This window comes from Lathyrus oleraceus, chromosome 7 (genome assembly GCF_024323335.1).
Source record: "Lathyrus oleraceus cultivar Zhongwan6 chromosome 7, CAAS_Psat_ZW6_1.0, whole genome shotgun sequence".
NCBI lineage: Eukaryota > Viridiplantae > Streptophyta > Magnoliopsida > Fabales > Fabaceae > Lathyrus > Lathyrus oleraceus.
Window position 1 is genome coordinate 402,504,721 of NC_066585.1, and position 72,089 is coordinate 402,576,809.

The following is a 72,089-nucleotide window of genomic DNA, read 5'->3' on the forward strand; positions in this document are numbered from 1 at the left end:
GGCGTCTTTAAAGGATGACATAGGTGCCCCAACTCTCTTTTCCTCAGCAATAGATAGCGCTTGGAACGGAGTTCCAACCTCATCCTCAACTTCTACATAAGAGAAAGACAACATGTGGCTTACCAATAAAGTCTTCTCCCCACCGATAATAACAAGTTTTCCATTCTTGACAAACTTTAATTTCTGATGCAACATTGACGTAACGGCTCCTGCCTCATGTATCCATGGCCTTCCTAACAAGCAGCTATAGGTCGGGTGGATATCCATTACTTTGAAAGTAATATGGAAATCACTCGGACCTATCTTTACAGGAAGGTACATCTCACCAATCACAGTCTTGCGTGAACCATCAAATGCCTTGACGATCACGCCACTATATCTCATCGGAGCTCCCAGATACGATAATCTAGAAAGAGTCGACATGGGAAGTACATTCGAAGACGAACCAGTATCAACCAACACATTTGACAGTGCATCCTCCTTGCAATTCATTGAAATATGCAATGCCAAATTGTGATTCCTACCCTCCTCAGGGAGTTCCTCATCATAGAAGCTCAAGTTGTTGCAGGAAGTGATGTTAGCCACAATATGATCAAACTGATCCACCATAACGTCGTGCTCTACATAAACTTTCTCTAACACCTTTTGCAATGCTTCTCTGTGCGCTTCAGAGTTCATAAGTAGAGATAACACTGAAATCTTGGAAGGAGTTTGGAGAAACTACTCCACCACATTAAACTCACTCTTCTTAATCAACCAGAGGACCTCATCATCATCATTAGGCTTCAAACCGCTGGATTCACCAGATTGGAACTTTGGAGTGCTAATTGGATCCACTGCAGGCACTTCCACCTTCTTACTGGCAGATATATCTTCTACACCCTTTGGGAACACCGACCCAAAAGCACGACCATTACGGATTTAGAGAAAGTAATGCCTATCTATAAATAACTTATGTGACATCAGTAACTCTAAAGAGGTCTCCACTGAGTAGATGGATCTCAAGCCAACTTGTTAAGGACTACTTCACACAAGTTGAACATGACTATACCATCCTCTTATCTTAATTGAAGTCAAGTTCGTGTTAGAACTTTTCTCACCACACAGAAATCACCAATCACCATAGACAGATCATATCACACAAAAAAATATACAAATATCAAATATACACATAAAAAATTAGGCTAAACCCACTGAGGACTACTCCCCAGCAGAGTCGCCACTTAATTTTTGTAGCGGTAAATTCATGACCATAAAGCTATCGATGAGCTTAACATCAATAAAACCAGAGTCGCCACCGCGCTTTTATTGTTTCCAAAGGAAAAAGGAAAAGTTCGAACAAAACCCAAAGATAAGAAGTTTTCAAATCAAAACTAATAAAATGCCAGAGATTACATGTAAGGGGGTTGGTTACACAAAGGGAAGGTGTTAGCATCCAAAGTGTCCTAGGTACTCCTAGGGGGCCCTTTTTATGTGTGCATATGTTTTTGGTATAAAAGATATTTGATAAAATAGAGTGTGGGGATGAGAAAAGAATTAATTGATTATACTTTTGTGTTTGACAAGACCTTCGGTCTTGTGCCTACGTACCAACATAAAATTAGGGATCAAAACCTCGTAGTTCGTGTTAAAAATTTCAAATGAGTTGGTGAGTTGGTTTTAATAAATATTTAAAAAGAGGGCACATGAAGCCAAAGTTTAAATGGGGTTGTTAGTCATTTTTTGTCTTTTTGAAATTAAAGTCAATATGGTTAAGTTTATTTACAAATTTGATTAAGAAAAGAGTTTAAAAATTCATTGGCATAAGGCCAAAGTTTCTAATCATTAAAACATGTCTCAGTTGAAATTACAAACAAAGAAGGTTTTTGAAAAGAGGGAGAAAGATTTTTGAAATTAAAGAAGTGGGAGGAGATGAAAAGATCTGAACAATGGGATGCAATCCAACAGACAAGAATGTCATATATAAACTCGTTTTCCTTTGGACTTTGATCATGCAATGAGAAATGAGCAATATCCAAACATCAAGAAGATCAAGGCATAAAATAAAGAGAGCCATATCCAAGCAAGCACTCCAATAGCTAGAAGTCTTCATTATTTTCCCAATGTATCAGATGAAATATTCCTTGATCAACTCAAAACAAAACATCAGACAAAGATCATTACAAATAACAATTAAGCATAAAGATGGGATAGTAGATGAATCAAAGAAATCCTCAAGTCTTGCATCAGATGAAAGACATTGTCAAAGATAGCTCAGTCTCAAAATGTTGGCATAGGCCAAGTCCTTTAGAATAGGGAATGTTGCCTAATTCCAAGTCCAAAAGTTCAGATCAAGTTCCAACAGTCCACCAAATGTTTTTTAGGTTTTTTGTTGTTATTAGGTGTTTTAAGGTCCTAAGACCACAAACAAGATCAAAACACACAAACAATATATACAATCACAAGATATGTCTCAAGTGAGCAAAGTGAAAAAAGACTTGAACATAAACAAGTTATATGAAATGTAAATGGCAATGAATGATAAATAACTGAAATTTAAATTGCATAAAGTAAATGACTTGAAAGATAAAAGCATAATGAATAAGAGTTATTCAATGGTTAGTCAAATATTAGTGTTGAGTACTAATTGATTAAGCCATTATTTGGAGAACACTCAACCATTCATCCACAAGTATGGGTCCTTAAACCAAGACATCATCCATGAGAAAGGCTCTAACTTGGATAATTTAACAAGTATGCCACTAGCACTCATGAAAGGTAAAAGGTCAAGTCTCCATACAATGCCATGAAGAATGGGAGACTTACAATCTCACTTACTAGAATGTTATGCCTTGAGGGTCAAATTTAGATCTATGTGAAGCAATCGTAATTGGACTTACGTAGAAGTCACAATTATCTGAGGTCGGGCAATAAAAATATAGGTGTTAATGTATGTTAGAGATTTGGTACCAAGTACAAAACTCCTAAAACTTACCACACACTAAAAGAAAATGGGAGGGACATATCTCAGTCATACTTGTAATAATTCATCTGACACAAGGTCATTGATTAATCAATTAGCCTTTTGACATTAGAGATTTCATTAGTCAAATGAGGCAATGGGGAAGAATAGGGATGAAGATGAAAAAAGAAGGGGGAGATAGAAACACAAATTGATCATGAGAGGAGTTTCATCTTATCAAAATCATCCATTCGTTTTGGAAGATGAAATGTACATTTCATCAATCCCCTAAGTCCAATGGTTTTGATCCAATAAAAGTCAAATCAATCATGACCAAGACCCAAACAGAAAGTCAAACATCACAAGAACATAAAAATGGCTCAACGTAATTTTCAAACATTTAATCAATTAAAAATCAATTTAAAAATGAATTAAAATACATTTTAATTTGGTCAAAACCTCAAATCCCTTTAAAACACCAAATAAATGGCCAAGGGATTTATCCTATTACAAACAAGGTCAAAGGACCTTAGACAAAAAATTCCATGATTTTTAAAAAGTCAGAAGTATTTTTAAACAATTAAAAACATGCACAAAAACATTTAATTCATGAAAAATACCAAAATTAATCCAAAAAATAATGTCAATTAGGAATATGGAATATAAAAATATTTCAAGATTTTTGGTGAAAGTCCCATATTTTTGGGATTAAAAGTGGATTTATTACGAATTAAATAAAATAAGAGCAATTAAAAGAAAATCAGAAAATATCAAAAATCAGGGGCTATCAGATCTCCCTCATTAATTGAGGTGGCAGATCTGATGGCCAACCGTGCGCTTCCATCATGTTCTGCAGTCAACGCGTGTACACGTGTGGTAATCAAGAAGGAGGGCCAGGATTAAAACATTTTGAATGAATCAAAGGGTTGGGAACATACCAACACACCACCGGAGCTAGGGCTCCGGTCATCTTCTCCGATGGACCTCACCGGATTGGATGACCACCAACCATCACCAAAATGAAAAACAAGGACATGATTTTAAAGGAAAAATGCTCAGGAGCTCGAATCTGACCTCAATTTCCTCCAACTCCAAGTATATTAAAAGATACATGGATTTGAATTTTTAGGCTCATGAAATGAGTTGCTTCAATTTGACCTCAAAGAAACTCAATCTTGTTGCCTACATTTATAGGACTTCAACAAACCAACAATCAATCAAAATAGATGAGAAATGAGGGAGAATCGAAAAAGAGAAGTTTCTGAAATCTCACCTTCGGGGAGCTTCAAATCAGATTGATCTTGCTTCCAATTTGGCTGGGCATGACTCTAAAAGCTTGCAGGAAGTGAAATTGATCAAAGAGAGGCTTGGATTCTTGGAGTTTCAATCTCAAAACAGAAGGAGATTTGAAACTTGATTTCAGGTGAAATCGTCAAGTTTATCCTTTAATGGAGGTTAAGGAAGCAATGGTTCAAAGCATGGGCAAGTAGGGTCCTCATTCTGATCACCAATGTCATGTATTTATAGGATTTTGCATTGCTTTTCACACACTTGAAAATTTGGCCAAAATTGGACAGGTTAGTGCATGCTTGCATGGGCGTGTGATAGGCCCATGAGATGATTGGAATAGGTCCACAAATAATAATGAATGATGTTGAAATCTTAACATGAGGCCATGCAATTTTACTTGAGAAATGATCATGTGATTCATCCAAATGGGACCATGAAGAGTAACCATGCGCAAGTCATTCAAATCTTATCTAAATTAGGTGATGTTGGACGTTTTGGAAAGGTGAAGTCTTGGGAACCAACTTTAACGTTAAACACTTTTCCATTTGAATCTTGGATCATGATGAATTTTAAGGTCGAAGTTTGAGAAATCAAACATAATTGAAATATTTTTAAGTACCAAGTCAAATATCCACTTCTTCCACCTTGAATAGCTTTTGCTATGAGCTTCAAATGAAAAAGGTTACTTCATAAAAGTTGTATATTTTTAAATCCTATTAAATATGGTCACAAATTTGACATCATTTAGATTTGGAATGAAGGAGTTATGCGTTTTAGAAGTTGAGGAAAATAACTTGTTCAATGGTAATGGCCCAAAATGACCTATAATGTTTCCTCTTGGAACATACCCTTGCAAGTTGATTTTGACATTTATCAAAGAATAAAGGTTGGAGAAGACATCTTTAAATTGATTATGAAACTTGGATGTCCTTCATCTCATAAAAATTTAGCAAGTTCTGGTCCTTGGAAGTTGACCTCCTAACTAGGGCACAAACAAAATGACTTATAATCTTTCACCATAAAAATGACTTTCCAAGCAAAACTAGCTCTTTATGTCAACATGAAAGTTTTTTGGAATGTAATAAAGAGTAACGTTACACTTGAAATCATTTTCATATGTGTAAGACCCTAATTTTGCCCCTAAGATCCCTCATGGCATCATAACATTGCATTGCATAGCCTCAAGGATCATTGAGCATCTTGGTTCCCTTTGCCTTTGGGTGGGACTCCTTGTGAGTGGTTTGAGATCACCAAGCATGCTTGAATTATATATAATTTCTTTTCTCACTTTGTTTGCCAACCAAAAGCACAAAAATATGTCACTAACATCTTTTGGTTATAACTTGAGCAATCACAAGATCAAAAACTTCAAGGAGGTCATTGGTACAAAGACATTGGTCAAGAGGAGGTGGAAGCAAGCATGGTAATGGTTCCCAAAGCTTTCATATATCAAATATTCCCCCCTAGTGTTTCAATTCATCATTTCTGATAAAGGCAAGTCAAAGGATTTGAGGTTTGTTCCCTAGAGAAGCCCTAATTCATCTATGCATCACAATGCCTTGCTCATGAAGCAACCTCAGCCCATGGCCAGATACAATCAAGGGAAGTTCCTTAATTCATCATTTCATGCATATTTGAACTTATTTGAGTATCCTCAATCATCAATTCATCAAGGTATGAGTCATGGACTTGAGAAGTTGATTAGTCAATTCATCTGACTATTTTGAAATGCACTGAGACCTAACTTTTTATGTGTTGGTCAAATGGAGATGGTTCCAAATGAAAAAACCTTCTTAAGAACAATATTGACAACTTTTATGTTCATAAAAATATGATTTGAAGCTTTTAAGACCATCTGCCTTTCCCATACATTATAGGTCATTTTGACTAAAACCCTAATTTTGGGTCAACTTCCCAAGAACATAACTCACTCATTTTTTATGATTTTGAGGTGAGATCAAATGAATTGGAAAGCTTGAGATGTATATTTCAAATGTTATGTTGAACAAAATTTCAAAATTTTAAAGGAAATACATGTTATAATGCAAGACATTATAGGTCCTTTTTGACCAAAGGCATTAAAAGTCAAAAAAGTCCAACTTAAAGTGCCCATAACTTCTTCATAAAAAATGCAAATGATGCAAAGTTTAAGTCCATTTTGAGTTTCTTAAGAAGATCTACAACTTGATTGTAGGAGGTTTTTCCATTTGGAGCTTCCATAATCAAAACAGAAGGGCTTGAAAGTTGGCCAATTTTAGAAATTTTGCCTTGACATGTTTTGCACATCACCCTTCAAGCTCAAATTTCACTAATTTCCAAGGCCCAAATGAAATTTTGATCAACATGACATTTGTTCCTTATGCAATAAGCTTTCCAACCATTACTCATAAGCTTGCATTTTTATTTTGGACATGGCATTTTCGAAGGCTTCAATGTAATAGTGCATTTTGTGAAAATCATTTCAATTGCCATGCATGATCCGTTAATACACAATCTGCACGTCCAATTTGTACATGATGATGATCAGCTGCCAAAACCAAGTGGAATTGGGCCCTCCATGCGCCTCTACAGGCCCATGCATGGAGGCCCTCTCCATTCATGCAAATTTGAAATCATGCATTCAGCATTGCCTTGCCTATAAATGCATTGCATATGAGCTTCATTTCACTAACCTGAAGGCGCCTGAACCTCTGCTGAATTGAATCCTCAACCACACTCAAAGGAACTCTCTCTTTTCTCTAAAAAAATTCAGATCCAGAATTCAGTTTCCTCGACTGTTTTCTTTGATCTAAAAGTTCCTAGACCTCTTCACCTTGATCCATTGGACTTCTATTTTGATAAAGCAAGCAAGGTTTCGTGCTCAATTCACCAGAACTCAAGCTTGCACTCCAACTGGTAATTTCCTCGATTCTCTTCATCCATGGACTTTTTTGCTTGGATCTAATGTTGGCTAAAGTCCTCTCAATAGAGGCATTTGATTTGTGCTTTCAATTTTGCAAAAACATAAAGTTCATGATGAACACCATCATACTTCCAGCTCTGATTTCTCCATTTATAGGGATCTAGAGTGGAAGTGCATGGTATAGGAGTGATGTACATCACTTCCTCTTTCGATTGATATATAGATCGCCTCATTTGATGGCCATTTGCGTTTCTGCATTTTTTGAACATGGCCGGAATCTGGGAAGCTCATCGGAGAAGATGAAGTTTCTAGTGGCTTCATCGTGTCCAATTTGAATCTGGACCGCTTGATCTGATTTCCAGATGCAATCAGGAGCGTTGCTTGTTATGACCTTTAATTTCTTCACGTGTGCACGCATTGACTCTGGTGTTTCATGAGCGCGCGCCTCTGGATCCTTGGATTTGCCAGCTCAATTAATGAGCTCAGATCCAAGGGCTCTCGTTTTTTTGCATTTTCTGAATTTTCTTTTTATTTTGTTTAATTCCTTTTATTTCAAAAAATCATATCTCTCTCATTTTTAATCCAAAAATTATGGGACCAATTTCATTATTTCCCAAACAATTTCTAGTTTCTATTTCTGATTTTTAATATTTTTTATTTTGTCATTTGATATTTTTTTGTGAATTTTCTCTTTTCTGGTTATTTTTAATTCATTTCAAATAGTTTTTGAAATTCAAAAAATATAAAAATATTTTCCTAACTTATTTGAATGATGATGGATCTATGAAAAATATTCTCATCAACTTTTGAATTGATTTGAGATTTATTTAAGATTTTAGTTCAATTAGGTTATTTTTATTCATTTTTAATTGATTAAAAATAGTTTCTGACTTTTAAAAATGCTGAAATTTTTTGTCAAACTTTGTTTGACCTTGTTGGACTTGGGATAAATCACTTGGACCTTTCAAGGTTGATTTGAAGTGATTTTGAAGTTTGACCTTTCCATTTTATTTTAATTCAATTTTATTTTGAATATTAAAAAAATGCCAAAAATAGTTTATTCATTTCTTGACTTCCAATCTTCATCCCACTTCTGTTTTTGGTTGTTTGACCTTGACTTTCAATGTTATTGGTCAACATATGAGGATTGGTACATGACCTTCCATTTAATGCATTTTATTTTGTCATTTCCATTTTCTTTCATTCATCTCCGCCTTCTTCTTCTTCTTTTCTTTTTGATCAATGAGTTGAAGGTTGATAAGTTAGCATTGATTAGGGAGACTTAACATTCCTTGATTCAAATCTAATTCATCTTGATCAATTGATCAAGTGAATGGCTTTGCATTAAGGATATGTTGTCTTCTAAATCATGCAAATGGCTTAAACCAATACAAGATCATTTTCTTCCTCTTTTTGGCATGGCAAGTTGTTGGGACTTGGTTTACTAATCAAGACTCCTAACTTGTGTTTGTTGCCTACATTATTATTGACCGGCCTCAGATAGTTGTGACTTCTACATAAGTCCAATTACGATTGCTTAACATAGCGCTAAATTTTGCCTTATGGCATACTAACTATTAACTAGTAACAACTAACTTTTACTTTATGCAATTTACTTTTATGCAATTTACAATTCTTGCACATATTATTCATTTGCTTTTTCCTTTGTTCATTGGAGCACATGTTTATGTTAATGCCATTTGCTTTTTACCCACTTGGGTTTATAATTGTGTATATATCTTTTGTGCTTGTGTTTGTCTGTTTGTTGTGAACCACATACCAAGAATTGGACAATATGGACTTAGTTTCTAGGACTTTCCCTATGCAAAGAAATGGAGAATTGGACTTAGACTCTAGGACCTTCCTTATGCAAAATTGGAGTAAAATGATCTTAAATGATGAAAAATGGAATTAGAAGGACCAAATTTCTAAACTCTCTCTTGTCCATTCTTGTTTTACTTCATGGAACTTTTGATGTGTGTGCTCTTGTGCTAGGGGTTTCCATTTGAGCTTAATTGGAGGACCATTGCCATGTTCATCTAAGTGGAAGAAACAAGATGCATTGAGGATCTCTTTTGAGACTTGTCAGATTGCTTATACTTTTGTGGTTGCTTATTCCAAAGGATGGGAGCTACATGGATCATCAATATGATCTCAAGAAAGGAACTCCTAGTGTGGTTTTGATCTCTTATCCCTCACCTTTTACTTTCCTTAGGACTTAGCCCTTCTTCTTCATCTCTCCACGCATGGGTACCAAAAGATCCTTCATGCACTTCTTGCATCAACATGTCTGCTTCGTGTCTATCCACGCATCTGAGCAGCACCATGTCAAAGTTTCTCTTGTATAACACGTCATCCTGATTCAAATAAAAGCTTCCAGCTAGCCTTCTCAGGGTTTTCTTATTATTCTTTGACGCGCCTTCAGGATATTCCTGGCTCTTGAGGAAATTCTTGATATCATAGTACCACGGCTTCTCATCAACAACAGACTCGGCTGCAAACACATACGCAGGCCTCTCGAGTCGATTCACCGCAACATGTGGCACATGATTCCACCAATGAACTTTGATCATAGAAGATAAAGTAGCCAAGGCATCAGCCATCTGATTTTCATCTCGGGGGACATGATACAACTTCACCTTTTTGAAGAAAGTCAGGATCCTTCTGGTATGGTCTCGATAAGGAATCAAATGCGGCTGATGAGTATTCCAATATCCATTGACCTGGTTAATCACTAGAGCAGAATCTCCATAAATGTCCAGAGTTTTGATTCTTAGATCGATGGCTTCTTCTATCCCCATGATACAAGCCTCATACTCAGCTTCGTTGTTGGTTACATCAAAAGTCAATCTGGCAGAAAAAGGTATGTGAGCCCCTTTAGGATTGATAAGCACTGCCCCAACACCATTGCCATTCACATTCACAGCCCCATCAAACATCAATGTCCATTTGTCATCAGGAGCCGGTCCTTCCTCGACAAGGGGCTCTTCACAATCTTTCATCTTAAGATACATGATGTCTTCATCAGGGAATTCAAATATCATCGGCTGATAATCATCGATAGGTTGCTCGGCAAGGTAGTCTGACAGAATACTACCTTTGATGGCCTTCTGCAACGTATATTGGATATCATACTCTGCTAAAATCATCTGCCAACGAGCAACACGCCCGGTGAGAGCCGGCTTCTCAAAGATGTACTTCACTGGATCCATCTTAGAAATCAACAAGGTAGTATGGTTCAACATGTACTGTCTTAGTCGGCGAGCAGCCCAGGCCAAAGCACAGCAAGTTTTCTCGAGCTGAGAATATTTTATTTCACAGTCGGTAAACTTTTTGCTAAGGTAGTATGTGGCATGTTCTTTTCGACCAGACTCGTCATGTTGTCCCAATACACACCCCATCGAGTTCTCGGTCACTGACAGGTACATTATCAGAGGCCTCCCAAGAACTAGAGGTATAAGGATTGGAGGTTTCTGCAAATACTCTTTTATCTTATCAAAAGCTTTTCGACAATCATCATTCTACCTGATTGCTTGATTCTTTCTTAGCAACTTGAATATCGGTTCACACGTGGCAGTTAGGTGAGATACAAACCGTGCAATGTAGTTCAATCTCCCTAAAAACCCACGAACCTACTTTTCTGTTTTCGGTTCAGGCATTTCTTGAATAGCTTTGACTTTTGTTGGATCAACCTCAATCCCTTTCTCACTGACAATGAAACCCAACAGCTTACCGGATCTCACACCAAACATACACTTGTTTGGATTCAGCCTCAGTTTGAATTTTCTCAGCCTTTCAAACAATTTCTGCAAATTCACCAGGTGCTCCTCTTCCGTTTGAGACTTCGCAATCATATCATCCACGTACACTTCAATCTCTTTGTGCATCATGTCATGTAAGAGAGTCGTCATAGCCCTCTGATAGGTAACACCGGCATTCATCAGCCCAAATGGCATCACCTTATAGCAAAACGTGCCACAAGGTGTAATGAATTTCGTCTTTTCCATGTCCTCTGGCGCCATCTTGATCTGATTATAACCAGAGAAACCGTCCATGAAAGAAAAAACTGAGGATTGAGCAGTGTTATCCACCAATACATCGATGTGAGGTAATGGGAAGTCATCTTTCGGACTGGCTCTGTTTAAATCCCGGTAATCGACACACATCCTGACTTTACCGTCCTTCTTCGGCACAGGAACGATGTTGGCCACCCACGGGGGATAAGTAGTAACTGACAGAAAACCCGCATCCAACTACTTCTGAACCTCTTCCTTGATTTTGACAGCCATATCAGGACTAGTTCTCCGAAGCTTCTGCTTGGCTGAAGGACAATCTTTCCTTAGAGGTAGCCTATGCACCACAATATCTGTATCCAATCCAGGCATATCTTGATACGACTAGGCGAATATCTCCACATATTCTCTCAGCATTTCAATCAGCCTTCTCTTGACATCTTCCTTCAAAGCAGCCCCGATCTTGATCTCTCTTCTGGCGTCCTCAGTACCAAGATTAATGATTTCCAACTCCTCCTGGTGAGGTTGGATGACCCTTTCCTCCTGCTTCAATAATCTGACAAGTTCTTTAGGGAGTTCATAATATTCCTCACTCTCCTCTTCAGCTTGGTAGATGGGATTATTGAAATCATACTGAGCCATAACATAACCGTTTATAGTGGAGTCCGTAAGATCAATTTTGCATGTTTAATGCTTTATTTTTAGAAAAAGAGTTCAAAAAAAGTCACAAAAACAAAAACATTGCCATTTTTATTGTTCTGAAAATGAAAAATAAACAGAAAGACAGGGATCACAAAATTGTTTGCAAAACGTCCTTTATTAATGATATCATTGAAAAACATGTTGAGGCCCTACAATGAACCACTACGCCTTGGGCAGAACGTAGGGTTTTGTGCAAAATGAAAAACAAAAGAAAATTACTCTGTTTGAAGAGTAACTTGGACCACTTCTTCAGCTGTCCAATTGTTGATCGACTCCCCTGGAGCACACGGTCTAACCCAGTTGTCCAGATCACAGTCACTATCCCCGTCTTCACTACCGGTTGCAAAGACGTCTCCATGATTCATCAGCCCAGCGCTGGTGAAGGTACTCGGCCCTTTTTGCTCACCCTGCTCCTCCTGCAGAGGTTGATAACCAATACCGAACTTGTCTTCTTTGACGAGCAGGTCCACCATCTTGCCCCAGCCTTCTGCATTGCCTGAGTTGACAACCTCCACAGCCTGCTTGTAGGATGCAATTGAGGCACCTGGCTTCTTCTGCTCAGTAAAAGCCACCCTCTCAAGAGCAACGGTCTCAAACGCTTGGCATAGAGTTTCATGGATCTCGCCATCCACCTCCACATACTTGAAAGAGGATAAGTGACTCACCAGAATGTCCTCCTCGTCGCACACGGTTACAATCTGACCGTTCCAAACATACTTCAGCTTCTGGTGGAGCGTTGACGAAACTGCCCCAGCCCCATGTATCCAGGGACGCCCCAATAAACAACTATATGCTGGTTGGATATCCATCACATAGAAGACAATACTGAACACCTCCGGGCCAATCTTCACAGGCAATGTGACTTCAACAAAAATAGACCGTTTGGATCCATCAAAAGCACGAACAATAAGATCGCTGGGAGTGAGGACAACCCCTTCCACATCTATCTTGCTCAAAGTCTTCTTGGGCAACACGTTCAACGAAGAGCTAGTATCTACCAATACATGTGACAACACGGCGCCTATGCACTCCATGGTGATATGCAAGGCTTTATTATGGTTACGACCTTCAGGTGTCAGATCCAAATCTGTGAACCCCAAACCATGCCTCGTGCTCAGATTGGCAATAACACCCTCCAACTGGTTGACAGAGATTTCCTGAGGCACGTAAGCCAGATTCAACATTTTCAGCAAGGCATTACGGTGTGCCTCAGAACACAATAACAGTGAGAGGATAGAAATCTTGGGCGGAGTTTGATTCAGCTGATCTACAATCTTGTAGTCACTCTTCTTTATTATCTTCATGAACTCCTTCACATCTTTCTCAAACGAGCCCTCAGGCGCCTCCTTCTGAACAGGTTCTTCCTCAACCACAACTTGTTTACCCTTGGCTTTGGCAAGAGCCTCAACATTGTTGTCTCTCAAAGGCTGCAGTGCAAACAGACGACCGCTTCTAGTGAAGCCTCCTGGTCCCCCCCACATTGTCCACAACCGGACCAATAGTTACTGGAGCTCTGATTGGCATGCCAATAGTTACAGGAGTCTGATTAACTGGTCTGGTCTGACTTTCTGACCTTCGGTTGCTGCGATAAGCATTATCATACTTCCACGGGACCTCCCTACTATTATCAACAGATCTTCTATCAGAAGCCACAATAGTAGCGGGAGCACTGACAGTTACCGGAGCAGATATAGTCACAGGAGTACCAATAGTTGTAGGTGCATTGACAATTCTTGGCACACGTCCAGGACCTTCGGACGGTTTGAAATAAATGGTGACAGTTGACACCACTCCACATTCTTTCACGGCCCTAGCAAACTGCAAACATCCCTCATCCATCAAACCTTGGATACCATTCTTCAACTGCATACAACCATTCTCTGAATTCTCACAGTCTGAACAGCCCTTATCACAACCCGGGAACACTCCCCCATCCAACAAACGCTCTTTCACAACCAACAGCGACGTCTGAATATCTTCAACATCAACCACCAAATTCAAGGCCTCCTCACCTTCCACATTATTCACCCTGGGACCGCCATGTTGAGGCATAGGGTTGTTCACAACATTCGGAACAGGAGCAAAATTGATTGTTTTGGCGTCAATCAAATCCTGGACCTTATGATGAAAAGCCCGAAAGTTCTCAATATGGTGCCCTGGTGCACCAGAATGGAAGTCACAACGAACGTTGGCATCATACCCAGCAGGTATCTTCGTCACCGGACCCATAGTGCGTAGCTCAACAAATCCCAACCTGAGCAATTCGGGCAGCAACTCAGCATATGTCATAGGTAACGGGTCGAAGCAACAATCCGGCATTCTCTGTCTCGGCTGAAACGGACGTTGCTGTTGTTGTTGTTGTTGTTGTTGTTGTTGTTGTGGTGCTCTTTGTTGTTGAGGTTGACGTTGTTGAGGTGCTGGGATGGTTACAGCAGCAACCTGACGATAATGTCCGCTATTCATATTTCTTCTGTGTTGCACATCATTAGTCTCACCCTCTCTTCTTCTAGGTGCCCCAGAAAATGGCTTCTTTGAAGACGAAGAACCAGCATCCTGAATCTTTCCAGCTTTAATAAGGCTTTCTGTCCTCTCTCCACAAATCACAACGTCAGAAAAATTACCGAACGGGTAGCTTCCCATCCGGTCCATAAATACTCCTTGTAAGGTCCCGATGAACATATCGGTCAACTCCCTCTCCAGCATCGGAGATTGCACCCTTGCAGCTAATTCCCGCCATCTCTGGGCGTACTCCTTGAAACTCTCGCCTGATTTCTGACATAAGCTTTGCAACTGAGTTCGGCTCGGCGCCATATCCATATTGTGTTTGTATTGCCTCAAAAAGGCTTCCCCCAAATCTCTCCAACTTCTGATGGATTCTCTTTTCAGCTCCATGTACCAGTCCAAGGAAGCTCCAGACAAGCTGTCCTGGAAAAAATACATCCACATCTTCTCATCATCTGTGTAGGCAGAGATCTTCCTGTAGTAGGCCTGCACATGGGTGCGAGGACAAGAAGTGCCATTATATTTATCAAAAGAAGGCGCTTTGAACTTATAAGGAATCCTCAATCCATCAACCAAGCCCATATTCGTCACGTCAAACCCCAGAGAGTTTTGACACTCTATGGCTCTGATTTTCTCAGCTAGGGCATCAACCCTCCTATCCCTTTCGTCAGTTCTTCCTACAACTTCATCATCCTCACTGAGGAGAGTAAACATATCCTCCTGCCTATCAACCAATGGAGCACGATTACGGACTGGAGCACGAGTCACTCTGGCATTAACTGTCTCTGGAGCAATAGGTTGACCGTTGATTCTGATACCCCTCAACTCATCACCCACGGCATAGTTGTTGATGGGAATAACAGCAGTAGCAGGGTCATTGATTGGGCCTCCCTCTGGCAAAGCATGGTTGACCGGTGGAATTGCAGCTTTTTGTCTCTGGACTAGGGCTCGAAGTTCTTCTTGACCTTGCGCAACCCCTTGCATCATATGCATGAACTTGGCCATGTTAGCCCTCATCTCTGCTAACTCAGCTTGCACTTGATCCATATTCCTCTGTTGATTCAACCTCGTAGAGTAGCGGTGCAGACGTTGATCAACAATCCTGCCTGAAACAGGAACCAGAATGAGAAGTCTTATTCAAGAACACCTGTAATGCAAGAATGATGTGTGTATGATGCTAATGATGCGTATGATGCACATGATATGTTCATTTCTCAGGCATTCAAAAGCCTAATTCATCTTTTAAAAGATGGCAACCTGCAACAATGAACAACACAGAAGCAGACTACACAGGATAATAAGCACAAGGTGAAACATCAACAACCTCATCTATAGATGTGAGCACAAGGATCATACAACAATATTCAAGCAAAGATCCAAATGATAAGAGTACAAGGAATCCCATCCAACAACCCTGGAGGTGATTCTCAATATAAACAACAGATACAAGCTAAGAAAGATGTCCTCCAGGAATGAGAGTCTTCAGATACTGGCACTGGTCTATCAACAGGTTGCATTCTGAACACTCAGGCAGAGGAGTGATCTTCTCCTTCAGTTGTCTTCGGAGCTCCACTACTTCTTCTCCAAGCTGGTTCTCTGATGCAAGTCTTAGGTCTACCTCCTTCTTCAACTGAATATCCTTGTCTTTAAGCTGCCTTTCCAAGTCTCGTATCTTCTTATGGTAATTGGCTTCCGCTCTTTGCAACCTTAGACGCTCACGGTGTTCTCCATCCAACATTGCTTCTATCTCCTCATAAGACCTCTTCTTTCTCTTCAATCTGCTAGCATCTTCACCTTGCACTCCTTTGAGCTTGTGGGCCAAGTTCAACTTATCAGCTTTGGCTTTGTAAAGCTCCATCTGGGTATCTTGTTCCTTTTCTTTCAACCGACGGTTCTCCATCAAGGCTTGTTTGTAGTGCTCAACAGACACATTCTCAGCAAGGATCAGAGGTGGTTACTCTTGCAATGACTCCATCCTATCATAGGGCAACAACAAAGTCACAACTCTATTCCTGACCTAATCAATGTAATCAGGCATAGCAACTGCAAACTTCTTCCCTAGCACAGCTCCATCCTTGACACCAATACTCTTCCAAGCCCTTCCCACTTGCTCCAACCTAGCAGGGTCACTCCGCTTCTCAAAATACACACTCTCAGCTATCTCAGCATCTAGTGGTCTTCAATTCATCACAAACCCCAACTGGCGAAGAGAAAGAACCGGGTTGTAATTGATGCAACCCTTAGTCCCTATGAGTGGCACATTACGAAACTCTCCACAACTCATGATGACATTACGCACATCCATCCGGTAAGATTGCCACCTGATATCATAGGAGGTAAGAGACATAATCCTCTGAGTCCACTTATGAGTGCTCTGAGTATCCACAAACGGTCCACTGGTTGGCAGAAGAGACAAGAACCACCTGAGCCATAATGGGAGACAGCATCTGCTAGCTCCACCCTTACTATGCCTGCTGTGTATAGCATAGTAAGTGTCAGCTAACAGGGTAGGAACCGAGTTTCCTCCAAGGAAAATAATGATAGCAGCAAGATCCACAAAATTAGGCATACTTGGAAACAACACAATCCCATAGATCATGATAGCCAACTGAGCGTTGAACGCTTCCCAATTTCCTTTCTTTGCTTCCTCTTTAGCCATCCTCACCAGGTACTTCAAAGGCAAACCCACACCCACTTGACTTTCAATTGTCACTCACTTCTTTGATACTCAAATAAAGAGCTCTGGCAATGACTCTGAAATCAACCTCCTTTGGCACATCTAAGAAGGGAACCTGATATCTGATCGGGACATTCATCAGAATGGAGTACTCCTCAAGAGTGGGCGCTAACTGATAATCTTGGAAGGTGAAACATTGGAGCTCTGGGTCATAAAACTGTAGAAGAGTCTGCAACGGTACTGGATCTACCACCATCTTCAACAGTGTCAACAAATCCCCATACTGATCAACAAACACCTTCTGATTACCGCCGGTCACAAGATTGCTCAACTCTACCAAAGATGTCAAGGGCTCACGATGAAAACTGTAGGTGCAAGTCTTCCTCTTCAACTCTGGAACGGCTGCCATCTCTCACAGTGAATAGACTTCTGAATGAACCTGAGAAATGATATGCATGAGGAGATTAGCTTTTTTCTTTTCTCTTTTCTTTTTCATTTCTTTTTTTTTGCATTATTTTTTTTGAAAATAAACATGCTATGATGCAAATGATGCAAACACGACTGGTTGGCTGTGTATTACGGAGCACAGGTTCAAAGCTTCGGCCTGAATTCGGAACCACAAAGTCATCTGAGACCCAAAATCAATTGGAACACATATATCTCTGAACCAAGTCACCAACAGGAACCAAGAGTCACCGACAGATCAATAGTCACCAACAAGTCACCAATGGTATCTGTAATGATTCATTCCCTCCCCACTCACAGGTGTCATCTAGGCCATGGTAAGGTCAAGAGAAACGCAGGATAAACAACCCTTTCATAGAATATCATCATGTACACACCAGATGTATGCACCGATAATGACCCATCAAGATCTGAACTGCTCGTGATATCATGTTCCGCTAAGTGGCGCAATACCATCCGCTTCCCAAGAATCACTATATTCCTAGGTGTCCTAAAGTTCACTCATAGCCTAGGTATTGGGCCTTTTACCTCTTGGAACTCCCACCCCACAGAGAGACAAACACACAGCCAGCACGGATGAAAATATGATGCATGCAAACATAAATGCAAACATACACAAATAAATGCAATAAATGAAACAGTAAAAGCAACCAAACCCTATCCTAAAGAGCACTAGGAGTGACTCGCTTAGGGAAGATGGACCAGCAGGAGGTCAACTTCTCTGTAGATCCCCAGCAGAGTCGCCAGCTGTCGCATTATGCGAAAAACCGGCGGGAAAAGACACAGAGCCGCCACCGTGCGTTATTTATCCCAAATGAGGGAAAGGAAACGCTCGAAGTAAACCTGGAAAAGACGTGGTCTCGCGACCAGAGAGAGATGGGATCGGGATTCAGTTATGCGAAGGGAAGGTATTAGCACCCCTACGCATCCGTCGTACTCGACGGAATCCACGCTCGGAAAGGATAGAAAGAAAGGTTGCTAAAAACTGCTCAAACACTGCACAAGGCTGGAAACAAACACAGAAAGACAAAAGAAACGGTACTCGGCAGGATATCGCGTCCTGGGCCTACGTAGCCTGTCATACACAGACATCAGAGTCGACGTAGTTCGGGAACGGGGGAAACGTGCTCGCTAGGATGTCGCATCCTATGCATACGTATCTTCTCTAACCAGAGAAGAATCAGAGCACTCGTAGCTCGGATAACGCACGCCACACAAAACACAAACACAAACAGGAAACCGACTGCCAATCGCTGGACTTACGTCAGACTCCACACAAATAGGCAAACATGGTAGCCGAATGCCAATCGCTGGACTTACATCAGACTACGAACCAACAAACGTACACAGGAAGCCAACTGCCAATCGCTGGACTTACGTCAGACTCCAACAAGCAAACAGGACACAGGAAACCAACTGCCAATCGCTGGACTTACGTCAGACTCCGGACACACACAAAGGGGTTGAAAAAGAAAAAGGGCGCCCGGAGAGATCAGCTCATCTCCTGCCTACGTACCTCATCTGGTATGAGGATCAGGGCGACGTAGTTCCCCTTAACAGGGAAAGAACTTCTAACCTAACCAGAGACTGGGAAATGACAAACTAGAAGGGAGACTGACTCGAGCCTAATAGTTATCATGTAATCCGCAATGGTCCTAGGTTGAGGTTTCTATCCTAACTTGCACAGGAAGCAAGCTATCCTAAACAGCACAATCAAACAAGTACAAGCATAATAAAGCAAGCACACACACTATATGCAAACAATTGGGCTCATACAAGGCTAGGCTGCAGAAACAAGCCAACTGGAATGGGGTGTTTTTAGCTCTTAACCTAACATCGAGAGTTAGGGTGAAGCAGATGAAATGGGAAGTGAGGGTAAGACCTCACAGCTCTTATCCCTGGCCTGGGAGAGCTTGACTCAAAATAGAAAGTGTGGGAGTTCAGAAGGTAGGAACTCTTCTCCACATATGACTGACACAACAAGATCTTGGGTTCTTATTCACAATGCATCAACACATGGGGTGTGAGCAAAGTGAATGACACAACTGAATAGCAGGGGATGGATTGCACATCCCTTTTATCTGCCAATTGCCTCTTAAGAGGACTTTACCTGTTTGGCACAACATTAAACATCCACAAACATTGCCTCTTAAGGAGGGCTTCAGACAGGTGCCTACCAATAACAGTAGGTCTTCCAGACTACATGAAGATCAAGAGATTATACCTCAGTGGTATGCAAACCACAAGCAAGCAAAGCAAAGTTCAAATGAACTTAAAGCAACTTAGGTACTTGTGGAAACAGCTAAACCAATCAGTACACCCAGATAAACAGTCAATAGTCAATATCAGACAGACAGACAAAACCAATCAAACAACAATGAGCAAGCCATAAACACAAGTAAATTGTCCTCAAAGCCTACAAAACAAACCAATGTTATCCAATAACAACATATGATCAAGCTCAAATGAATGAGCAACCTCAACCATGGAAATGTATACTTGAACCTGAAATCACAACTCAAATGGTAAGTAACAAACCACTAGGTCAAAGCCTAGGGTCAAAAGAGGATCAAAAATCCAAAACAGAACCTCAAACTCAACACAAAGCATGTTTATCCACTCAAGAACAAGTCCTAAAGAGGACCAAAGCAAAATCATTATGCAAGTTCATGTAATAGGCATGTGAAGTCAAAGACCAATTCAAGGCACCCAAATGATCATCATGAATGAAAATTCTCAATCAAAACAGAAATGATTCAAATAATTCTGGAAAAATTCATGAGAAATCAAGACATCCACAACATCCATCACACAAAATATCAGAACCATTGGAGATCATTTGGCATGGGAATCACATTGTACAAGTTAGACAACCAAATGTGTGACACAAATTGTCACACCATGTTAACACAAGCATAAAACAAAAATGGAGCATGGGAAAAATGTCAAACAAAAACCAAAATGTCCATCAATGTCTCTAGAATCAGCATGTAAAATTTCAAGTTCATTGGATTAAAATCAAGAATTTCACAAAGGAAAGAGTAAGGCAGGGTCACAAATGGATACATGATCATATAACCTAGCACCAAATAAAATCCAGCCATGCACAGTTTAGGAAATCATGATCATAAAAAACTAGACATTCTAAGGAGCATTTTGCAAAAAATTGGGATTGATTTGGATGATTTTTCAATTTGATATGATTTTATGAAGTTGGGAGAACATTTGGAATTTAAAAATGAACAAGCATGGCAAAATGGAGGGAACATGTGAAAATAATGACCAATTCAAATAAATGCGCTCGGCCAGAATCGAACCTTGGCCAGATTTGAATTTGAGCGCGCTTCCAAAACGGCAGCGTTTTGTACAAAACCCTAAGCCTGGAAATGAATTCCAGAAATTCGTAGCAAATGATGAAGGTTTCGTAGCAAATTTGTGGCTATTCTGGAAACGATGATGATCTTCATCCTCTTCATGAGGTTGAAGATGAAGATTGCATGAACTTCATGAGCAAATTCCAGAAATTCCAGAAAAATTCTAGAAATCAAAAAAATTCATACCAAATGAATCCTTGTCTCATGTACATTAAAGATCAAAACACAAATCATGCTAAAACCTCATATATTGTTCAGATCGAAGAAAATAAAAATTGACATCAAAACTTCAAACACACATAACTTCATGAATAATGCACCATTTCACTTGATTTTTTGCTCAGAATCATCACCAACACAAGATCTACACAAATATAACAATGAATTTAAGAATTAGTGAGATCGAAACTTGACCTCTTGAAGAACAACAAGTGGAAACTCGTGCTACAAGGCTCAACAATGGTCCAAAACTCTTCTACAATGCTTGTTGAGATGATTGATGGAGAGATTGAAGCTCAAACACGCATGAATCCAGTTGATTTTGAAAATTCCATTAATGCTTCAAGCTTCATGTATGGTCAAGTATGGCACGAATTCCTCCAAATCCACGTCCAATCTTCCTTAGAAACACTTCATGATCATGATTCCAACCAGAGAAATGGTCTTTGTGTGAGAAAATTGAAAGTTCTTGTTGAGAGAAATTTTTGATCAATTTTCAAAATCTAGATCTGAAAGTGTTGTTAATCCCAAATGCAATTGCAATTATCCTTATATATGCTTTGTTAATAATTCTGAAAACATGCTTAAGCCAAAACTAAATGGGATTAGCAAGTTACAAGGTGTATCACAAATTTATGTTTTCACCTCATGCATGAGATGCATGCGTGAACAGTACCCAAAGCTGGCCCAAATCCACTTAAAAATAGCCCATGCACACTTTGGAGTTGGTATTTCATGCATATGATCAACCAAATTGATTTTAATAATTTTCCTTCAAAAACTTCATGAATGAGCATATGATCATGCAAAGCAATTCCATGCCATGTAATGAGATATTTGGAAAGTGCATGTCATGAGGAACAAAATGCAAAAAGAACCACCAAAATTGGAGTCTTGTTCAAAAGTTATGGCCATTTGAATTTTTAAGCACACTTTACCATGATTGGATCATATCTCCTCAAACACACATCATAAATCCATGATCTTGGACTTTTTGGAAATGGTAGAGAAAGATCTTCAACTTTCATGTTCAAAAACATTTCATTTGAAGCTTTCTTGATGATGTAAAATTGAGTTGAAGTTGGTCCAAAACCTTTCCATTTTTGGAAATTTCAAATTATGGGTCACTTTCTATTTTGGGAAATTCTTGACTTGACTTCAAATTCTTCAATGTGAGTGTTTGAAATGTCAAATGAGACTTGTTTGAACATGAATGAAGTATCTCTAATCACTTCCCACCTCCAAATCCACAGTTGACTTGGCAGTTTGACTTTTATGGGCCTCAGATAACTTGGGCATGCACTGATGAATCTAAGCCTTCAACACTTGGCCAAGCTGCTTCAAAATGATCCTTGGGTCATGTAAGCTCATTGGAACCACCATAGGGATTTCATCTCATGGAAAATGCTCTTGCTCTCTTGCAGAGTTGAATCTCCTGACCAGTCTTGACTGATGAGATGTAATGGACTCTGCAATGTGAATGCAATGTTAATGACCTAAAAATGAAATGTATATACAAAAGGGAGGTGCAAATTTGAGGTGCTACAGAGTCTGACGTAAGTCCAGCGATTGGCAGTCGGTTTCCTGTCTGTGTTTGCTTGTTTGGAGTCTGACGTAAGTCCAACGATTGGCAGTCAGTTTCCTGTTTGCATTTCTTTTGTGGAGTCGGATGTAAGCCCAACGATTGGCATTCCGTTTCTAGTTTCCAGTTGTGTGTTTGCTCTGATGTTTCAGCGTCTTTGTGTGTGTTTTGTTTCGGCGTGCGTTAGCCGAACTACGGTAGCTCTAATTCTCATTCCAGATGAGATACGTAGGCATAGGATGCGATATCCTAGCGAGCCCTTTTCCCGCTTCCCCGAACTACGTCGACTCTGATGTTTGTGTCTGACAAACTACGTAGGCCCAGGATGCGACATTCTGCCGAGTCACCTTCCTCCGTCTTCTTTCATCTGTGTTCTATTCCAGTGTGTGTGCATTCTTTGAGCAGTTATTCAGCAGCCTTATTCTATTCTTTTGCGCGTGGATCCCGTCGAGTACGACGGACGTGAGGGGTGCTAATACCTTCCCCTTGCGTAACCGACTCCCGATCCTTGCAATCTCCGGTCATAAGACCATTCCTTTCCAGGTTTACTTCGAGCGTTTCCTTTCCCTTCTTTGGGATAAATAACGCACGGTGGCGGCTTTGTTTGTTTGTTTTCCCGCCGGTTGTTTTTCGCGTTGTGACACCCACTTGCAAACCACAATAAATATGATACCATTGCTTCACAACCACCGTATATCCGCCGTTAAAACAACAAGCAACCCAACAACTGTTAAAGACATATTCCTACTCCTACCTTTGTCACTACCATCACAAATCAGACCTAACGAAGGAGCTCACCACCAACCTCCGTCGAATGACGTTCCTAATACTGTAAATGTCATCGGTAACTTTTTGTATTTTTATGGTTCTTTAATACAAGATTTAAAATTGAATTTGCTATATAACTTGAATATGATCGATGAGGGTGATAAGGATTGAGAGGAAGAAGAATGTGTTTTCTTGAGTTATGAGGAAGGAAGCAACAAGTGAGGGAGAGAACATAGTTGTTATTGTGTTTGATTTGTTTTTTATTATTTTTTGTTGTTTAAAAAAAGCCACGACTTGTGCCTTCAGTGATGGGTGGTTTGTTACATTTGAATTTTTTTTTAAAAATCAAACACATAAGTGAGCAGGAGTCCTCCTCCCTCACATGATCATACTTCTTCCCATTTTTTGTTTTTTTATTATTATTTATTTTTATTATATTTAACTATTTTATTTATTTATTGGATTGGGCTTTAAGCCCATGGTGATTCTTGCACCCCATGCACATTCTTATCGACACCCTTTTTCATGTTTTTATTATATTTTTATTTTATTTTCTTAATTAATTAATTATTTGAGATTAATAGTAGATAATCGATTAATTTTTATTTCATTAAATTTTAAGTGATTATTTACTTTTAATTGTTAAATGGATTACATGATGATTTTCTAATCAATCTTATTTTGAAAAGTCATTTACTTAGGTAATTTCTCTTTTAATCCATGCCCATATTATCGTACACGTAAATAATTGCACCTGATATTTCCTACAAATTTGATTTCACTAACATCTCTTTCATCACATACTATTTTCTACATCAAACATAATTAAATTCTTTTTCTAAATAAACGTGAAAGAAAAGGATTGGTGGAATTTAGCATTCCAACAAAACCCTCGAATGATTGGTCCCGAGCCACGCGTTTTAGTTTAACTTCTCATTCCTTTCTTTTGTCCTTAAAACACTTAAATCAACTTGTACAAATAAGGGTCATTGGGATCCATCATTCTGGCGTAACTCTTTTAACAATTGATTATTATCAAATATTCGTTGTCCATCAAACAATTTTCTCAATTAATTTGAATGAAATATGACAGTTGGAATCTAGCATTCTAGTGGAACACTAAATGATTGATCCCGAGGCTTAGGTATCATTCTCATCAAACATTCATCATTCACCTATAAAATACATTCAACCAATCAAACTTCTTTTTTTCTCGTCGCCGTGTGATCATCAAACCTTTTTTATAAACGAAAGGCATCTTGTCTTAAGATGATGTAAATTAAGGCTTCATCCATAATTATTAAGTTGATATAAGTGACGTTTTCCCGAATGTTGATATATAAATCCATCTGATGTGATGAAAACGTCAGCTCATCAACTGTTTTGGGTAAAACAATATTCTGCGTCGATTAATAAAAGATAGCTTTCGCTAAAATCGACCAACAAACAAAACATCTTTCTACCCATAACTATGTAAGCCTTGAGTTCTTTATTGCACCTGGAGATATGTAGGAGCAGGATTTCTAAATCTTGTCAGGCCCATTAATAAAAAAATTAGGATTAGTTCCTTTCTTCCCCCTAACAATAAAAACATTTTCAGGTCCTTTCTCATTAATACAAGTTCAAAACAATTATCTTCTCTCTTTTTTATATCCCAAGTTAGTAGAAGATCGCAAACTAGTATAAGTTAACATTCAATTCAAAGCTAACTAAATGGTTCTCATTGAGTACAACGGACATGACGGGTTCTAATACCTTCCTCTTGCGTAACTGACTCCCGAACCCTGATATTGGTTGCGATGACCATATTGTATCCTTTCTTTTAGGGGTTTTATCAATAGCAAGTTGGTCCATCCGACAAGGTTTTTTCCTTGTTTTTGTTCCCTAATATGCAACATGTGTACAAACACTTTCAATTCTTATTTATTCTAATAGTTGTTTACTGGTGTAGAAAAATATTGTTGGACGATGAATTTTGTGAATTAAGGAAGTTTCAAAGGAACAATTCGCCTACCTACAAGGGTGGATATGATCCGGAAGGTGCTCAAACATGGCTCAGAGAGATTAAGAAGATTTTCTGAGTGATGGCTTGCATTAAGGAACAACAAGTGTTATTTGGTACTTATTTGTTATCGGTCCAGGATGAAGACTAGTGGGACAACGTGCATCAGAGAATGGGAGATGAAGGTACTGAGGTTACTTGGCTTGTGTTCAAAACTAATTTTCTAGAGAATTACTTTCTAAAGGACGTGTGTAATAAGAAAAAGATCGAGTTCCTTGAGCTGAAACAACGGGAATTCGATAATTGCTGAGTATGCTGCTAAGTTTGACGAGATTGTGAAGTTTTATCCACACTTTAATAGTGCGGAAACTGAAGGGTTGAAGTTAATATGTGAGTTTATTTCCCTTCTAGTAGTATGTTTTTATTGATGTCAAAACTAGGTCACTTAGTATTTGTTTACCTTGGACGGTATCCTCTTAATCTAGGCGTGCATTTTCATAACTAGGAGTGCATCATCCTTATAAGTTTATAGTCATTTACTAAGTCAAAAATAAGGTTTTTATATCAAAATGAATTTTATGCATCAAGTCATTGATTCTACAGGTCAACTCATACTGCATAAATAATGTGGGAAATTATTTTCACTCAGTATGCATCAACTCATATTAGCAACAAGTCGGTTCATGAAATCATTTTCACTCAGCATGCATCAACTCATATTTGCTACAGGTTAGTGCATAAAAACCTTTCATCCAATATGCATCGACTCATAGCTACTATAGGTTGATGCATAAAGACTCAAATTTTCAAAGAATGCTCATCGGATAGTATGAGTCGACTCATAGCTATTAAAGGTCGATGCAAAGAAGAAATTTTTCTTTTATGAGTTGACGCATAACTCTACAGGTCGATGCATAAGTTGTGCTTTCACAACTTATTTGATCACTGTCCTTCATGCACCGACTCATGGATTTTCTGAGTCGACCCATAGCTCATTTTAACTGAAAATGTTGTTATTATTTGCACGAATTTTTGGTTACATTTCCTCTTCCTCACACAAAGATAAATACATTCAAACATCTCATTTCAAAGCATTAAAACCTTAAAGATACTAAGATTGCTCTTCATCTTCATTCTTCTTCATATCATTTATTCAATATTACGCATAATAATTCTTGTTGAGTGATCTAGATTGAGAGTGATAACGTCTAAGTTAGAATTTTTAAATCTAAATTGGATTGAGAATTCTTGGGGTTTTCCCTCCAAGATCAGGATAGATTTGGTTTTTTTTATAAGAAACTTGCAATTGGATTCAACTGATTGAAAGCATTAAAGAAAGGTGGTGTTTATAAAGGGACTAGCAGTAACCGGAGAATCATTCGAAGTTCTTGGGTCACTTGATATAGCTTAAGATCAAGGGGAGAGAAAAAGATAGGATCAACATCAAATACTAAATTTGACGGTTTGCATAGATATTTATTCTCTTATATAACATTTTGCAAAAGGTTAAAGAAATTATCTCAATTTCCGTTTGGAATTGGGGTAGACGTACCCATAGTGAGGTCAATTGGGAAACTGCCTAACCAAATCTTGTGCCACTCTCTCTTTCTCTCTTTCTCTCTACTTTATATTTGGTACTATTTTGAATTAAGTTGCGATAGTTAATTATAGAAAATTTCTAAGTCTTGGACTATTTTTCAACTTATTTTTGTGAAAAGAATTACAATCTAACAATTGCAATTAGATTCCACCATTATCACACATAGAGAAATTTTTCTTGGTAATCATTGCACACCATGTGTTTGACAAATTGCTCAAGTTAATTTTGTCAACTTGTTTCATTGGAAATAGCTTAACAAAGTGTTACAAATTTCGAAAGTTTATTTAGAAAATCATATTGATTCTAATTCTCATCTTGGCATTGTATTAAATTTTACAAATTACGGTTTAGATGCATATTCGGTCCTTTCGATAACTGGTTCAGATAGACGAGTTTTTGATCCAGAATTGCTTTCACATAACCATAGAAAATATTTTTAAAACTGAATTTTTAATTGGGGAACTATTCACCCCCCCCCCTTCAAGATCAGTTACCCTCGTCTAGCAGTATCAAGTACGAAAGTGGCTTGCATCCCGAGATCAAGCAAGGTACTGGGTATCAAGAGATTCGTTGGTTTTCTGTGCTGGTGAATAAGTGTGGGATATATGATAAGGATAGGAGAGCCTGATATGCTCACTATAAGAGTCTTAGTGAGAATAAAGTGAATGGTCATAATTTTGGGAAACCTTATAGGAATCGATTCGATAAGGGTATGTAGGAGGATGCAAGTGAGAAAGAGTGAAATGAGGGACAAACTCCTGCTTTTGTAAGATGTTTCAAATGTAGTGAGTTTGGACATCATATTTTTGAGTGCAAGAGAACATTTGTGAATTTCTTCAAGTGTAGAAAGCCAAGTCAACGAGCTACTGAATGTAAGAGTAATAGTCTGACTTATTCCTACATATGTCCCAAAATATAAGGCTTCATTGAGAAAATTATAGGAATTAAGAAAGTTGGTTAGATTATTAAATTTATTGACTATTTTGTATAATTTTATAAGTGTATCCTTATGAGAGAGAAATAGTTAATGTGTACGTAATTGTATTTATTATAGAGTGCAGAAAAAATTTAATATATTTAATGGTATGTTTGGAAAAGAATAATTAATGCACTTTGAAAGTTGAAGAGGGTCTTATAAAAAGGGGAAAAATCTCAACGGGATCTTATAATTAGGGACAAAGGTAGTATAACTGTGGATTGCGGGGCCACATGAGTACTCGGTGTCAGAAACCAAAGAAGGTTCAGTCTAGACGGACAATTTTTGCTTTGTCTAGAGTAGAGACTATTGCATCTGATAACTTTATTCGAGGTACATGTTTTATTAATAGTATTCCTTTGATTACTAATATTGATATGGGAGTGACATATTCATTTATATATGCTAAGTTTGTGAAAAGATTCAATATAGAAGTGTCTGCTATGAATGGTAGCATGGTTATTGATACCCCCACTAATAGTCCAGTGACTACTTTGTTGGTGTGTTTGAGTTGTCCTTTGACAATTTACGGTAGAGATTTTGGGACTGGCTTATTTTGTTTTCCTCTAAGTCAACTCATTGTTATTCTGGGAATGAATTGGTTGGAGTTCAACCACGTGAATATCAATTATTTTGATAAATCAATGAAGTTTCTTGAATCCGAGGAGAGCACGAAGTCGAGTTTCATGACCGTGAGACAAGTAGGGATGTTCTTGAGAGAGAGTGCCCAATTGTTCATGTTGTTTGTGTTCTTGAGAGAGGGAAACGAGATAATGATTATGGATCTAACTTTTGTGTGTGAGTTTACTGAAGTGTTCCCAGATGACATTAGTGATTTTCCGTCAGAGCACGAAGTTGAGTTCACTATAGACTTAGTACCTGGTACTAGTCTTGTATCAATGGTGTCGTACAAAATGTTTTCTTATGAGATGAGTGAGCTGAAGAAATAGTTATAGGATCTACTTAAGAAGAAGTTTGTTCGACTGAGTGTTTTACCGTGGGAAGTGTCGATGATGTTAGGTAGAAAGAAAGATGGTAGCATGAGTTTGTGTGTTGACTATCGACAGATGAACATGGTTACCATCAAGAATAAGTATCCTCTTTAGAGAATTAACAATTTGATGGATCAGTTAGTTGGTGCTTGCATATTAAGTAAGATTGAGTTGCGTTAGTTATCATCAGATTCGTGTGAAGTCAAATGATATTCCAAAGATTTCATTCAAAACAAGATATGGTCACTATGAGTATGATGTGATGTCTTTTGGTGTGCCTAATGCACCAGGTGTGTTTATGGAATATATGAATAGGATTTTCCATATGTATCTAGATCAATTTGTGGTTGTGTTAATCGACGATATTTTGATATATTCTAAGTCTAACAAAGAGATACAGAGCATCTAAAGGTTGTCTTGTAGACTTTGAAAGAAAAGAAGTTACATGCAAGGTTATCTAAGTGTGAGTTCTAGTTGAAAAAAGTGATTTGCCTTGGTCATATGATATCCGGTGGTGGTATCATAGTGGATCCATCAAATATAGATGCAGTGTTGCAATGGAAAACTCCGAAGTGTGTTACTGATATAAGAAGTTTTATTGGTTTGGCTGGTTATCATAGAAGGTTTATCGAAGGCTTTTCAAAGTTGGCATTACCTTTGACTCAGTTGACCTGAAAAGGCTAAACTTATGTATGGAGTGTGTAAGACCCCAATTTTGACCCTAAGATCCCTCATGGCATCATAACATTGCATTTGCATTGCCTCAAGGATCTTTAGCATCTTGGTTCCCTTTGCCTTTGGGTGGGACTCCTTGTGATTGGTTTGAGATCACCAAGCATGCTTGAATTATACATCATTGTTTCTCTTACTTTTGTTTACTAACCAAAAGCACAAAAATGTGTCACTAACATCTTTTGTTTGAAGCTTGAGTATCATCCAAGATACTTTGTGGGTTCTATTTAGATGATCAGTCAACACAAGGGAATGGCTTGAGATACTTCCAACAGGTTCAAATGGGGTCTATTCGTCAATCAAAACATTAATCTTGAAGGAGCAAAAGTTTGTTCATGAGTTGTCATGCTCGCTAGGCGAGCAGAATGGGTCGCTTAGCGAGTCCCAAGAAAAGCCACCAGAATCACCTACGCTCAGAGGAATTTCTTGAACTGTCATGCTCGCTATGCGAAGCCCACGTGTTAAAAAAAAAACGAAAAACGAAAAAATAAAATAAAATAAAATAAAATAATAATAATAATAATAAATAAATAAATAAATAAATAAAATATAACAGAAAATTTTTGGACTTGGGCCTCTCTCATTTGAGCCCACAAGTCCACAAAAATCAGGTTATAAATTCAGAGTTTCAGTGAAACAAAATTCCATTCTATTCCTATTACCCTGGCAGGAAAAAGATGGTGAGAGAAGAGCTAACAAAGTTCAGAGCAACCTCCAGAGACTGAAGGGAACTCATCTGCAAAGAACAAATTCCCTCTCATATAAACCCTAAGAGTGCTTTGCAAACCTAACCGGGCAATTCAATTTCATTCGATCTCTCCAGTCAGGTTTTCCTTATTCCCATTACTTTATGCTTTTAATTTGAATGCTCTGAATGTATGAGGTATTATGGGTGACTTTGATACCCTTTTGATGCATGTGTTTGACAAGAGGTTTAGGCCTCCTACCCTCAGTTGCTTTTTGTGAATTTTAATGGCATGATTCATGTGGTTACATTTTGATTTGGGGGCATCTCTTGATTATCCTATCTTGTTTCTCTAACCTGTTTGTTGAGTTTTGTTTTATGAGGGCTCATATGACTCTTGTAGAGATGGCTTGCCTGGTGTTCCACTTTATTTGTGGGATACCACCTGGAGGTTTATTCCGATTACCTGTACTGACTCACTTTCTTTGATGGTGTTAACTTGAGAGATCTCTGGGTTTCTTATCTCTTTAATTGTTGTTACTTCGGATCTTTACCCGTACGGTAGATCTCTCGATCCCTTTACTTTTCCCGCATGTTACCGATTTCTTAGGTTTCGTATAGCCTCGTGGCATGTCAATTAAGGTAGCGCGGTTCCTTCATCTAGGACTGCCTTTTTGCATGAGCATCCCTAAACACCCCAAACTCATTGATTTTTCTTCTCCTAAGAACACGTTATCTCCTTCTACTACAGGCGAGTAAGTCTCCAAAGGTCGAGCATCCGGTAGATTGCGTAGTAACTTCGTTCACCCCAATACACAACCCTTACCCCATAGGTGGTTGAACTACGTTTTGCTCTGATTTTCATCCCAGATGAGATACGTAGGCATAAGACGCGATGTCTTAGCGAGCACACTCCTCTTTAACCCATAGGTATCCGAGCTATGGAGACTCTGATTCTCAGATTCAGATGAGATACGTATGTAGTGGATGCGACGTCCGTGCGAGTCATTTTCTTTTGACCCTTCTTTTAGTAAGTAGTACATTAGATAAACATACACACTTTTCCCATTCCTTCAATCATGTTTTCACAAATAAATTTTTCACAAAAAACAACAACCTTTGCAACAAATGTGAAAAGGGCTCTCTAGGAGTACCTAGGATGCTTTGGGTGCCTAATACCTTCCCATTGCATAACCAACCCCCTTACCCAGATCTCTGACATTTTTACTAGTTTTTGATTCGATAAAACTTTTAGATTTTTGTTCGCTTTCTAACCATTCCTTTGGATAAATAGAAGTGCGGTGGCGACTCGACTTGTATGATTTACCTTGGATTTAGTCAATATCTCTAATGGTAATGAATACCCCGCTACAGAGTGTTCAGTGTGAAGAGAGTTTTCAAGAACTCAAGAAGAAACTGACATTAACTCCGGTTTTAATTTTGCCAAGTCCAAGTGAATCCTTTGTTGTGTATTGTGATGTTTCAAAGATGGGTCTAGGTGGTGTATTGATACATAATGGCAAGGTTATGGCTTATACTTTTAGACGTTTGAAATTTTATGAGAGGAATTATCTTAAGCATGATCTAGAGTTGGAAACCATGGTTTTTGTGTTAAAAGTTTGGAGGCATTATTTGTTTGGTTCTAGATTTGAAGTGTTTAACGACCATAAGAGTTTCAAGTACTTGGTTGATCAGAAAGATTTGAATATTAGGCAGAGGAGATGGCTCGAATTTTTGAAGGATTATGATTTTAGTTTGAGTTACCATCCTGGTAAAGCTAAGGTCGTAGCTGATGCTTTGAGCAGAAAGTCGTTGCATATGTAGATGCTTATGGTTCGAGAATTGGAGTTAATAAAGTAATTCAGAGATATGCGTCTATTGTGTGAAATGAATTATAATAGTTTAAAGTTGGGTGTATTGAAGCTGACTAGTGGTATTCTAGAAGAAATCAGAGGTTGTTTTAGGATTGATTGATCTGCTTGTGCTAATTAATCAAGGTAAAGGAGGTGATTTCAGATTAGACAAGAATGGGGTTATGTGTTTCCATGATAGAGTTTGTTTACCTGATATACCAGAGCTTAAGAAGATTATTCTTGAGGAAGGTCACAAAAGTTGTCTTAGTATTCATCCTAGTGCTACTAAAATGTATCAAGATCTGAAGAAAATGTTTTGGTTTCCAGGAATGAAGAAGGATAAGCTTAGTTCGTTTATGCGTATTTGACTTGCCAGAAGTTGAAGATTGAACATCAGAAACCATTGGGTTTGATGCAACCATTGGATATTACTGAATGTAAGTTGGATGATATTTCTATGTATTTTGTGACGAGTTTGCCTAAGACATCTAAGGGGAATGATTTATTTTGGGTTATAGTGGATAGATTGACTAAATAAGCTCATTTCATTCCAATTAAGATCAATTATTCATTGCAGGAGTTGGCTGAAGTGTATATTGAGAAGGTTGTTAGATTACATGATACTCCTTCGAGCATTGTTTCTGATAGAGATCTGAGACTCAGATCGAGATTCTGGGGCATTTTGCAAGAAGCCATGGGTATTAAGGTGGAGTTGAGTTATACTTATCATCTGTAAACAGACAGTCAAACAGAGAGCACTATCCAGTCTTTGGAGGATTTTCTAAGAGCTTGTGTTTTTGAGCAGGGAGATAATTGAGATAGTTACTTATCGTTGGTTGAGTTCACCAAGAGTTCGAAGCTTGTTTGCCCTGGAAGCCCTAATTCATCTAGGTATCTTGTGTGACTTCCTAAGCAAGTTTCTTCAACAATTGATCAAATGTTTCAAGGGATACTTAATATTACATCATATTATGCATATATGATCCTCCATGAGTCCAAAATATCAAGAGAACTCCAAGTTTTCAAGTTGGTTTAAAGAGGTTGACCAGAGAAAATCAACTTGTCAAAACCAGGGTTCACTAGACCCTATCTCCTACAATTTTTGTCATATGAAAATGATTTCAAGGGAAATGTTATTCCTTATGACATTCCAAAAAACATTCATGTTGACATCAAGGTCAATTTTTTCTTGGAAAGTCATTTTTTATGGTGATAGATTATAGGTCATTTTGTCTATGCCCTAGTTAGGATGTCAACTTCCAAGGACCATAACTTGCTCAATTTGCATGCGATGAAGGCCATCCAAGTTCCATGATCAATGTCAAGATGTCATATCAAACTTTATTTCTTTGAGAAATGTCAAATTTGTAACACCCCGATAAAAATAAGATAATTATTTAATTTAAGTTAATATTATATTTATTAATTTAATTAAATAATTGGAATTATTGGATTATTATTATTATTAATGGAGTAATAATTATTGGAAAATATATATAAATTGGAAATAAGGAAAAAGAGTCCATTTGGTAAATAAAAGGTTTTCACGTGAAAACAGAGAAGCGGCAGAGAAGTGGAGAAAGGGCAAAGAGGAAGAGCAAGAGAACGAAGGTTGGAGAAGAGAAAAGCTTGAAGCTTAAAGATTCGCCGGATTAACTTAGGTAAGGCGGGTTTATCGTTGTTTAATGGGTATTATGGGTTAACATGTAATGGGTAGTGATAAACCGTTGAATTGCCCCTAATTGGGATGTCGAATGCTGAAAAATTGTGATGAATAAACTGTGTTAAAGCCGTAATTGAATCTGTAATTGGATGGGTAGTGATTTTTCGAACGTATAGCTTTTTACGGAATCGGAATCGGAGGTCCGGAAGTCCTCCAACGGCGGAAAATGCGGAGAATTCTGCATTCTGCTTCGTGTTAGCGCAGGAACAGCTTTCTGTCTTGCGTTAATCGGTTAACCCAGGGTGTTAACCGGTTAACACTGTTAGGAATTGGGAAGTATTGCTGTTTTGCTTGCGTTAACCGGTTAACCCAGGGCGTTAACCGGTTAACACTGTCGTGATTTGTGATAATTGTTGTTCTGTGTGCGTTAACCGGTTAACCCAGGGCGTTAACCGGTTAACACTGTTAAATTTGGCCAGGAAGCGTGTTTTGGTCTGCGTTAACCGGTTAACCCAGGGCGTTAACCGGTTAACACTTTTGAAAAGTGGGAAAATTGGTATTTTAATGTTGTGAACATAATTGGTGATTGGCCTATATCGGTGTGTGATATAGTAGGGATTATTTCCCGTTGTTTTGAGTAGGATAGGTGTTAGTAGAGTGTGCTAATACTGTGACTGAATTATTTGGCATGACATAATATGATTATGTGATAAATATGTTGATGATGTGTGAAAATATGCATAATGTTGTGAATGTATATATTATGTATATAATTGTTGATGGACTATTTTATGGCTTAGAGTGTGAGCATATGTCCATTGTGGATTGTTGTTGATGTTGCATGCTAGGTGATTTGGCATAGCATAATGTGGCCTTTATGGTGGTAGCTAATTCCCATGGTGAGGAATTAGTGATGTTAGTCATTTTGGACTGTTGTTGATGTTTGCATGCTAGGTGATTAGCGTGCATAGCATGGCCCTTGGGGTGGTAGCTAATTCCCATGGTGAGGAATTAGTGATGTGAGTCACTAGGTCTCAAATTAGTGGGACTAGTGAGCTTGGTAGCCGTACCTGGATTTGGTCGGTGAAGTTGAACTATATGTTCACGAATAGTCGGTACCGCATGCATGGAGTCTCATTGCATAATGTATGTATTATGTATAATATGAATGGATGTGTTCCAATATTATACGTGTGTTTTGATGTTTATGTTGAGTAGGATTATGAGTATGAGTTGGTGTTGCCGTTACTGAATGTGTGATGTAATTAGGGTGATTAATGTGTTATTTACTTAGCATTACATGACATTTTATAATGCTTTTTATATCGATTGAGGAACTCACCCTTACAACTATTTTTCAGGTAACGAGCAGTGATTGAGTAGGAGCTAGTGCTTGAAGTCTAGTGTAGTTCCTTAGTGGGTCATGCTCTTGTAGATGTAACATCGGGATGGGATGTTTTAAATGTTTTATTGTTGGTTGTGAACCAGTTTACATGTAATATGCTACATGTTTCGAATGATGGATTTGATCTCTATCCGCTGCGTATTGTGCAATGCTTTATGTTTTGAATTAAATAATGAGCATGACTAAATATTATGGTGAATGGTGTGAAGTATTTGTGTGACACCCTTAATTGCACCTTTACTCTGATGTATATATTTGTTGTTTTAATTAATTATTTGGGGTATTTTAGAAGGGTGTTACAAAATTCAACTTGCAAGGGCATGTGCCAAGAGGAAACACTATACGTCATTTTGGGACATTACCATTGAACAAACAATTTTCCTCAACTTCTAAAATGAATAACTCCTTCATGCCAAATCCAAATATGGTCAAATTTATGACCAAATTGAAGAGGGATGAAATATCTGCAATTTTGATGAAGGAGCGATTTCCATTTCAAGCTCATAGCAAAAGTTATTCAAGGTGGTAGAAGTGTTCATTTTACTTGGTACTTAGAAAAATTTCAATTATGTTCGATTTCTCAAACTTCCACCTCAAAATTAATCATTGTCCAAGCTTCAAATAGAAAATTGTTCAACATCAATCGTGTTCCCCTTGATTCTAGCTTTCCAAAAAGTCTAATTTCACTTCATTTGGACAAGTTTAGAGGGACTTTTACATGGTTCCTTTCATAGGTTTGTTGTGGCAAGATTTGAATCCAATTGTTCATTTCCTTTTGCATGCTTACATGTATTTGTTACATGATCCATTATGCACGAATTGGAGTGAGATTACATCATTCTTTAGGCCCAAATCATTGCCCATGCATCCATGTGTAAGATCCCAATTTTGACCCTAAGATCCCTCACGCAATTTCATCATAAGCATTAGCATTAGGATCATACCTTGGCATCCTCCTTACCCCTCCTTCATTGGGTTTGTTTTAAGAGAGATCACCAAGAACTTTGTGATTATATCATACTTGTATTTTATCATTTCACTAACCAAAAAACCAAAAATATGTCTTTGTATCTATCTAACCTTTTTTGTAGGTAGGGGCATTATCTCCTTGATTCATTGATCACATCTAGGGTTTGAGACCCTCATGAACAAAGAGCACAATAAAGAATTGACCCAAGAATGGTTATGAGCATAAAATATGAGTCCCAATGTCCTCTAAATGTTATATTGATCAAGTTTTCTTCAAGAGTTTGAGGGTGATTTGCCTTGGAAACCCTAGTTTGACTGGGTATCTTTAGTAACTTCTCCAACAAGCTATCTCACCAATTGATCAAATTTCATCATCTTATGCATATATGATCTACCATGAGCCAAGAAATTCAAGAGAATTGGAAGTTAGCAAGTTGGTTGATGGTGGTTGGCCAGATGAATTCATCTGATCAAAACTAGGTCTCCCTAGACCCTATCTCCTACAATTTTCACCATATGAAAAATGATTCGAAGATCAAACTTACTCTAAATGACATTATAAACAACTTTAATGTTAAGACCTAGAGCTGGTTTTTCTTGGAAAATCATTTTCTATGTTGAAACATTATAGGTCATTTTGTCTAAACCCTAATTTGAAATTCAACTTCCCAATGCCATAACTTGCTCAATTTTTATGAGATGAAAGATTTCCAAGTTGAAAAATCAAATTCAATGTGTCTACTTCAACTTTGATGTTTGGAGTGGGACCTAATTCAACTTTTTTTAGCATGTGATATGAGGCTACATTATAGGTCACTTTTGACCTATACCATTGATCAAGTGATTTTTCCAAACTTCAAAAATGCATAACTCTATCATTTAAAATCCAAACAACATGAAATTGGTGACCATTTTGAAGGTCTTTGAGAGAGCTACAACTTTGATGAAGACAATTTTCTCATTTGAAGCTCCCATAAAAGTTAAGCAAGGTGGAATATTGAGACATATGGCTTGACACTTAGAAAATTTTTGATATGTCAAATTTTTCCAAACTTCCACCTCAAATATCTCCAAGTTCCAAGCTCCAAATGAAAAAGTGTTCAACATCAAACGTGTTCCTCTTTATGTCACCTTTCCAAAGAGCTAAAATTCATGAATTTTGGATGAGAAATGCATAGGCTGCGCATGGCTTAAATAGGCTGGTATCATGTGGCATGGATCAAACTGCAAATGACAATGCTCAATTGCCTTGCAATCAAATCCATCTCCAAAGCATCTGAACTTTATTTTGGACTTCCAAACAATCATTTCATGGGCCTATGCGCACCCATGCACCATCCTTTAATCATTTGCCAATTTTGGAAAGTGAAAGTGAGTGTGCAAATATCATCCAATTCCCCTATAAATATAGTTGCTTATGCTCAGAATTAACACACACATTGTGCCAACTTTGAATCCCCATTGCAAACCCTCCATATTAAGAGGATAACCCTGATAAATTCATTTGAATTTGAGCTTGAATCTCCACTATTTTGGAATTCAATTCTCCAGGAGTCCATTGATTCTAAGCCTTTCCATTCCTCTTCTGCAAGCAATTGAAGTGAAGCAAAGCACGATTCAGATCAAGATCTAGCAAGCTCAGACCTCCATTAAAGGTAATTTGCAAAAAAATTGATCTCTTCGATTCTCCTTGTTTCTTGGTCAATTCCACTGATTCTTGTGTTGTCTGAAGTCCTACCAATGTAGGCAAGGTGTTTGAGTTGCTCTGAGGTTAAATCGAAGCAACTCAGATCATGAACCTCATTTTCCAATTCCACATATCTCTCAATATAGTTGGAATTGGAAGAAATGGAGGTGATATTCATGCTCAGTGATGTTTTCTCTTTAAAATCATGTCTCTGTTTGAAATTTTGGTGATGGTTCATGATGACCAGTCCGGCGAAGCTCGCCGAAGAAGACAACCGGAGCTCTGGCTCCGATGATGATGTGTCTTTGGTCTAAACCGTGTGATCTAATTCTCATGTTTTAATCTCAGCCATTCCTTTTGATTACTCATGTTACAACGCACTTGACTAAGGTGTTGGTGGAACCCGTGTTGTGGATCATCAGATCTGGCACCTCAATTAATGAGGGAGATCTGATGGTCCACGTATTTTAGCATTTTCTGAAATTCCATTTTCTTCAATAATTCATAATAAATTTAATATTGATCCAAAAAATATGGGACTTTCACCAAAAAATTTCAAATATTTTTCTCTTTCATATTCTAAATTAAAATTATTTTTTGGATCATTATTAATATTTTTCATGAATTAATTGATTTTTCATTTGTTTTTAATTGTTTAAAAATATTTTGAAGTGTCCAAAAATTATGAAATTTTTTATCCAAGGTCCTTTGACCTTGTTTGACCTATGATAAATCACATCCCATTTATTTGGTGTTTTAATGTGATTTTAGGGTTTGGACAAAACATATTTGAATTTAATGCATTATTTTAATATTTTTAATTGAATAAATGCCATTTTAATTGTGTTGACCATTTGGATTGACTTATTTGAGTTTCTCATTTGTTGTTGGGCCTTGGTCAAGGTTGATTTGACTTTGTCAAGTTAATATTATTGGATTTAGGGGATTGATGGAATGTACATTCCATCTCCCAAAATGAATGAATAACATTAATTTGGTAAAAGTCCTCCTTTGACCAATTTGTGATCTCATTCATCCCTTTCCCTCTTCATCTAATTCACCTTCTTCATCCATTCATTTTCAATTGGCCAATGACATCTCAAAATCCTAATGCTAGTTGATTGAAAGATTAACATGAGTATGGATGAGATTAGGCCACGCCTTTTGCATATTTTTGTGTGTGGTATGTTTAATGAGCATAGTTCTTAATACTATGTCTCCAACATGCATTAACACCAAAAATTTATTGCTCGGCCTCAAATAGTTGTGACTTCTACATAAGTCCAATTACGATTGCTTAACATAGCGCTAAATTTGTGACATGAAAGGCATAAGCATTCTAGTTAGTCAGATTGTAAGTCTCCCCTCTTCCATGGTATTGTATGGAAACTTGGCCTTCTTTCCTTCCTTTGGAAGATGTTTTGGTTCAAGGATCCATGCTTTTGCAAAGTGGGTTGAGTGTTCTCCAAAGAATGTCTTGACATCAAAAAAGAAAAAGAAAACTAACTACTAACTTATTAACCATTAACTTTTACTTTCAAGCTTTTACTTTTAATGCAATTTATTTGTATTGTTCTATTATCATTTGTCATTATACATATCATTCTAACTGTTTATGTTTATGCAATTTTCACTTTGTCCACTTGGACCATATTGTGTGATATACTTTGTTGCCTTGTTTGTTTGATTGGTCTTGGACCATTAATGCATATAATAATAACAAAAACCCTAAAAGACACTTGAGTGGACTGTTGGTTTGGTTTTTGCCCAATTGGACTTAGAACTTAGGCAACATTCCTTTGCTAATGGACTTGGCCAATGCCAATTTGTTGAAGAACCAAGATCTTGAAAGTTTGAATTCATCTGATACATCATTCAAGATCTCTCCAGATTCATCTGCAACATTGATCATTGTTAAGCTGTTATGTTGAACCTGTGACAGGTGGGATTCAACTGCTACATAGGTTATTTTGAAGAAGATCATGAAGTGGATAAGCTCGGATGAGGCCATCTTTTTTTGATGCCTTTGCTCTTCAAGATTGATATAATTGTGCATTTGTGTGTTGCTTGATTCTAAAAGTCCAAGGGAATTCTGGGTTTTTGTTGACATACTTGTCTATTGGATTTCTCTCATTTGGTCAGATCTTTTCAACTTTAAACTTTTAATTTTTGTGCATAGGGTAGTCTCTTCATCTTCTCCCCATTTCTTTAATTTCAAAATCTCTCCCTCCATTTTTTAAAACTTTCTTTGTATGAACTACTTTTGTTCTAAACTTTGATCACTTTTACAAAAAGGTAGAAACTTTGGCCTTATGCCATTGCATTTTCAAACTTATTTTCTTAAATCAAACTTGTAAATAAACTTAACTATATTTGACTTAAACTTTCAAAAAAATCCAAAAAGAACTAACTCATTCAAACCATTTTAGGCCTCTGTGCCTATAAAGCTTAAAATTTTTGTTAAAACCAACATACTCATTTTAAATTTTCTAGTACGAATTACGAGGTTTTGATCCCTCATTTTTATGTTGGTACGTAGGCATAAGACCGAAGGTCTTGTCAAACACAAAAATATAATTAATGAATTCTTTTCTCATCCCCCCATTCTATTTGTTTGTAAATATCACTTTGTACAAAATACATATGCACACAAAAAGGGCTCCCTAGGAGTACCTAGGACACTTTGGGTGCTAACACCTTCCCTCTGTGTAACCAACCCCCTTACCTGTGATCTCTGATTTTTATTAGTTTTTATTTGAAAACTTCTTACTATTTGGGTTTTGTTCGTACTTTTTCCCTTTTCCATTGGAAACAATAAAAGCGCGGTGGCGAATCTTGTTAATTGATCTTTAGCTTGTCAATAGCTTAATGATCATGATTTTCCCACTACAGAAATTAAGTGGCGACTCTGCTAGGGAGTAGTCTCCAATGGGTTTAGCCTACTTTTTGTGTGAATATGTTTGTATATGTGATGTTTGTGTATATGTATGTGTGATATAATCTGCTTGTTGTGCTTGGTGATCTCTTAGTGGTGAGATAAGTTCTAACCCGAACTTGAGTGCAAATAAGATAGGAGGATGGTATAGTCATGTTCGACTTGTGTGGAGTAGTCCTTAACAAGTTGGCTTAAGACCCATCTACTCAGTGGAGACTCCTTTGGATTTAGAAATGTCACACAAGTGTTTAGGGTTAGGCATTACTATTTCTAATTAGGTCTGAGAAGCTGAGGACTTTAGAACACCTAACCCATCTTGGCCTATTTAGGACGTAGTGCAAAAACTGTTCAGGTGTAGACTTGATAACAGTTGTTACACGATACTACACTCAGACAAGTTTCTCTTGAGAATATTATGGGTCGATGAGTCAGTCATCTTAACCTGTAATGTCCGATAGATGGAATTAAGACTCTGGGAACTTTTTAGAACATGATCTACAGGTTTTTATCCTTAGTTCACTCCTTTAGGATGGTTCTTACCCAGACTCCATGCCCGTGACTTACAACAAACCCTTGATTCTTGGTTGATCCAATCAAGTCTTGTCAATATCAATGGAACTTGGGTGTTGATAAGGTGTAAACCATAATCCACCAAAATGGATGATTGATTTTAACAATGACTTGATTCATCCCTTGACCTTTGTTTGCCTTGTGTGTGATCCCTTATTTGTGATTGTTGCATTCATGCATTTCATGCGCATCATAACATTCATCACACAAAATTTCAAGGAACTGAGGTATCATTTGCAAATGTTTTTAGACCATGGATTGTGGACGAAGGAACACTAAGAAGTACAGTTTCAGATGTCCCGACTTGAAAGAGTTAAGGAAGCTAGCATATTTTGTATTAGATCCCTTGGACTTCAAACAACGTCATGGGAGGCTTCTGTCCATCTTGTCTGCTGATGTAGTGGAAGGATTGTTGAGTGTATTGGTGCAGTTCTATGATCCTCTCTACCATTGTTTCACTTTTCCAGATTTTCAGCTTGTGCCTACCTTGGAGGAGTATTCTCATATTTTGGGGATACCTGTTTCTAGTAGAGTACCTTTTAATGGATTGGAGGAGATTCCCCGATCTAGTATTATTGCTGAAGCTCTTCACTTGAAGAAGTCTGAGATAGAGGCTCATTGGGTGAAGAAAGGAGGTTTATTTGGATTGCCATCTATTTTCCTCATCAAGGAAGCTACCACTTTTGCTCAAGCTGGTAGTATGGATGCTTTTGAAGCTATCTTTGTGTTGCTCATCTATGGATTAGCTTTGTTCCATAACATTGACGGTTATGTTGATGTTAACACCATTAGACTTTTCTTGATTAGGAATCCTGTGCCTACTCTGTTGGGTGATATGTATTTCTCTTTGCATCTAAGGAATTCTAAGGGTGGTGGAACTATTGTCTATTGCATTCCTCTTCTGTGTAAGTGGTTTATTTCGCACTTGCCTCAGACGCCTGCTTTTGTGGAGAACAAACAATGTCTAAGGTGGTCTCAGAGACTTATGTTTCTCACTAATGATGATATAGTTTGGTATGATCCGTCCTTAAGCAGTTTGGAGATTATTGATAGTTGTGGTGAATTCTCTAATGTGCCTCTCATTGGTACACAAGAAGGAATTAGCTACAACCCTGCTTTGGCTCGTCGTCAACTTGGGTTCCCCTTGAGAGACAAACCTAATAACATGTTGTTAGAAGGTCTTTTCTATCAAGAGGGTAAAGATCCCCAACGTTTGAAGCAGAAGATTATGCACGCTTGGCCTAATGTGCATAGGAAAGGAAGATCCGAGCTTGGTCCGTGCAATTGTGTAGCTTTGGGAGCTTACACTCTTTGGGTGAAGAAGAGAGCTATGGAGTTGAAGATGCCTTATCCTTGTGAAAGACCTATGTCTATGGTTGTGGTTGAGCCATTAACTCTCCCTAACCGAGATGTAGAGGAGTTGGAAGATGCGCTCATCAAGACGAAGCAAGAGAAGGATATGTGGGAAGAGCGTTTCCATGCTTTGAGCAAGAAGCATGAAGAGTTGCAGTTGGAGTCTAAGGACAAATATGCACTTATTGAGCTACTTGAAGACCGAGTGACGAAGAGACAGAGAGAGCCAGAGGTTCCATCTTCTAGCATGCCTCAGCCTTCCGTTGCTTGGAAGAAGATTATTGTCCAGCTTGTCCTCGAGAAGACTCAGATGAAGACTTCTTTTGAGACCGAGATTCGTGGCATTCAAAGGAAGTACGCGCCTTCAGCCAGATCTGCTAACACTGTTGTTAGGGATCCTTAGGATGACTAGTCTCCTTTTCTCTTGTATTTTTTATTTTGGTTTCTGAAATTGTACTCAGTTTAATCCTTCTAATTTATATAAATAAAAAGAGATTTTTGGTCATATCAAATTATTGCAATTACCATTTCAATTTTTATATATTTTCAAATGATATAGTAAGTTCCTTGGAAAATAAAAATAAATCAAGCATTGCATTTCAACATCATTTGCATAAGCAGGTTTTTTCCAGGTGTCTGATTGGTGTTCTTCTATGCTTTGGCCAAGCTGACTCACCGATACAACACTCGAGCCAATCGTCCAAAGATCATGGAACACCTTGAGCAAGAGAACCGAGATTTGAAGGAGGAGATTGCCCGACTGACTGCCATGATGGAGTCAGTTCTTGCTGCCCAGAGCCAAGCTTCTCCAACTCCTGCAACTCCTCCCGCGAGGACTGTCTTTTCCGAATTAGTTACCTCTATTGTGCCTGCTGCCACCGCCCACTTTGCTCCGAATTTGCCTGCTAGATTCCCTTGGGGAATGCCACCTAATTTTTTGCCAGAGGGTTTCGCTCCCACTTTTGCTTCCATGCTGGCATCTAGCCCGGTCATGTGTGTGCCACCTCCCATTATGCACACTTTGCACCGTGTAGAAGACACCATCTATCACTCCGAGCCATCTGAGGGCCCGGATGTCTATGAGAATATGGATGAGATGAAGGAGCAATTTCTTGAGCTGCATAAGGAACTGAAAACGCTGAGAGGCAAAGATTTGTTTGGGAAGAGTGATGTTGAACTCTACTTAGTGCCCAATGTGAAAATCCCAGTGAAATTCAAAGTGCCTGACTTTGAGAAGTATAAGGGAAACTCGTGTCCACTCAGTCATCTATTGATGTATGCCCGCAAGATGTCAACCCAGACAGATAATGATCAACTACGGATTCACTATTTCCAGGATAGCCTGACTGGTGCTATGCTTCGATGGTATATGGGGTTAGATAGTGCAAGCATCTGCACATTCAATGATCTATGAGAGGCTTTCGTGAAACATTACAAGTACAACGTGGATATGGCGTCGGATAGGGACCAACTGAGGTCCATGTCTCAGAAAGATAAGGAGACATTCAAGGAGTATGCCCAGCGTTGGAGGTAGTTGGCTGCCCAGATCACTCCTCCTTTGGAGGAGAAGGAGACGAGGAAAATGTTTCTCAAAACCCTGAGTTCATTCTATTATGAACGTATGATTGCTAATGCCCCCAGTGATTTTACCGAAATGGTAACTATGGGGATGAGACTTGAAGAAGGGGTCCGTGAAGGACGATTGTCGAAAGAGGAGGCGCCAACTAGCAAGAAATATGGGAGCAATTTTAGCAAGAGGAAGGATAGTGAAACAAATGCAATAAGCAGTGGGAGGCAGAGGAGGCCTCAAACATGAAGAAATCCACCACCCTGTCAACATCATCATCATCAAGTATCATCTGTCATTCCAGTCTTTTCTAATCAGCAAACAACACCAATTCAACAACAACAACAACATCAATATCAAAATCAACGTCAACAACAACAACCGCAACAAAGAACGAACACCTATAACAACCACAATTCCAACAACAATCATCACCAGCAACAGAACTTCGAGAGGAAGAAGGTCTTGTTCGACCTGATTCCTATGTTATATGCCGAACTGTACCCATCTTTGGTCCTCAAGAATTTGATTCAACCGAGGAATCCACCACAGATACCAGAACCACTTCCTTGGTGGTATAAACCCGAACTTCGCTGTGCTTTTCACCAGGGTGCACCTGGGCATGATATTGAGAACTGTTATCCACTGAAATATGAGGTGCAAAAGCTTATGAAGAGTGGCATGGTGTCTTTTGAAGACCACGCGCCTAATATGAAAGCTAATCCGTTGCCCGCTCATGGGAATTCTTCAGTGAACATGGTGGACGGCTGTCCAGGTGAATTCAAAGTTTTTGATGTCTGGTTTATCCGAAGGTCTTTGGTGCAGATGCATAAAGATATCTGCTTGGTGAGTGACTGTGAACATGATCACGAAGGTTGTGATATTTGTAGTGTGAACCCAAGGGGGTGTGTTGTAGTGAAAAGGGACATACAGCGCCTGATGGATTAAGGCATGATCCAGATTGTTCAATCCCATCATGTAGATGACGATGTTAATGTAATTGTTCCTGTATTCAAGCAACCATAGCAGTTGGTGATTCAGTATGATAGCAGCAATAGCCCGAACATCAGCAATAGATCAGTTTAACCGTTGGTTATACGGTTGGCAGGCCCAATCCCGTATGCATCTAATAAGGTTGTACCGTATCAATACAATGCTACAATGATAGAGAAAGGTCAAGAGGTCCCGTTGCCTACGACCAGCTCAGTAGTGAGCATTATAGATGTTACGAAGGTGACCCGCAGTGGTCGAGTTTTTGGACCGGTGATCCAGGAGAATAAAGAAAATTTGATTGTTAGTAAGAAGGCGGAGGTGCCTAGTGCAGACCTTGTTGGTTGTTCAAGAGATAAGTCTGGTGAATCCAGCAATTTGAAATCCAATAGTAATGATGATGAGGTACTCCGACTGATCAAAAGGAGTGAATTTAATGTGGTTGAGCAGTTGCTCCAGACTCCCTCAAAGATTTTCATGTTGTCTGTACTTTTGAATTCTGAAGCGCACAGAGAAGCACTCCAGAGAGTTCTTGAACATGCATACATGGAGCGAGATGTTACTGTGGCTCAATTTGATCATATTGTAGCCAACATCACTTCATGCAACAATTTGAGCTTTTGCAATGAAGAACTCCCTGAGGAGGGAAGAAATCACAATCTGGCTTTCCACATCTCAATGAATTACAAGGAGATGCTTTGTCAAACATACTAGTTGACACTGGGTCGTCACTCAATGGGCTTCCAAAATCAACATTGTCAAAGTTATCTTATTAAGGAGCTCCCATGAGGTATAGTGGAGTAATTGTCAAAGCCTTTGATGGCTCGCGCAAGACGGGCATTGGTGAAGTGGACCTTCCAGTCAAGATAGGTCCGAGTGATTTTCATATTACATTCCAGGTAATGGATATTCACCCAGCCTATAGCTGTTTATTGGGAAGGCCATGGATTCATGAAGCAGGAGCTGTTACTTCCACTCTGCATCAGAAGCTCAAAGTTGTCAGAAATGGAAAGTTGGTGATTGTGGGAGGTGAGAAAGCACTGTTGGTCAGCCATCTGTCATCTTTTTCATATGTAGAAGCTGAGGATGAGGTTGGGACTCCGTTCCAAGCCTTATCTGTTGCTGCTGAGAAGAGAGTTGGGGCACTTATGTCCTCTCTGAAAGATGCGCAGAAGATTGTGGAAGAAGGTCCTATTGATCAGTGGGGGCGCGTGGTAGAGGTCACTGAGAACAAAGGAAGAACTGGTTTGGGGTTCTAAAAGGGCTCGTCAACTCCTAGATCTGAAGAGATGCAACTCAGTTTCCGTAGCGGAGGGTGGAGGGTTCATTTCTGGGAATGAACAACACTTAGCTGTTGTGCTAGAGGACAATGAAGAGGAAGACTGCACCAACTTTGTGACGCATGGACAGACATGCAACAATTGGACTGCTGTTGATATTCCTGTTATTTTGCATCGATCTAAGTAATTTCTTTTTATATTTTAAAATCCTTCTCCTATGCCTAAGGGAGAAGTGAACATTGTTGGGCATTTTAAATTGATCATCAATAAAATTAATTTTATTCATCCACATCTTTGATGTTTTATTTTTACTTTTTGCTTATTTCTGAAAATGGTAATCACAAAAAACATAAATAAACAATATAATTGTCCAACTGCATAATATTTGGTCACAAATTCACTTCTCTAAAATCAAATATCAAATCATTATGCAGGTTGGTTCCTAACTCCATTGAATACAATGATCCTTCTCCTTCTCCAAATTTTGAATTCCCTGTGTTTGAGGTCGAGGAGGAAAGTGATATAGAAGTGAGTGATGAATTGTCTTGTCTTCTTGAGCAAGATGAAAAGATTATTCAGCCGTTTGAAGAGAAGATTGAGCTAGTCAACTTGGGTTCCGAAGATGATGTGAAGGAAGTCAAGATTGGGTCTCGATTGTGTCCAAATGCTAAGAAGGGGTTGATTGATCTTCTTCGAGAGTATTCAGATGTGTTTTCTTGGTCCTATCAGGAAATGCCTAGGTTGGATTATGATATTGTAGAGCATAGAGTGTCGTTGAAGCTAGAATTCCTTCCAGTCAAGCAGAAGTTGAGAAGAACGCATCCTGATATGGCTGTGAAGATCAAAGAGGAAGTTCAGAAGCAGATTGATGTCGGTTTCCTTGTGACTGCTGAGTATCCGCAATGGGTGGCCAACATTGTGCCTGTGCCAAAGAAAGATGGAAAAGTCTGCATGTGTGTTGACTATAGAGATTTGAATAAAGCCAGTCTGAAAGATGATTTCCCTCTGCCACACATTGATATGTTGGTAGAAAATACTGCTAAATTCAAAGTCTTTTCGTTTATCGATGGATTTTCTAGATATAATCAGATTAAAATGGCACCCGAGGATATGGAGAAGACCATATTCATTACACCCTAGGGAACATTCTGTTATAGAGTGATGTCTTTCGGTCTAAGGAATGTTGGTGCTACTTACTAGAGAGAAATGACTACTCTTTTTCATGATATGATGCATAAAGAGATTGAAGTTTTTGTCGATGACATGATTGCTAAATCAATTGATGAAGAGTAACATGTTGAGCATTTGTTGAAGCTATTCCAGCGTTTGAGGAAGTATAAACTCCGCTTGAATCCCAATAAGTGTACTTTTGGTGTTCATTCTAGTAAGTTGTTGGGCTTTATTGTCAGTAGAAGAGTATTGAAGTTGATCCTACCAAGGTCAAAGCAATACAAGAGATGCCTGCGCCCAAAACTGAGAAGCAAGTCAGAGGTTTTCTCGGCCACTTGAACTATATTTCCAGATTCATTTCCCACATGACTGCCACATGTGCACTTATATTCGAGCTTCTTCAGAAAGATCAGTATTGTGATTGGACCGAAGACTACTAGAAAGCATTTGATAGTATCAAGGAGTATTTGCTTGAGCCTCCTATTTTGTCTCCACCTGTTGAAGGAAGACCATTGATCATGTATTTGACTGTGCTAGATGATAGCATGGGTTATGTTCTTGGTCAACAAGATGAGACTGGGAAGAAAGAATTTTCAATTTACTACTTCAGTAAGAAATTCACCGATTGTGAGACTCAATATTCAATGCGAGAAAACTTGTTGCGCATTGGCTTGGGCTGCTAAGCGTTTGCGTCAGTATATGCTAAATCATACCACTTGGTTGATATCCAAAATGGATCCAATCAAGTATATATTTGAGAAGCCTGCTTTAACTGGGAGAATTTCCCGTTGGCAAATGTTGTTATCAGAGCATGATATTGAATACCAATCTCAGAAAATGATCAAAGGTAGTATCTTGGCTGACAATTTGGCTCACCAACCAACTGAGGATTACCAGTCAGTACAGTATGATTTTCTTGATGAAAATATTTTGTACTTGAAAATGAAAGATTATGATGAACCATTTCTAGAAGAAGGGCCAGAACCTGGTTCCCGTTGGGGCATGGTATTTGATGGAGCTGTTAATCAATGTGGAAATGGCATTGGGGCAGTGATTATTACTCCTCAAGGCACGCATCTACCGTTCACAACTAGATTAACTTTCAAGTGTACAAACAACACGGCAGAATATGAAGCTTGCATTATTGGGCTTGAAGAGGCCATGAATCTCAGAATCAAGTATTTGGATGTCTTCGGTGATTCATCTTTGGTAGTGAATCAGATCAAAGGAGAATGAGAGACAAATCAACCCAGTTTAATACCATATAGAGATTATGCGAGGAGGATTTCAACCTTCTTTACAAAGGTTGAGTTTTATCACATCCCTCAAGATGAAAACTGGATGGCAGACGCTCTTGCAACGTTGGCATCAATGATTATAGTGAAGTATTGGAATGAAGTTCCCAAGTTGTCCGTAATGCGTCTTGATAGGCCAGCTCATGTGTTTGTTGTTGAAGAGATCAAAGACGAGAAGTCGTGGTATTACGACATCAAATGTTTCCTCCAAAGTCATATTTACTCACTTGGGCATCTTTGAAAGATAAGAAGACTTTGAGAAGATTAGCCGGTAATTTCTACTTGAATGGTGATGTATTATACAAGAGGAACGTCGACATGGTTTTGCTAAGATGCGTGGATAGACACGAAGCAGACTTGTTGATGACCGAAGTGCATGAAGGTTCCTTTGGTACTTGTAAGACCCTAATTTTGACCCTAAGATCCCTCATGGCATCATACTATTTGCTTAATGCATTGCCTCAAGGATCATAGCATGTGTGGCTCCTTAACCCTAGGGTGGGACTTGTGTGAGTGGTTTGAGACCACCAAGTATGCTTGTATTGTATATTATTGCTTTTATTTTATTTTTTTACTAACCAAAAGCACAAAAATATGTCACTAACTCTTTTTGTTTTGAAGCTCAAGTAGTCATGAGATCCCCTGCTCCTATGAGGCTCATATGCTCAATGAAGTGGCTAGAAGAAGATGAGAACAAGCATGACAATGGTCCATAAAGCTCCTAATCATCATATAAGTCTCCCAAGTATCTAAATTTATAAATTTGATCAAGATAACCCAAAAGGGCTTGAGGATTATTTCCCAAGGTAAGTTCTTTCATTCATTATTTTATGCATATATGAGCCTATGTGAGTATCCTCAATCATTCATTCATCAAGATTTGAAGTTTGGCCCTGAGAAGTTGACCAGTCAAGTCATCTGACCAAACTGAGATCCACTGAGACACAACTTGTGATGTGTTTGTCAAATGAATATGACCCCAAGAGAAAACATGTTCTTAGTAACCATATGAACAACTTCCATGTTCATAAAAAATCTATTTGAAACTTGGAAAGTCATCATTCATTTCAAAATATTATAGGTCATTTTGACTGAAACCCTAATTTTGGGTCAACTTCCCAAGGACCTAACTTCCTTAATTTTTATGATTTTGATGTGAGACCAATTGCATTGGAAAGATCAAGATTCCTAATTGATATGTTATGTTGGACAAAATTTCATAATCCTAAAAGAAACACATGTGATAATACAAAACATTATAGGTCACTTTGGACCAAAACCATTGATTTTGAAAAAAGTCCAACTTCAAGTGCCCATAAGTTTCTCATAAAAAATCCAAATGATTCAAAATTTAAGTCTAAATTTATCACCATTAAAATATCTACAACTTTGATGTTGGAGGTTTTTCCATTTGAGGCTTTCATCACTGAACCAGAAGGGATTGAAGTTGATCACTTTTGGCAAAAAAATTCAAAGGGAACCTAGACATGTTTTGTACCTCAAACTTCAAAGTCAGTTTTCTTAAAATTCCAAACTCCAAATGGATTTTTGCCGAACATAACTTTTATTCCTTATGTCAAGATCTTTCCAACCATTACTCACATGACCATTTTGGGATTCCTCATGTGGGACTTTCAAAGAGATGAATGTTTATGTGCATTTTGGGAATTCACATCATAACTTGAAGTGCAAGCAAATGCAGGCCTTGTGCACGTCCAATTCACTCCAAAATGATCTCAGCATGCAATTCCATTCAATTTTGGGCCTTACATGCGCCTGTACAGGCCCATGCATGGAGGATCCAAAATTCATGCACACGAGCATTACACCTCCTTGCATCAGGCTCAGCTATAAATACATGTGCTTGCTCATTCAAAAACCAACCTGGAGGAGATCTGAAACTCTGCTGAATTGAAACCTCACCCTCACTCAAAGGAATTCCAGTTTTCATTTCTCAATTTCAAGCTTGAATTTCAACATCCTTAGTTGATCTTCAAGTCTTAATTCCTTAGCCTTGCATCATTATTACATCTCCAAATCAAATTGGGATACAAAGCTTAAAGAGATCGTGTTGTTCAAAGCTGCATTTCAGAGGTATATCACTGAACAGTTTTGATCTGGATCTTGCTAAACAATGTGAATTGCTTGAGTTTGAACTGTTTTCTAAAGTCCTCGAGCAAGAGGCAGGCCAGTGGTGGTCTTAATTTCATGAATCGTGCCATTTCAGTTTGTGCACCTTGATCCTCAAGCTCTGATTTCTCATTAAATAGAAACTTTGAGGAAGATCCAAGGTTACATGGGTGATGTACATCACCCCAGCTTCATTTTGATAACCTACTTGTTTATTTTCATTAAGTTTCAAAAACCAGCGCGTGGTGGCCGGAGTTGGTTCTCTGGCCGGAGAAGATGGTGGTTTCCACCACCATCCCCACGTGGATGCATCTGAGCCTTTGGATCTCATTTAAATGTTATAATCATGTCTCTTCATTTAGCTGACTTATTTTAAATAGATATGTTGCGCGCTTGACCAAGGAGCATCGTGCATCAGCGCCTCTGGACCGTGTGATGTTGCCACGTCAATTAATGAGACGGATCCAATGGCAGCGCATTTTTTCTATTTTTCTATTTTCTGTTTTAATTTCTTTTAATTCCTTTTATTTTCAAAAATTCATAAATATTTTATTTGAAGTCACAAAAATATGAGACCAACACCAAAAATTTTCTTGAAAAATCTAGTTTCATATTTTGATTTTTAATTATTTTTGTGACTTCATTTAATATTTTTTGTGAATTATTTTGTTTTTAATAGTTTTTAATTCATTTTAAATAATTTTTTATATATGAAAATTCCAAAAATATTTTCTTAACACATATGGATCATGATAAGTCTATGAAAAATAGTCTCATCAATTTCTTAATTGATTTGAGATTTATTTGAGATTTTAATTCATTTGTGTTATTTTTCATTGTTTTTAATTGATTTTAAATAGTTTCTGATTTCAAAAATTGTTGAGAAAATTTGTCACACCTTGTTTGACCATGTTAGACCTATGAGAATTTAATTGGACTTGTCTAAGTTGATTTGAATTGAATTTGAGGTTTGACCATATTTTGTCCATTTTAATTTTGCATTTATTTTAATTCCAAAAATACCAAAAAAAATATGTTTGACTTGTTGACTTCTAATCTTCATTTCTCTTATGTTTAATAATGTTTGATGTTGATTTGATTCACTTTTGACCAATTGTATTTGATATTTGATTTCTCTTTTTATCCATTTCATTTTCATCTCCATCTTCATTTCTTCTTATTTTTGGCCAATGAGTTAATGTCTTATGGTTAGTCTTGACAAATGAGAGGCTTAACCTTCTTTGATCCAAATCAAACTCAACTTGATCCAAGATCAAGTGAGTTGCTTTGTGTCCAAGATAGGTTGCTTCTTGGTCAAGCAAAAAGCCTAAAGTCCATACAAGGCATTTCTTCTTTTCTTTTGGCATGGCAAGTTGTAGGAGCTTGGCTTACTAGTCATGATCTCTAACTTGTGTTTATTTGCCTATAGTTTTATTGAGTGGTCTCAGATAGGTGTGACTACTACATTAGTCCACTTACGATTGCTTAACATAGCGCTAAATTGTCTTATGACACACTAACATAACCACTAACTACTAACTTTAATTTGAGCATTTAATTTCTTGCAATTTACTTTAATGCACTTTATTTCTTGCTCATTTATTCATATTTCTTTTTACTTTGCTCACTTGAGCACATATTTTATGTTTATGCCATTTTCCTTTTGCTCATTTGAGCTCATTATTGTATATAAATATATTGTTGCTTTGTGTTTGTTTTGTCTTTGTTTGTGTGAACCCAATCCAAAAAGGAGAAAGGACTTAGAATTAGGACCTTACCTATGCTTAAAGGAGTTCAAGAGAAACTAGGCCTCATGCCTTTAGAATGCTAAACTTGTTGAAGAGCAACTAGGCCTCATGCCTTTAGAATGCTAAATTTGAAAGTTGACTTCAAAGGACCCCTAATTTAAACTCATTCTTTATCCATTCCTCTTATTTTGTTCTGAACTTTTTGATGTTTGCTCTTGTGTGATAGGGATTCCATCTTGAGATAGTAAGAAGGACCATTGTCATGAGTAGCCAAGTTAAGAGAGACAAGCCAAATGGAGATCCTAGGAGCTTGAATGTATATTTTTTTTGATTGCTTGTTGCTTGCTAAGTCCAAAGGAAAGGAGCATCTTGAATCATCTCTATGATTTCAAGAAAAGGAACTCCAAGGGTTTTATCTCTTCTTTTATCTGTGTATGCTTTAGGACTAGCCTTTCTCTTCTTCTCTCCACTCTAACCCAAGCCAAACTCTTTTATGCAAACTTTGACATTATGTTCAAATTAGAAACCTAGGCCTTATGCCTTTGATTTTTTCAAACTTTTTTCATTAATACTCATTGTGAATGAACCTTAGTTCAACTTTGACTTCATTTTTGTAAATACACTTAACTTGTAAATACAACTCATTTCAAGTTGATTTTGGTGGTTCCAATGGCCACCTTTGTTAAAACTTTTTTCATAAACATTAGCCATAGGTTTGAGTTATCATAGTGGTTGATGTAAACCTCACCTCATCCTTAGTCATTGGACTATAAGTCTTCCATACTTATTATAGGGTTAACCCCTCACTAGTATGTTGAAGCTATCCCCACATGGTGGATTGTTGGTTTAGGTTGAGTTTTCTCCCTTTGATAACAAAAGACCTTAAGGCTTTTGATCAAATCAATTCACCAATCTTTTGTGATTTTTACCTCGAACTACGAGGTTTTGATCCTACCTTTGTGATGGTACGTAGGCAATGAGTTTATCCATTCAAACAACACAATTATAAATATAATCTATTCTCTTCTCATCTCCCCAATCTTTTGCACATATTTTCACAAATACCAACCTACAACACACATTTGCAAAAAGGGCTCCCTTAGAGTACTAAGGATGTTTTGGGTGCTTAAAACCTTCCCATTTCATAACCGACCCCCTTACCTAGATCTCTGACATTTTTATTAGTTTTTGATTTGATAAAACTTCTTACTTGGTTTTTGTTCGCTTTTTAACCTTTCCTTTGGATAAATAAAAGTGCGGTGGCGACTCGAATTGTATGTTTACTTTTGATTTAGTCAATAAATCATAAGGTAACAAATACCCCACTACAAAAAAGTGGCGACTCTGCTAGGGACATATCTTTCCTAGTGGGTTTAGCCTACTTTTTGCTTGTTGTATTGTATGTGTATATTTATTTGTGACATATTTTTGTGCAAATTTGGGATGATTGTATTGTTTGTAATGTATGAATTGCTGGATATATCAATTGCTTGTGTGCTTGGTGGTTCCTTGTGAGATGAGTTCTATACCCGAACTCGAGTGCACTTATGATAGGAGAATGGTATAGTCTTGTTGACTTGTGTGGAGTTATTCCTTAGCAAGTTGACTTGCAAGCCCATTCACTTGGTGGAGGTCTTGTTGGGATTAATAATGTCACACGAGTAGTCGTGGTTACGCATTACTCTTTCCAATGTAAACCTTAGATGACCTATCCCATCTTGGCCTATTTTAGGATGTAGCGCGAAGGTCGTTCAAGTGTAAGATTTGATACGATTTTTACGCGATACTACACTCATAAGAGTCTCTCTTCAGAATATTTTTGGAATACGAGTAGGGTCGTTCTATCCGATAATATCCGAAAGATGAGATGATGACTATGGGAACCTCTTTTAGAACATGATTGTTAGGTTTAACCATAGTACACTCCCATTGGGTGGTTCTTAACCGAGACTCCATGCTCGTGACTTACAACAAACCCTTGATTCGCGGTTGACCCATTCTCGTATATCCTTAATATCAATGGAACTTGGGTGTTGATAAGGTGTAAACCATATCCCACTAAAATGGATGATTGATATTGAGGATGACTTGAGCCATCCCGTGACCTTTGTGTGGCGTGACTTGCTTGATACTTGAGTTTGATTGTTGCATCCATGCATTCATGCATTCATGCATTCATACGCATCCATATCATCAACAATGAAATTTTCAAGGAACTTAAGAGGTTTATTTGCAAAATTTCAGACATGGATAAGCAAAGAAGGAATACGAAGAAGTACAATTTCAGACAACCTGACTTGAAAGAGTTAAGGAGTTTGACATCTTATGTATTAGAGCCTTTGGAGTTCAAAGCTCGCCATGGGAAGCTTCTGTCTATTCTTTCTACTCAGGTGGATGAAGGTCTGATGAGTGTGTTGGTGCAGTTCTACGATCCTCTGTATCGGTGCTTCACTTTTCCGGATTTCCAGTTGTTGCCTACACTTGAGGAGTATGCCTATCTTATGAGTATACCTATCTTGGGTCAGTTGTCGTCCAATGGTTTGGAGAGGGTTCCTTCTTCCCAAGAGATTGCTGACATGCTTCACATAGATGTATCTGATGTTGTTGCTCATATGACTACCAAAGGTGGAATTCAAGGTCTCCCATCTGATTTTCTCATTGCTAAAGCTACTTTGTTTAGGAAGGCCATGAGTGAGGACGCCTTTGAAGCCATATTTGTACTTCTCATCTATGGGCTAGTGTTATTTCCCAACATCGACAATTTTGTGGATGTGAATGCTATTAGGATTTTTTCTACTCTTAATCTCGTTCCGACTCTGTTGGGTGAGACTTATTTCTCTTTGCATATGAGGAATGCAAAGGGTGGTGGATCCATTATGTGTTGTATGCCTCTGTTGTACAAGTGGTTTATTTCGCACTTGCCTCAGACGCCCGCCTTCAAGGAGAACAAGGGATGTCTACGGTGGTCTACGAGACTTATGTCTCCCACTAATGATGATATCTTTTGGTATAATCGTGTGTATGATGGTTTCCAGATTATTGACTCTTGTGGTGAATTCTCCAATGTGCCTCTTCTTGGTACATGTGGTGGAATTAACTACAACCCTGTTTTGGCTCGTCGTCAGCTTGGGTTCCCCTTAAAAGATAAACCTAAAAATATTCTGTTGGAAGGTGTATTCTTTCAAGAGGGTAAAGATCCCCAGAACTTGAAGGGAAGAATGGTTTGCGCCTGGTGCAAGGTTCATAGGTAGGGAAGGAAGGAGCTTGGTCCGACGAATTGCATTGCTTTGGAACCCTACACCACTTGGGTGAGGAAGAGAGCGCTTGAGTATCGTATGCCTTATGATTATCCGAGACCTACCCCTATGGTTATGGTTGGGCCTCCAACACTCCCTAACCAAGGAGTAGAGATGAAGATCGGTCGCGTGCATGGGTTCGTGAGCGAGAGGAACTTCTTCAGCAACTTAGAGATAAAGATGCAGTGATAGAGTTTCTGGAGCATCAGGTTATTGATGAGTCTGATGATGGGGTTACTTCTCTTCTTCCTCAGTCATCAAGGTTTTGGAAGAGGAAGTATGATCGGCTCGCTAAGGAGAAGGCCGACATGGAAGCAGCTTATGAGAGGGAGGTGAAGAGGCTTCGTGCAGCTTATCTTCCAATCTCGAGAGCTTTGGACGATTGTTTCTAGGGCTCCATAGGATGTTAATTCTCCTTTCCTCTTGTATTGTATTTGGTTACAAAAGCTGTACTACTTCTTTGGTGTAAAAAAAATTTCAAATATTATTGCTATGAGTATTCCATATATGTCTTAAAAGATTAATATTTTCAAATATTTGCAAATAGATCTCTATAAAGTTCCTCTGATAAAAAATCATCATATGCATAAAAATTGCATGCATCATATGCATAAGCAGGTTTTATTCTAAGCTCTAATCAGTGGTCTAACTCTTTGCTCTTCATTTATTTTGAAGACAAGCTGACGCACCGGTATAATACAAGGGCCAATCATCCAAAGATCATGGAGCATCTCGAGCAAGAGAACAGAGAGCTGAAAGAAGAGATAGCTAGACTGACTGCCATGATGGAGTCAGTGCTGGCTACCCAGAGCCAATCGCCGCCAACTCCTGCAACTCCTCCCGCAAGGACGGTTATTTCAGAGATAGCTGCTTCAATTGTGCATGCTGCAACAACCCATTTTGCGCCTTCTATGCCAGCTGGGTTCCCCTGGGGGATGCCTGCCAATTTTGTGCCTGAGGGTTTTGGTCATACCCTCGCTTCTCTTCCGGCATCTAGCCCGGTCCTTTCTGTGCCACCTCCTGTTGTGCACACCTTACCTCGAGTTAAGGACACCATCTATCATTCTGAGTCATCTGAGAGCCCAGATGTTTATGAAAAGATGGATGAAATGAAAGACCAATTCCTTGAGTTGCGCAAGGAACTGAAGACTCTGAGGGGTAAGGACCTCTTTGGTAAGAGTGCTGCTGAGTTGTGCCTTGTGCCCAACGTGAAGATCCCTGTAAAATTCAAAGTACCCGACTTTGAGAAATACAAGGGAAACACATGCCCGCTCAGCCATCTTGTGATGTATGCACGCAAGATGTCTACATAAACAGATAATGATCAACTGCTTATCCACTACTTCCAGGATAGTTTATCTGGTGCTGCGCTCCGGTGGTACATGGGGCTTGATAGTGCGAACATCGGCTCTTTCAACGATCTTGGCGAGGCCTTCGTCAAGCAATATAAATATAATGTGGATATGGCCTTGACATTGAGGAAGATCCAAGGTTACAGAGGTTTTTTGCTTGACCAAGAAGAATGATCTTGTATGGATTTAGGTTTTTTGCTTGACCAAGAAGCAACCTATCTCTAATGCAAAGCAATTCACTTGATCTTTGATCAAGATGAATTTGATTTGGATCAAAGAAGGTTAAGCCCCTCATATGTCAAGGCTAACCACCAATCATTAACTTATTGATCAAAAAGAAAAAGGAAGAAGAAGAAGAAGAAATGGAATGTACATAATTGAAATTCAATCGACATAAGCAAAATACATTGACCAAATATGAAATTAATCAACATCAACCAATGGTAAACAGAAGTCAGAAAAAGCTTAAAAGTCAAGAAACAATAAAAATATGTTTGGTATTTTTTGGAATTAAAATAATACTTGAATTAAAATAAACAAATAAAGGTCAAACTTCAAATCCAATTCAAATCAACTTGGAAAAGTCCAATTTGGATCATCATAAGTTCAACATGGTCAAACAAGGTTTGACAAAAAAATTCATCATTTTTTGAAAACAGAAACTAATTTTTAACAATTAAAAATGAAGAAAAATAACATAATTGAACTAAAATCTCAAATAAATCTCAAATCAGTTAAGAAAATGATGAGAATATTTTTCATAGATTCATCATCATTCAAAGATGTTAAGAAAATATTTTTGGCATTTTTGAATATTGGAAAGTATTTTAAATGAATTAAAAATAACCAGAAAAGAGAAAATTCACAAAAAATATTAAATGGATTCATAAAAAATATTAAAAATCATTTTCAGAAACTAGAATTAAAAAGGAAAATAATGCAATTAGTCCCATATTTTTTGGATTAAAAATGAAGAAGTTATGAATTTTTGAAAATAATTGAAATAAAAGAAAATAAAATTAGAAATTAAAAATGACAAAAAATCCAGAGGCGTCAGATCTGGATTCATTAATTGACGTGGCGCGTCTGAGGGCAGGGAAACGCGCGCGCATGGTGTACTTGAGTCAACAGCATCACACATGGCATTAATGAAAGTCATAACATTCAAAGGCTGGGATTAAATCCGGAAACAACATCCAATGGTCCAGAGCTCATCCACGTTGGACGGTGGTGTACATCACCCTCTTCTCTGGCGAGATTTACTGTTCCGGCCAAAACTTGCAGGTTTTAAAAACTTCACCAAAATGCACGATCTATATATCTTTAGAAAGCTGGGGTGATGTACATCACCCCTGTGCCATTGGTTTCCACTCAAGATCTCTATAGAGAGAGAAATCTGAGATAGAAATTTATGGTGTTCATACTGAACTTGCTCAATTCATGAAATTAAATGCACAGATCAATTGCCTCTCACATGAGGACTTCAGAGGTACCAACAAACACAAGAAATGATCAGTATCCAAGGAGTTTCGAATCAAAAAAGTTTGAACAACAACCTTTGAAGTGAAGCTTTACAAGACTTGATCCACTCCAATTCTTTGATGCAGTGTGTTCTTGAGGTTGCAAGGAAGCACAGTTTAGGAATTGAAGTTCAAAGATCAACCAATGAAGTTGAAAATTGAACTTGAAAATTGAAAGAGAAAAGCAAAATTCCTTTTAATGGAGGTAGGGATTTCACTTCTGTAGCAGTTCAGGCGCCTTGAGGTTGGATTTTGAAGAGGAATGGAGCTGCTATTTATAGCCAGGCATGATGCAAGCAATGAAATACTCATGTGCATGTGAAGTTGGATCCTCCATGCATGGGCCTGTACAGGCGCATGGGAGGCCCAAACATGATTGGTTTTGCATGCTGATGATGAAACAAATGAAATTGGACATGTACATGGCAAGGCAATGTGGTGTGCAAGTAATTTAATCATGTTATGCATAATTCGAACCAAAACTTATCCTCTTCGGAAATGCCCTTTTCTAAAATGAAACATAGACTTGTGGGTAATGGTTGGAAAGGTCTTGACATAAGGAACAAATGTTATGTTGAACAAAAATCCATTTGGAGTTGGGAAATTTATGAAAACAGACCATGAAGTTCAATGTGCAAAACATGTGTATGAGAATTTTGCCAAAATGGACCAACTTCAAGACCTTCTGTTTCAATGATGCAAGCCTCAAATGACAAAACCTTCAACATCAAAGTTGTATATCTTTTCAAGACAATCAATTTGGACTTAAAGTTTGCATCATTTCGATTTTTTATGAGAAAGTTATGGGCACTTGAAGTTGGACTTTTTCACATTTCAATGACTTTGGTCCAAAGGACCTATAATGTTTTGTATTATCACATGTGTTTCTTTTAGGATTATGAATATTTTTTCAACATAAAAAATGAATAAGACATCTTAAAGTTTCCAATTCATTTGATCCCACCTCAGAATCATAAAAAATGAGGGAGTTAGGTCCTTGGGAAGTTAACCTAAAATTAGGGTTTCAGCCAAAATGACCTATAATGTTTTGAAATGAATGATGACCTTCCAAGTTTTAAATGAATTTTTAATGAACATGAAAGTGGTTTATGTGGTTCTTAAGAACATTTTTGATCTTGGGGTCATCTTCATTTGACAAACACATCAAAAGTCAGGTCTAAGTGGATTTCAAAATAGTCAGATGAATTGACCAATCAACTTCTCAAGTCCAAACATCAAATATTGATGAATGAATGATTGTGGACACTCACATAAGCTCAAATATGCATAAAATGATGAATGAAAGAACTTCCCTTGATTTTATTTGATCATGGGTTGAGGTTGCTTCATGAGCAAGGCACAGTCAATGCATAGTTGAATTAAGGTTTCCTTGGGAAACAATCCTCAAACCCTTTGGTTTATCTTGATCAAATTGACAAATTGAGATACTTGGGAGGCATATATGATGATTGAGAGATTTGGGAACCATTTTCATGCTTGCTTTCAACTTCAATTGGCCACTTCAATGTGCATAGGGGCCTCCTAGGAGCTTTGGGCCACATGATTGCTCAAGCTTCAAAACAAAACAAGTTAGTGACATATTTTTGTGCTTTTGGTTAGTAAACAAAATAAGAAAAGAAATAATATAAAATTCAAGCATGCTTGGTGGTCTCAAACCAACTCACACAAGTCCCAACCCAAGGGTTAAGGAGCCAAGATGCTATGATCTTTGAGGCAAACGCAAAGTGCAATGATATGATGCCATGAGGGATCTTAAGGTCAAAATTAGGGTCTTACAGATGCCCCTATTTAAGGTTATTCTAGCTGGAGAAGTGAAGGTTAAAATCTTCATCTCGACGAGGTAGAATGGGCTTAAATAATAACAAAGAGACGAATTTTGGTCCCTAAGAGACCTCATGATGCAAATGTATGTATGCAAAAGTTAATACTCTGTGGGGATATATGTCCACAAAAAAACGAAATCAGGAGAAACTGAAAAATCCATATGAGTAATACACTCATAAATGGGACAGAGACTCTGGGGATTTTACCGGGGAATGAAAATGGATAAAATGCGTGATCAGGTCACGACTTAAAATTTTGCTGAGAGACACGAAGAGATTCCATGAAAATAAATCAATGGAAAGACTCGAGCTAACACAAATATGCATGTATTGGGGAATATGCCAATACAGAAAACTATCCACGAAGGATACTTCGGATAAAAATCCGAACCCGAATGGGGAGGATCCACTAAGGGACTCAGGCTGGGAACATCCACAAAGGACACAGCTGAGGAAGAAACAAATGAGGTATTACCGGTTACTGGGTAATAAGCTCAAAGAGACATGTGATCAAAACACCGGTATAAGGGTGAGAGAATCAACACGCTCGGGGAGAATGAATATCTAAGACCGGTATAAGGGTGAGAGATATCAATCATCCAAAACATCTGAGGAAAACCTAAAAAGGTATGTTTCAACTCAGAAAAATCTGACTCCACAGGGGACAAAAAGTCATAATAGGGAGCAGAAAGGAAGGAACACCAGGGATACCGGTTACTGGGCATATAATAGGTGACCAACCAGGCGTGAATTGGGGAATATTTCCAAGACACTCATCATCCGAACAGAGGGCTGAAAAAGTAGACTCGATTACAGGATGGACATTCGATTCAGTAAGGAAATACGAATCTTACTCAACTGGGGAAGAAAAACACTTCGACTGAAGAGCGCATGAGATATATTATCTATTACCGTCAGAACATAGATAACATACTCGCATGGAAGATTATCCACAACCAGTTATTGGGTTAATAAAGGATAAATTAACTGAATAGAAAGGACATCCGGATACCGGCTACTGGGTATAAAATGATGACCAATCAAAGGGAGAAACAATCATTACCGAACAAGGGTAAATGAAAGATGACTCGCTGGGGATACATTGACAAGAAGCAATGATCCAGGAGATATATCACTAGTTACTGGGAGATACACTCAAAATTAAAGGAATATCAATACCAAATATTGGATAAAGATAACCAGCAAGGAGGAGATTACATCTACCGGTTACTGAGTAGAAAACCAAAGAAGAGAGTAACTGTCATCGGTTAGGATGAACAATAATCAAGGGTTAACTCTGCAAGGGGAGAGAATGGGGTTTACAACTACCGGTTACTGGATAGTAAACCACAGAAATAGGACTTTCAACTACCGGTTACTGGGTAGAAGGCCACAGAAACTCCGTCGGGGAAAAGATGGACAATTACTGGTTACTGAGCAATCATTCATCTAAACTACGGGGAAGTGCAGGGGAAATAACAAGAGTAGTCAATCTAGGAACAAACTAGAGAGGCACAATGAAACAAGACTCAACCTAATGAGGATATAACTCAAGGGAGTAATTCCGTCCCAATACATATTTTGGGAGGGAACATAAGTAATAATCATCCACGAGGACCTAACTCAGTGGGGAATATGGAAGAAAGGATAGACATTTTCTGCTTATGGTGATGACTCTATATGGAGAGATCAGACACCAACATCTGCTTGGGGAAATATTATCACCAAATAGCAGGAGATAACAAACGAAGATATATGACAAAGGATGCAACATGAATATGTGAATGTTATAATTATGCATGTATATGTGTGGTTTATGTATTATTAATGCTGACAAACATACATATCTAACACAAACAGGTCCAAGGATCAATGGACAGCCATTCGGTACTACTTCTCAAAAGAGAAAACCAGGCCCACAGGAGAAATCCAAATTGGTGGGGGCAACAAAATACCAGAAAACACCGATCTCTGCAGGGGATAAGGATCAAGCAGAGTCACTGCAAGGAACAAAGACTACTGCTAGGGGAACAAGCAGAGGATCAACGGGGATCAGAGACCGCTGTCGGGAATGAGAAAGAGATCACAATCACCAAAGTTGGGGATCTTCCAACAATACGCAGAGACACGGATAAGATCAGTCAGAAAAGAACTCTACTAGGAATCTTATCAGAGGATGATATGGAATTATGTGGGGGACAACCACTAAATAGAAGCACATCAAACAACACTCACATCTAATCATGGAAGGAAATATCTCTGCTATGGAGAAGGAGAACTAGTCACTCCGCTGGGGAAGAAAACAACGCATCCTCCTCAGAAGCTCCAACGCCAAACTAAAATTAGGTAAAGCCTTAGCTGGGGAAGCTACTCCATCACCACTAGGGAGCTTAACACAGGTAAGATCCACTGTAGAAGTAACTCTACTGGGTAAGAGCTAAGGAAAGATGAGAAACTCTTCGGGGAATAACCACCGAACAAGAGTTCTAATAACAACACAATTCCTCATACTGCTAGAGAACAAACTCTTCCAAGGAGAAGAGAAACACCGTTCCGCTAGGGATAGGAAAATAAACATTTTCATCACCCGCTCTACTAGGAGGAAAATTATCCGAGAAGGAGGAAGCAACAACAATCAGAACTCCGATTAGGCAACTCCACTAGGGAACAACTGCTGAGGACTGAACCAGGAACAACCTGTAGGCGATCAGCTGGAAATAACCTGTTGGTGGCCAAACTGGGGAAGTCTAATGTGAGCAATTATGCTGAGGATGAACAAAAGGCAACCTGCTGGAGATTAATCTAGGCGAACCTGCTAGAGATTAATGTAGGCGAATCCACAGAGGATAAGCTACAAACCGACTTCCTCAAAAAAGATAGCATGCCAATTTATCAATCTATAAGGGATTTTAGGTAATCCACACAAGGGATGACAACCATATAATTGATAACACGGATGCTAGATCGAGCCTCACTGGGGAGCTAGAAGATTAGGACCAAAATCCAAACTCTCAGGGGATCTGGGTGGTGTATCACTTTTTATGTGCTCACTAAGGAGACAACCTGAGAGATGATGAAGAGGATACAAATATGCTAGGAACATGAACAAATGTCTTACCCTTTTGGAGATCATACTATCCTTGGGAGAGCACTAAAGATGTCTGAAATATCCTTTTCAGTCTTTTGTGAATGTTCACTTTGTTTAAAAATAGTTTATAAAAACTTTATTTAAAACAATGATATTTATCAATTAAAACATGCAAACATTTGTTGAACAGAAACAAATAAGAGTGCAAAGAATTGGATAAAGGCTCAAATTTATTTGATGGAATGGTAGTCTGCAAATGGCAAGACTCCATGGATCTTTACAAATTTGAAATTGGTGATATATATTGGAAAAATGCTACATTGAACATAATGACCATTTCACCACCAACTCCGAATCCAATGTATTTGAAGCTTCAGTTGACGATGACTGAGCGAAATTCTTTGATAGAAGATGGTTGAAAAACAAAGTCTTGTCAGGACGCAGTTACTTGCCAAATCCCTGATTTTTGCCTCGATTTCCCCAGAGTGACGTACTCAATCTAGCGGGATATGTATATTCATTTTTTTATGTCTCTAACTTTTTCCTGGATCGCCCTTTCGGGTTTTCAGTCCACCGAGACGCTCGTTTTTGCCTAAGTCGCCCTTTCGGGTTTTCAACTTAGCGAGATATTCTATTTTTATTTTAGGCGAAGTATTTCTTGACTGCATCTGAATTCACAGGAAGAGTGAAATCCTCCCCATCCATAGTTGTAAGTATCAAAGCACCGCCTGAAAAGGCTCTCTTAACAACATATGAACCTTCATAGTTTGGAGTCCACTTCCCCCTGGAATTGGGCGCGAAAGATAAAACTTTCTTGAGCACAAGGTCACCTTCTCGGAACACACGAGGCTTGACCTTCTTATCAAAAGCTTTCTTCATCCTCTGCTGATATAACTGACCATGACACATGGCAGTCAATCTCTTCTCTTCAATCAGATTCAGCTAGTCATAACGACTCTAAACCCATTCAACCTCAGTCAACTTGGCTTCCATCAAGACTCTCGTTGATGGGATCTCAACTTCCACTGGTAGCACAACCTCCATGCCATATACAAGGGAGAAAGGGGTTCCCCTATTGAAGTGCGGACAGATGTACGATATCCATGCAAAGCAAATGGCAGCATCTCATGCCAATCTTTGTATGTAACAACCATCTTCAGGATAACCTTCTTGATGTTCTTATTAGCAGTTTCAACAGCCCCATTCATCTTGGGTCTATAAGGAGAAGAATTATGATGTGCGATCTTGAACTCACTACACAGCTCTTTCATCATGTTATTGTTCAAGTTAGATCCATTATCAGTAATGATCTTGTCTGGCACACCATAACGGAATATGAGTTGATTCTTGATAAACTTCACAACCACCTGCCTGGTCACGTTTGCATACGATGCCGCTTCAACCCACTTGGTGAAGTAATCAATTGCTACGAGTATAAATCTGTGACCTTTGGACGCTTTTGGCTCTATCATGCCAATCATGTCAATTCCCCACATAGAGAAAGGCCATGGTGATGAAATCACATTCAGAAGTGTCGGGGGAATATGAATCTTATCCGCATAAATCTGACACTTGTGGAATTTCTTCACGTACATTCAGAAGTAGCCTGCTCTCAACATCTTCTTTGCCATGGAATGTCCATTGGAGTGAGTACCAAATGAACCCTCATGGACTTCAGTCATCAAGAGGTCTGCTTCGGGTCTATCCACGCATCTGAGCATAACCATGTCAAAATTCCTCTTATAAAGCACATCGCCATTGAGGTAGAAACTGCCTGATAATCTCCTCAAAGTCTTCTTATCTTTAACAGATGCCCCAAGCGGGTAAATCTGACTCTGAAGAAAACATTTGATATCGTAATACCAGGGCTTATCATCTTTCGCTTCTTCCACTGCAAATACATAAGTTGGTCTATCCAAGCGCATCACAGTGATATTGGGGACTTCATTCCAGAATTTCACCACAATCATAGAAGCAAGCGTAGCAAGAGCATCTGCCATATGATTCTCATCTAGAGGAATATGATGGAAGTCAACCTCAGTAAAGAACGTTGAAATCCTCCTCGCATAATCTTTGTATGGGATGAGGCTAGGCTGATTTGTCTCCTATTCACCCTTAATCTGATTAACAACAAGGGCCGAATCACCATAAACATCGAGATGCTTGATCCTAAGATCAATACACTCTTCTAATCCCATAATACATGCCTCATACTCCGCCATATTATTCATGCATTTGAAAGTTAGCCTTGCTATAAAAGGAAAATGTGTGCCCTGAGGAGTAATAATCACTGCCCCAATACCATTTCCATATTGATTTACATCGCCATCAAACACCATGCTCCATCGGGAACCAGGCTCTGGCCCTTCATCGAGCGTAGGCTCATCGCAATCTTTAATTTTCCAATATAGAATCTCCTCATTAGGGAAGTCGTACTGAACTGGTTGATGTGCCAAGTGGTCATCCAAAATACTACCTTTAATAGCCTTCTGAGCTCGATACTCAATATCATACTCAGACAACAGCATCTGCCAACGGGCAATCCTCCCAGTTAAAGCAGGTTTCTCAAAGGTATACTTGATTGGATCCATCTTGGATATCAACCAACTCGTATGATTTAACATATACTGGCATAAGCGCTTAGCAGCCCAAGCCAAAGCACAACATGTTTTCTCAAGCATTCAGTATCGAGACTCACAATCGGTGAACTTCTCACTCAAATAGTAGATGGCATACTCTTTCTTCCCTGATTCATCTTACTGACCCAATACACAACCCATAGAGTCTTTAAGAATAATCAAGTACATAATCAAGGGTCTCCCTTCCACAGGCGGAGACAGAATCGGAGGCTCAGAAAGATACTCTTTGATACTAACAAAGGCCATTTGGAAATCCTCGGTCCAATCATGACGCTGATCTTTCCGGAGAAGCTTGAATATTGGCGCACAGGTGGCAGTCATGTGGGATATAAATCTGGAAATATAATTCAAGCGGCCAAGAAAACCTCGGACTTGCTTCTCAGTTTTGGGCGCAGGCATCTCTTGTATTGCTTTGACCTTGGCAGGATCAACTTCAATACCTCTTTCACTGACAATAAATCCCAATAACTTGCCGGAACGGACTCCAAATGTACACTTGTTAGGATTCAAGCGGAGTTTGTACTTCCTCAAACGCTGAAAAAGCTTCAACAAGTGCTCTACATGTTCAACTTCCGTTCTCGACTTTGCAATCATATCATCAACATATACCTCGATCTCTTTGTGCATCATATCATGAAACAAGGTAGTCATAGCTCGTTGATACGTGGCTCCGGCGTTCTTCAAACCGAAGGGCATCACTCGATAACAGAATGTTCCCCAAGGTGTGATGAATGTTGTCTTCTCCATGTCCTCGGGTGCCATTTTGATCTGATTATATCCGGAAAATCCGTCCATAAATGAGAAGACATTGAATTTAGTTGTATTATTTACCAACATATCAATATATGGTAGTGGAAAATCATCTTTCGGACTAGCTTTATTCAAGTCTCTATAATCCACACACATTCGGACTTTTCCATCTTTCTTAGGCACGGGCACAATATTGGCCACCCATTGAGGATATGTAGAAGTCACTAGAAACCCCGCATCAATTTGCTTTTGAACTTCTCCTTTGATCTTCACTTCCATGTCAGGATGAGTTCTTCTGAGCTTCTGTTTCACAGGCACACACTCAGGCTTCAAAGGTAGGAAATGTTGCACGATATCAGTATCCAGACCAGGCATGTCTTCATATGACCAGGCGAAGACATCTACATATTCTCGTAGCAACTCAATCAATCCCTTCTTTACATATTCTTCAAGGAGTGCCATGATCTTCACTTCACAAACACAATCCTCAGACCCCAAGTTGACTGTCTCCAGATTCTCAAGATGCGGCTGAATGATCTTCTCTTCATGCTCAAGCAGACGGGTAATCTCATCAGGAATCTCTTCAACATCATCTTCTTCGGCCTCAAATACAGGGAACTCAAAGTTGGGAGATGGTGTTGGATCATTATGTTCAATGGATTTGATCAACCTGCATAATGATTTTGGATAAAAGAGATTTCATATTTCAAACAAAGCAAATCATTAAGCAGATGAAAAGATTGATTTTATTCTATTTTTAGGGTTTTATGTGATCACCAATTTCATGCAAAAAAGCAAAAAGTGAAAATAATTTGGAAAAACAAACATTTAACATGAATTTATTCAATGAATATCATTGTATTTATGGGCCAACAATGTCATCACTTATCCTTTTGGCACGGGAGAAGGGTTTTTAAACAAAACTGAACATTACGTGGACTTATGGACAACTGTTGGAACATCAATAGCGACCCAATTATTGCATACTCCTCTAGGGATGACAAAGTTGCCAGAATCCTTCTCTACATCATCCACCACAATAGCAGCAGCCTCTTGGTCTTCAACCGTGTGGATAAAACCACCACTCTGAAACAGACCGTGCTTGTAGAAAGTGCCTGAAGAATACCCTATGCCAGTCCGGGTTTTATTGTCTTCCAGCTTGATCATTTGTCCTAAACCAGTAGTTGCGCCATGCTCAATGGCCAACTTCGCATCATTGTAGGATGCGAATGAAGAAGTTCCTTTCTTAGAAGGCTTAGCAATAGACAAGGCTTGGAACTATGTTCCAACCTCATCCTCAGCATCAATATAAGAAAAGGAAGACTGATGGCTAATAAAGAGAGCCTTCTCTCCCCCTACCACCACCAACTTTTTGTTCTTTACGAACTTCAACTTTTGGCGTAGGGTGGATGTCACGGCGCCTGCCTCGTGAATCCATGGTCTGCCCAACAAACAACTATATGATGGGTGGATATCTATGACCTGAAAAGTGATCTGGAAATCACTAGGTCCTATCTTGACTGGGAGCTCAACCTCACAAATCACTGTCTTTTGGGTTCCATCAAAAGCTTTGACGACCACTTCACTCTGCCTCATGGGAGGCCCCTGGTATGAAAGTTTCGCCAAAGTGGATTTTGGCAACACATTCAGCGATGATCTTGTGTCTACCAACACATTAAACAAGGCATCGTCCTTGCAATTCATGGAGATGTGTAGTGCCAAATTGTGGTCCTTTCCCTCCTCGGGGATATCAGCATCACAGAAGCTCAGGTTGTTACAAGCAGTAATGCTTGCAACAATGCTATCAAACTGTTCTATGGTGATGTCATGATCTAGGTACGCCACGTCCAACACCTTTTGCAAAGCTTCTCAGTGTGGCTCGGAGTTCATCAAATAAGACAACACTGATATCTTTGAAGGCGTTTGTAGCAGTTGATCTACAACATTGTACTCTCTCCTCTTGATGAGCCTCAACATCTCATCACAGTCCTCTCTAATCATGTCATTCTGGCCAGCAGGGATAGAAGCTCTAGCAACAACGGCAGGTCTGTCAACATCAAGTGCCAGATTCGGACAAGAAGAAGAATTCCCCAATAGACGGGTAGCACTATCAGCAGTATCAGCTCTTCTAGTGTCAGCCTGGGGTTTCGGCGGTGCCGAAAAAACACGACCACTACGGGTCAAACCACTAACATCAGCAATATTGGTAACAAAAGTGGAGGGTAGGGGCACCTCCTTCCCATCTTCTAATGCAACTGTATTATATCGATAGGGAACAGCCTTGTCAGAAGAGTATGGAACAGGGCCAGTTGGCTTAATGATGAGAGTAGGAGAGGCCTTCTGCTTGCTGCCATCATATCTGATAACAACAGACTCAGGTATCCTAAACACAAGGGATATCACATTGACTTCGTCCTCGTCACGATTCTGAAGTATCTCAATCACACCCTGATCCAGCATTTCTTGGATGTCTTTTATGACTTGATGACATCCCCTCTCATTGACAGTGCATACATGGCAGCTGTCATGGTCATGCTCATAGTGATTATATCCATATAACAGTCTATGCATCTCGACCAGAGATTGTCTGATATGGCTGACATATCTGACCTTATATTTACTAGGGCAACCCTGAACCATATTACCAGCAGATTTCCCATGCTCGGGCAATGGGTTCTTCTTGACGTTAGGACCTACGTCCTCGAAAAACAGAATATTACTTATAACAAGGTCTTTAACCTTGGTCTTGAGAGGGTAACAGTTCTCTACATCAAGTCCGGGAGCATCGGAATGATAAACACAGTGAAGCTCGGGCTTATACCACCACTGAGGGTTGGTAGGTATAACAAGTGGGTCACGTGGAGTAATCAATTTCCTTTCAATCAATGAAGGATATAGCTCTGCGTAGGTAATTGGAATAGGATCAAAAGTGACCCTATTCCTATCATTGTTAGTGCTGGTTTGATTGTTGTTTCGAGGCTGGTAGGCCTGCTGTTGCGGACGATATTGTTGTTGCTGATACTGTTAGTGTTGTTGTTGCTGGTTCTGATGCTGATAATGTTGATTCTCTCTGAAAACAGGTGCTATATGAGCCACCTGGTGCTGGTTACTGGCGGGACGCACAATCTTCCTCTTCACAGAGGGTCTTCTTGATTTAACATGGGAGGTCACAACATGTGCCTCGCCATCTTTCTTCTTGGCAAACGCCCCATAACGTTTGGCAGAAGAGCCTTCTTCTCTGGTCAGGTGCCCTTCCTTGACTCCTTCTTCCTGACGCATCCCATGTTCACCATCTCGGTGAAGTCAGAAGGAGCGCTAGCATTCATCCTCTAGTAGTAGAAAGAGCTTAAAGTCTTGAGAAAGATCTTCGTCATTTCATTCTCTTCGAGCGGGGGCACAATCTGTGCAGCCAATTCACGCCACCTCTGGGCGTACTCCTTAAATGTTTCTTTCTCCTTCTGGGACATGGCCCCCAGCTGGTCCCTATCAGGAGCCATATCAACGTTGTATTTGTACTTCTTGACGAAGGCTTCGCCAAGGTCGTTGAAGGAGCGGATGTTCGCACTATCCAGGCCCATGTACCATTTCAAAGCGGCACCGGACAGGCTATCTTGGAAGTAGTGGATCAGGAGTTGATCGTTGTCGGTCTGAGTCGACATCTTGCGTGCGTACATCACAAGATGGCTGAGCGGGCAAGTGTTTCCTTTGTACTTTTCAAAGTCAGGCACTTTGAATTTGACAAGAATCTTGACATTAGGCACTAAACATAGCTCAACAGCAGATTTGTCGAAGAGGTCCTTCCCTCTGAGAGTTTTAAGTTCCTTGCGCAGCTCAAGGAATTGATCATTCATAGCGTCCATTTTCTCGTACACGTCTGGGCCCTCAGATGGCTCAGAGTGGTAAATGGTGTCATCTACTCTCGGCAAAGTATGCACGACTGGAGGTGGCACAGCAAGGACCGGTCTAGATGCCGGCAAGGAAGCAAAAGTAGGGGCGAGACCCTCTGGCAAAAAGTTAGCGGGCATCCCCCAGGGAAACCCGGTTGGCATAGCAGTAGGAGCGAAGTGGGCACTGGCAGCAGGCATGGTAGAGGAAGCAACCTCTGAAATGACCGTCCTCTGGGGAGGAGTTGAAGGCGTTGGAGAAGACTGGCTTTGGACGGCCAAGAATGACTCCATCAGGGCAGTCAATCTTGCCACTTCCTCCTTGAGTTCTCTGTTCTCTTGCTCGAGGTGATCCATTAGCTTTGATGAGTTGGCTCTGGTGTAGTACCGGTGCGTCAGCTTGTCTTCAAAATAAACGAAGAACACAGAGTTAGACCACTGAACAAGAAGCCCTAGAACAAAACCTGCTTATACGCATGGTGCATGCAATGCTTGTGCATATAATTTATTTTTAGTCAGAGGGACTTTTTAGAGATCTATTTGCAAATATTTGGAAATATTAATCACTTAGACATATATGGAAATATCATATCAACAATATCTGGAAAAAAATTTACACCAAAGAAGTACAGTCTTGGTAACCAAATATAATATAAGAGAGAAGGAAAATGAATATCCT

At 38.8% G+C, this 72,089-nt stretch overlaps 1 protein-coding gene across 1 annotated transcript; it reads left to right on the plus strand.

Moving 5' to 3' along the window:
• Nucleotides 1-28,246: 28,246 nt before the first annotated feature.
• On the plus strand, nucleotides 28,247-28,963 carry LOC127104028 (uncharacterized). The gene has a single exon (XM_051041249.1). The coding sequence runs from the start codon at nucleotides 28,247-28,249 to the stop codon at nucleotides 28,961-28,963; it is 717 nt and encodes a 238-aa protein (XP_050897206.1).
• The last annotated feature ends 43,126 nt before the right edge of the window (nucleotides 28,964-72,089 follow it).

Bases quoted from the DNA above. Each gene is read 5' to 3' on its own strand.
- LOC127104028 (XM_051041249.1), top strand. From the start codon at position 28,247: ATGAGTACTCGGTGTCAGAAACCAAAGAAGGTTCAGTCTAGACGGACA.